The sequence below is a fragment of the Sphaerodactylus townsendi genome, linkage group LG02 (genome assembly GCF_021028975.2).
Source record: "Sphaerodactylus townsendi isolate TG3544 linkage group LG02, MPM_Stown_v2.3, whole genome shotgun sequence".
NCBI lineage: Eukaryota > Metazoa > Chordata > Lepidosauria > Squamata > Sphaerodactylidae > Sphaerodactylus > Sphaerodactylus townsendi.
Genome location: NC_059426.1, coordinates 54611473 through 54683561, shown reverse-complemented (window position 1 = coordinate 54683561; position 72089 = coordinate 54611473). Strand labels below are relative to the sequence as shown.

Genomic DNA, 72089 nt, shown 5'->3' with positions numbered 1-72089 from the left:
CCTAACGTTTCGCCTGCATCTGTGGCTGGCATCTTCAGAGGTGTATCACAGAGGGAAGTCTGTTACACACTGTGTACAGGCTTATTAATCTTCTTAAAGAACAGCAAAAGATTCATGAGGCAGGACTTCCCTTTTTAGAAGCCATGCTGATTTTCCTTCAGTAGGCTTTGTTCCTCCATGTACCTAATAATGCTATTTTTAGCAACAATTTATACTAATTTGTCTGGGACAAACATTAGGATAGCTAACCTGTAATTTTCTAGCTCTCCTTTGGACCTCTTTTTAAAAATCAGTGTGACTTAAAAAACAAACAAAAACCTTTCCTATCATCTAGCATAGAAGGACTGCTTTTACCAACAAGTTATCTACAACAATCTCAAGAACCCTTGGGTATATATAATCTGTGCCTGGAGGCATTCATTTTCAGTTTGCCTAGCTGTCCTGGACCTTCAATACTCATCACTTCCATTTGACTTCATTCTGCTCATCAACTGCATCCCACACCATTTGGTTTTAAGGGATTCAGTGACAATATTCACCCATGAGAGATTTACCTCCCCCCAGCCATGATGATGTGGGATACTTAATATAGTTTTATAATGAACACCAAACCAGGGGCATAAGGAGGGCAAAATGACACCTGGGTCCCCCCACTGCCCCCCACCTCCCGTGACCCCCAGCCCCAGCACTCATTCAAGGCCTGCCTGGCTGGTGGCTTGCTGCTCCGCCTCCTTGTTAGCCAGCCAGCCAGACCTCAGCCCAGGCAGGCCACAGCTGTCAGCCGTCAGCTGGCCTGGTGGGTCATGGGCGTGCTCTGCTGCCCAAGGGACAGGCTGAGCCAGAGGGGTTGGCACAGTGCGGCACAAGACAGGATCTGGAGGCTTGGCCCGCAGCCAGAGCTCACCTACGGCTCACCAGGCCAGCCAACGGGCCAAGGCCTGCTTGGGCAGCACACACACGTCGTGCCCAGGCCCAGCCAGGCCAGAAGTGTGGGGGCGATTTGCTGCCCCCCCACATGTCTCAACAGGGGGCTGCCCAGGGTATTTGTCCTTGGATATTCCCGTTTTAGCTACACCACTGCACCAAACCCATACTAATCCTGCCAGTCCCAGTTGGATCCTCACCAACTTTTCAGGTACAGCCTTATTTCATTAACCCATCCCTTTATCTTAATGTGATGCAAGTGAAAAAAAAGTCCACAAGGCACTGTTGATACTTCATTTGCTCCAACTGTATGAAGTTTTGGTCATCTATCTGCTATATGGATGAATTCAAAGTGCTGTAGGGTACAAACAAGAGCAGCTGGAACAATTTCTAGAATGGATCAAAACACAACAACAGTATAATATATTTTAATCAGACACTGAGCAAGCATTCAGTTCTCCGAGAAGTTTTATCAGGCTAGGCTTTTAAAACAAAAAGGTGATGGAGAGAGAAAAAAATTGGCTCTAATAAAAGATAAGTGATAGGGTTGGGCATCAAGCGACTCCAAAAGAAGATGAAATCTGAATATGAGATCGAGCAGCTTGTCTCTAGATATCTGTGTTTTTAAAATGAATTTGCCTCCTCTGCAGACTGGCAGTATTGGTGGTAAGCGCAGCACTGCAGAAAATAATTTATGGGTCAGAGGGCTGGCCCCCTCCCCCTCCCCCACAACACAGCAAGTCTCTACTTTGGGTGATGTGAGATAGTTAGTGAAGCTTTTCAGCTACATTTATGGATTGACTTGAGCAACATATTCTTTGACCTGTACTTGAGATTTATTGACAGATACATAAGTCACAGTAAATAACCTAAGAAGCAAGTGATGCTCTCTCACTCTCTCTCTCTTTTTGCATGAACTGATTGACAGATTAAGAAGCTTGGCCCCATCACAAGTGATTGAAACTGCATGCGTGGCTTATTATGAATATGGGTAGTGGTGTGTAATGCACATATTTTTTTAAAATGAAGATTACTATATAACCACAAGATTAAAAGTGTATTCAAAATATGATCCATATAGATAGAGACTCGAAAAGAAAATATGTAGTTAGGCATGCCGCGATATGGGTAATGAAATCATGAAGCGATCCTGGCTGGTTGCAAGAGCAATGTACCAACCACCACTGCCGAACAGCTTTCATCCATTTCAAAGAGACCGGTGCAGGAATGCGCAATAAGGCACAACTGGCTGTATAAATAGATATGCCAGTCTCCCCACTTGAATGTTGGAGGGCACGCTGAACTCTCTGATATCCACCCCTGCCCTTTAATCTTAATGGGCTTATGGATATGCTCTGGGTGTTTTGTCTCTGCAATTTATTTGTCGCAAGTAGTCTGTTTTAACTTAGATTGCATCATTGACTAAATGCATTATGGATAGGGTGGAGGGGTGGGGGAGGGAGGTCATTTCTTCCTGAGGCTCATATACCAGTCAGGATACAATCAGGACCCTGAATGCAAAAGACCAGTCGTTTGATCTGAAATTGCAAATCCTATGTGCCTAATGGATATATTTTATGATACTTCTGTTCAATGTGGGACATAGTGCTGAAATTAAACAGGCTACCAAATCAATATTTCATTGCATTGAATTCAAAGGGAAGATAAAGCTATACTTTTTCTCTTTTTTTCAGGAACTTTAAAAAAAATGATGTCAAAAATCTGTGCATCTGTTGAAAGAGAAAACCTAATCTGAGGAGGGAGAGCTTGTTTAGATACTCTCTGGGAAACTTAATGTTTACACATACATTAAAAACCAGTTTATTGTTCGGTATTTTTCTTCCACCCTTTGTAGCTATTTAAAAAGAAATACCAGATTTTGTTTTGTTATAATTTTACTGACAAGTGTAATATAAGTGAATATAATGCACATTTTTTTAAAGTACGTATCTATCCCCTTTCATCGCAGGAATAGCCCTTTCCCCTTCATCTTCCTAATGAAAGGAAACAGATAATTACTTTTTTAAAAAGGAAGCTGGGAATTAAGAGAACTTGATACACAGATGATTATAATCACATGTAATAAAAATCAATTGCCATTTAAAACAAAAATGAAAAGGCCCCTGGAGATGGGTAGAAGAAATGGCTGCTGTAGGGACAGGACTGGCAAATTTCTGAAATTTCACACCCATGCCAAAACCATCCAGGATTTGCTGCAATTTTGCCCAAAATATCACAGCAAAGAAGTTTGGGAAAGTTCAGATAATAAAAACCGGGGAAATCCTTCCAGGTGTATAAATGTGCCACAATTCTATGGGGAAGCATGGGGCGGGGGGGGGGGAGCGAGGGGAACACCTTTTTCCCAATAGCATTGAATCCATGATAAATAACTCCATCTAAAGTCACTGATCCCATAGAATTGCCTTGTTTACTCAGTGTCCAGGTGTGAGTCATGGTGATTTCACACTAACTTTTGGGCTTTGGTATGAACACCATTTCCTCTCTTAATTTTTCTTGAGGATTCAGATTGTGAATTGGTTTATCACTCACTCTGAATGAACTGATTTCTCTAACGGGTCTGGCTATGGCGGAAAATTTTTCCCATGTTGGTATGTTGAGTGTTTATGTGCAAAGGGGGAGAAACTGGAACAAGAGGGGTCCCATCCTCGGGCGGCAATACATTTTTGCTAGTCTTTATGGTGCTGTTGGACTCCCATTTAATTTTTCTGAAACAGTCTAGCATGGTGACCCCCTTCTAAATTGCTCTGGTGTTTCCCACTAGTTTATCCCATGAATTGAAGAGGTGCTGCTTTGCTCTTTTTGTAGCCATTTTCAGAATTTCCATCACAAAGGTTTCCAGTTTGACTTGAACTAGTGCTCTTGCCTTTCCTAATCAGGAAATGCAGTTGGTGATTATCTTGCTTCTGTCCCCCTCTCTCCTCTTCTCTGACAGTGTTCGAGGAACCTCTTCTCAATTTCAGTTATATCGTGAAGGGGTCTCTTTGAACTCCCCGTAGGGATGGGGGAGCAATTTGGGGTGAGGACGGTATACAAATGCAATAAATAAATAAATAAAAATAATAGTGTAGATGACAGGGTTATGGTACACCATATTATGTTATAATTTTCTGTGAGATGTGGTGGAAAGTGCCATTACATCACAGCCAACATATGGTGATCATTGTAGAGTTTTCAAGGCAAGAGCTGATCAGAGGTGGTTTGCCATTGCGTGCCTCCGAGTAGTGACCCTGAACTTCCTTGGGGGTTTCTATTGTGGCTGCCAACCTCCAGGTGGTGGCTAGAGATCTCCTGCTTTACAACTGATTTCCAGGCAACAGAAATAATTTTAGCTGCAGAAAATGGCTGCTTTGGAAGGTGGACACTATACATAGCCCTCCCCAAACTCACCCCTCCACAGACTTCACCCTCCAAATCTCCAATTATTTCCCAACATGGAGTTGGGAAACATTTCCCTTCCAAGTATTAACCAGGGCCAACCCTGGTTGGCTTTCAAGCTTTCAAGAGTTTAAGCTAGTTTGGGTCATCTGTCAATGTCTATTCTGAATGTGTTAATAAAATCCAGCCATAATCATCCTCATGATACTTTTGCAGGAAACATTGACAAATCTTGTAGATAGCTACTATATTTTATTATAAAAATGTATACCTTAACCCCATTGATTGTACTACTGTTTTCAGAAGGCTAGAGAGTATTCACCACCTTTTTGCGAGGCGGAGGAGTGTTGTCATGTTCACCTCTGTAGTGAAGGGGCTTTTCCAAACTTACTGCAGAGTTGGGGAGAAGGCCTTGTGTATTTTACAATGCCTTGTCAGATACATTTTTTCAAATAACCCTTGCAACCATTGGTGTGTAATCCAGCACATGTATGCAACCCACGCCCCTCCCCCCCAAGCAGTAGCTGCAATGGCTGTGAAAGAGAACACAGTCAAGGAGACAGAGATTTGGCTGACAGCTGTTTTCCTTTAGGGTTAGTAGCAAATGGCAAGCTATTCACTGGGAGCAGTTTATCCAGTTCTCACAGAAAAGGAAGTGCTCCAACCCATGCATAAAATGCTTTCCTATCAGTCAACACATTTTGATAGATTCCCTCCTCTTTTTTGTGGGATTTGTGTTGGCTGGAAATTCTACACAGCTGGTTTCCTGCTTGTGCTTGATAAATATCATGAAAGATCCTGAGCCTTGTCTTTGCTGAAGATGCTTTCCATTTTGCATGTAACAGCCAGACTTGCAGGAACCAAGGTGATGCTGTTGTAAGATGGGGGAGGGGTATGTTATGTGTTAAAGAAAGAATCTGTGTTTGTGCATGACAGAGAACTCATTGCAGTCTCATGTGCTGATAGCCTCTGGCAACCATGGCTTTCAGCTCAGTTCAGTTTTCTGGTCAATCCAACAAGCTTTAAACCATTACATGGTTCTCAAAAAGAATCAGACAAAGAAATGGAGACGCTAAGTAAAAAAATGGAACCTTCTTAATTGGAGCCAATATACCCAAAATACCCAGTGCTGTGAGGAAAAGGAAAAGAGTACCTATCTTGGTTACAAATTTACTTATTTCTCATTGAGGCTCAAGTCAGAATACAGAGTCTTTCTTTCTTTCTTTCTTTCTTTCTTTCTTTCTTTCTTTCTTTCTTTCTTTCTTTCTTTCTTTCTTTCTTTCTTTCAAACAAATAAAATAAAATCCTATCAAAATACAGAATTTATAATAAAAGCAGTATTCAAGTACAAAATATATAGCATAAGTGTAGGCTACTGGAAATACATCACTTCCAATTAAAAATTGCTACCATTTCACAAGTTGTGAGATCAGAATTATTCAGTAAAAAAAGCAGTCTGCATGGAACATCCATTTCATCAGGAATCAGAGAAAACATATTAGAATATTTTAATCTAATATTTGCGGACTTAGGGCAGCAGAGCAATTAATGTATCAATGTTTCAATTTGTTGTTAGTTACAAGAGCACACCCTTTAACTCATTTCTAAGTTGTTGAATCTACCACGCAATAAAGCAGAGGGGAAGACATTAAAATGAGCAAATATAAAGGCTCTTCTCTGATTGGGATTAGTTAAAAGATACAGATAGGGAGCCATCCTATTTTGGTGTAAGGGAATTGAGAGATGTAGGGGTGAACAAGTTATCCTAGCAGCCCTAGTTAAATTGATCCATTCTCTTTCCAATTTTTTTTGTCTTAATAAATTATAGGATTCTAAACTGGATAAAAGGGAAAGAGAGTCAAGAGGTATGCCAAGTGATTCGATCTTTCTCTCTATTAGAGAAAACCATGGATTAGCCTGGATGTCAGATAAGAGTAGGTGAACCAACGAGCGCCCATTGTGTGAAACATGTAGGCGAAGCCAGAATTTAAAGGCTCTCGACCAGGCCCTATAAACTAATGAATTTTAGACCCAGTTCTAAGCAAAGGGGCGTTTGGTAGGCCCATAATTTTACGGAAAAATTTGGATTGGACCATATTCAGAGAGTCGTCAACTGCATGTAGCCAAATGGGAACTCCATATAATAGCTGCGCTTCTGTCTTTGCATTAAATTTTTTTACTGCTGCTGGAACAAGGGAGTGGCCCTCTCCATAGAAAAAGCGTCCAATAGCAGAGTAACTGTTGGTAGCAGCTGCAATAACAGTTTTTTTGTGGGGTAACCAGAGTCATAAAAGACAACGGAATCGAGATGGTATATGTCGTGAACAAGGCAATAAAAGTGGGTTACACAAATTAAAGAACAATGAAACTTTATTACCTAGATATAAATGGCCTTGCTGTACTATTATGTTTAACTTCCCTGCTTTGCCTATGCCAACTCCCTCCTGGAGAGTTCTGTTTTGCACATTCTATGCAATGATAAAAGGAAAGGGGCCTCTGTTACTGCACCAGGCAGGCCATTCTAACAAGTGGAGTACCACAACAGAGAAAGCTTGGGTATGGACTGCCATTGTCTATATTCTTTTGTAGGGTGGCACATTCAAAAAGCTGTTCTCAGAGGAGCAAATTTCTTTGGGTGACACATATGGAGAGATGAGGTCTTATAGAAAAGTGTGTCCTAGGCCATGAAGGACTTTGGAGATATTAACCAACAGCAGGGCATAGAATATAAATGGTAACCAACCAGAGCTTCAGCAGAATAGGTTTAATGTTTATGCTGTGCCTAACCACTGAAAGTAAATGAACACCACTGTACACCAGTGGAGTTCCTGTGTTGTTTTCAAGGACAAGCCATGAGGTTACCATGGTGTGGATCCATGTAACCAGACTGGCTGGCTCGTTATAGGAAGTCATCTTCAGGGCTAAGTGAAGATGGATGAAAGCCTTTTGTTTCTGCAGAATTAACTTGCTTCTCTGACAATAAAACTGGGTCTCCCAAACTCTTCACTGAGTCAGTAATGGTCAGCTGGCCCTTAGCAAATATAGCAAGTGCAATATCCATGCTTGGGAAACTTCCCAGAGAATTGGAGCAGGCAGGCTGTAGACAAAAGGCTGGACAAGACAGATTCTGGACTGATTCCCACTACTCTCACAAACTCTATAGGCCTCTAAACCCCACCTAAGCACTGACTATATTTTATCTAGCGTAAGAAGAGGAACAAAAAATAGGCCTTCAGGATAGGAATATGTTTAGAAAAAGTAAATTCAAATGACTCAAGGGAAGGATATTTGTCATGTGCAAATATAAAAGTAGGGTTGCCAGCTGAGGGTTGGGAAATTCCTAGAGATTTTGGGGGTAAAGCCTGGGCATGAGCAAAATGGGAAATAATCCCATACAGTCCACCTTCCCAAGCAGACATTTTCTTCTGGGAAACTGACCTCTGTGCTGGAGAACAGTTGTAATCTTGGGAGATATCCAAGTCCCCATGTTTAGGCCAGCAGCATCATATCAAAAAGAATGAAATATTTTTTTAAAATCATCTCCAATCCCAAATGTGTGATCACTAGACCCTAGAAGTTTTGCTTTGAAATACAAACACATTTGTTATAAATATGCACTAGGACCCGTCTTAGTTTAAACGGGCAGCCAAATTTCATTTGCTTTTTAGAAGGGGCATTCATTTGCTTAACTTCAGCGCCATCTGTTGTTGATTCAAGGAAAACAACTCTCCAAAATGCAGGGGAAACACCCAAAGACGATGAAAAAATTATTCTAACTTTTCACTGTGAATATAAATTGCGGGCTAGAATGTATGTTTTTCTTTGGGAAAGAGGGAGCTGCCCGAAAGCAACTGGAATTGCCATCCTTTTAGCTGGCTCTGCTGCTGTGTTTTTCTAACTGTAGCCCACAGACATTTGGCAAGTGAAACTTTTCCTGGCAAGAAACTTAGATGATGGGGAAGTCTTTGTGGTTTAATTTTTGTGTGCCATGTTGTTATTAAAGGGACATGAACTGAGACAATAAAGGTGGCAACTTTTAACTAACCTCTCTGTAAAATTCACGCATCATATGCACTCCTGACGCTATTTTGGGGAGGAAGTACTTGTCATCCTCCCCTTTGTTCTAGTGTCTACTACATGAAGACGTAGGCCGTTTCTGCATGGCCAGCTGAGCAGGGGTGCATCAGCAAAGTTCATGCCGATGCACCTCCCGGGACTGTTCACATGGACGGTCCCGTTGGGCCGCTTCCAAACGGCTCTTACCTCCTGTCACCTTCCATCATGTTGTGGAGGCCAGGGGACATGCCCCCATGGCCAGATCGATGGTTCTGGGGTTGGAGGCCAGGAGGCGTGTCCCCTGGCCTCCACAAAGCGACAGAAGGTGACAGGAGGTAAGAGCCATTTGGAGCCAGTGGGGAGAGGACAGGGGGGACGTTTTCATGGCAGCAGGTGGAAGACACCACTTTTGAAAAGCAGCGTTTTCACGCTGCTTGGCCGGCACGAGCACGACACTGCTGGGATGCAGTAGCACCTGCTTTGAGAACAGCACCCCAGGGACGGTGTTTTTACCATCTCTAGGGCACTATTTTTACCGTCCCTAGGGCACTGTTTTTACTGTCCCTAGGGCGCTGTTATTGGGCTGTGCGGAAACAGCTAGAGTCTGCAGCTCATGAGGTTCCTGACAAAATGGATCCAAGATTTGCAAAGAATAATAAGAAAAAGATGGAGAGTTGGTTTTATACCCCACTTTTCTCTACTTTAAGGAGTCTCAAAGCGGCCTACAATTGCCTTCCCTTCCCCTCCCCACAGCAGACAGCTTGCGAGGTAGGTGGCGCTGAGAGAGTTCTGAAAGAGAAATGTGACTAACCCAAGGTCAGTCAACAGGCTTCAAGCATAGGAGTAGGGAATCAAACCAAGTTCTCGAGATTAGACTCTGCCACTCATGTGGAGGACTAAGGAATCAAACCCATGTTTTCCAGATTATAGTCCACTGCTCTTAACCACTATACTATGTTAGCTCCCAATTACTGCTTGAATAAATGTCTTAGATACATCTTATGACTGGGCTGACCTGTGACTGGCCAATGTACTAGCTAGTTCAACATGCTTCCTTTACAGTGACCACTGACACTATATATGTTACAGAAAACCAGACTCTTTGTCTACCCACCTGAGGATTAGCAGGGGGTCACCAGGTTATCCACCAAATTCTACTTAGGTAATTGCTTGTTCTTCTTTGGATCTGGTCACTTACCTGTATACTAGGCAAAGTTACAGATCTCCAAGGTTATTGATACATCCAATGAACAAATAATGACACCAGTTACCTTACAGTATGAGCGACATTAGAAACTACTTCCTCTGGTAGGAGACATTTGCACTATTGTAAGATCCCACAAATATATTAGTGTATTAAAGAGAAGCAATGAGTTCAGAGACAGGAGGTCTCATGAAACAGTAACTAGGAAAACAGTGTGAAGCAAATGATAGCCATGCATGGACAACTCTCATGGAAATCAGCAGTGGGGTTCCTCCGGGATCCGTAGTAGGATCGCTGTAGTTTAATTTTTTCACAATTGTTCCAGAATTGGGCAAAAAGGGTGAAATTGGCAGGTAATGCCAGTTTATTCAACTCAGGGAACTGAAACACATTGTGATAGCTCCAGATTTGGTAAGCGGGTAATGATATGCCAAAGGAAGTTCTATGTAAGTAAGTGTAAAAATGTGCACATTAGAACAACCCTTCCTCCCCCTCCCCCCAAACTTCACATATACATTGATGAGGTGTTAGCTGAATGACTGACCAGGAAAAAGACCTTGAGGCTGCCATGGATAGCTCAATCAATGATAATGTTGATGTGAAGTTGAAGTGAAAAAAGGCATTACTGGAAAGGGCCTACTTGTGGGGTTTGTCTGTTTCAACAAAGAGGTGTCTTGCAATCCCTTAAAGATTCAAAGATTAATTGAAGTACAGTGGAAAATGAAACAACCAGTTGTGGCATAATGCTATTGTATTCATGTATGGCATGCCCATATTTGTACATTCAGTTCTGATGGACACCTCTCAAAAAGGAGATGGCAGAGGAGCTGGTCAAAGAGTAGGAAAGGGCAACCAAATGATCAAGCTCCTTACAAGAAATGGCTCAAACATTTTTGTACATTAGTGGGGGAGGGGAGGAGGAAAGACAACTATAGGGAGACATGATGGAGGTTTATAAAATTATGCACAGAAAGTGATAACTTAACTTTGACAATACATTGATAACTTGACTGTTTAAAGCAAGTGACCTAGTCTAGTTTCTTCTGCAGCAATGACCAGCAGCACCATTTGTGTGAGAGAAAACCAGACTCTCCAACCCAGTGCACATGACAGCCCCATATGTTCACTGAATGTGTGGGGATGAAGACCAGGAACACATGTGGCCCCACCACCAGCCTTTGTGTAGTTGCTTAGTCATCTGCCTGAGTGACTGCACAGAGGAAGTTGCTGCACATATACCTTCCTCTTGGTAACCAATGACATTCCAAAACCAGAGTAAGTAGTCTTAGGGAGGGAGACTAGTCACTTCCTCCTTGTGGTCACCTCTAGCGATGACTCAGCAATCTCAGGGAAGTAAGGATGAGGCCTGCATGCTAGTTCCCATTCTCCCATACTTCTGTGTTCAATGGGCTATAGTTTATCCACTACAGACTGTGCATACAACTTTTTCTCCTTCTCCACTGGACTTGTAGGTACCCACTGAAGTTACTGCATTGTAGATCGGAGTAGATCAATTTAAGTTCGTGCTCAGATATGGTACAGTAAATTTGTGGGACTTACAATTACAGCATATAATGCTGGCTACCAATATACATGGCTTTAAAATGTGATTAGACAAATGGGTGTATAGCTCTTTGTATGTTTATTGGTCAAGATGGCTAAATGTAACCTCTATTTTCAGAGGCAGCCTCAATTATTCTGAACTTGATCCAGAGTGTAGATTAAAAAATCTGAGACAAGTACTGAAAGAGGAGATTCTTCTACACATATGAGATTCTCCCCAGAAAATATTTAAATTTAAAGTAGAAGGGATAAAATAAAATGTAAAAGCTTTAAAATACCAGAGTCCCATAAGATTATCTCACAGGATCTCAGCAACCATTTCGGATTGACTAGGCCAGGGGTAGGGAACCTGCGGCTCTCCAGATGTTCAGGAACTACAATTCCCATCAGCCCCTGCCAGCATGGCCAATTGGCCATGCTGGCAGGGAGACTGATAGGGAATTGGAGTTCCTGAGACTATCTGGAAAGCCTCGGTTGTTAAGCACTGGACTAAATGAGAGCTCCAACAGTGAAGAGAGGCAGAAGAAGAAGAAGAAGAAGAAGAAGAAGAAGAAGAAGAAGAAGAAGAAGAAGAAGAAGAAGAAGAAGAAGAAGAAGAAGAAGAAGAAGAAGAAGAAGAAGAAGAAGAAGAAGAAGAAGAAGAAGAAAGAGGAGGAGTTTGGGTTTATATCCCCCCTTTCTCTCCTGTAGGAGACTCAAAGGGACTTACAATCTCCTTGCCCTTCCCCCCTCACAAAAAACACCCTGTGATGTGGGGGGTGGGGCTGAGAGAGCTCAGAACTGCGACTAGCCCAAGGCCACCCAGCTGGCATGTGTTGGAGTGCACGGGCTAATCGAAATTCCCCAGATAAGCCTCCACAGCTCAAGCGGCAGAGTGGGGAATCAAGCCCAGTTCCTCCAGATTAGAATGCACCTGCTCTTAACCATCACACCACTACATTAAAGTTAGTGGAGTGAATTAGTGAATTAATTAATTGAGTAATGAGTTAATTAGTGGTGGTAATGGTAGTGGTAGTGGTAGGCCTAATATACCGCCCTATCCCAACAGGGCTCAACATTACTGTTAAGACATTAGACTAGGATCTGGGAAACAGGGGTTTGAATCCCCATTTGGCCGAAGAAACCTGCTGGGTGATTTTGGGCCAGTCACATGCTGTCAGCTGCAACCCTAGCTAGTATTTTCATAGGAGACCTCCAAGGAATACCAGGGGTGCGCTGAGGAGGCAGGCAATGGCAAGCTACCTCAGAACGTCTCTTGCCTTGAAAACCCGACAATATCACCATATGTCAGCTGTGACTTGACAGCAAAAAAAAAAGGCAATCACCAACAGTTTAGGACTACTTAGAGAATCCAAAATAGGCACTACAGAACTGAGTTGGGTGGAGAAGGAGAAACAAGGAATGGGAATGCAGGAAAAAACAAGAGGGAAAATGGGAGGATCACAGAGTGACAGGAGAGAGGAAAAGTGGAGTAAAGGAAGAAGTGTTGGAAGCTGGATGGAAGGAAGCAGAGAAAGAGAAAAATGGAAAAAGAAAGAAAAGAAAGAAAGAAAGAAAGTCAAATGAGATGTAGAAATTGAGAAAGGGAGATGGTAGGAAAAGAAAGAAGTAGTAAAGGGAACTGATATGAACTGCATGGGTAAGGAAAGGAAGGAAAATGGAGATAGTGTGGGGAAGAGTAGCACAGAGGATGAGCCTCTCCACATTTTACAGTATATTTCAAGTCCTCTGCTTGTACCTCTGAATTTTAGATGCTTTTAGATGCTCTGTGTCCTTGTAGCTCTTCTAAATCCAGTGTGGGAAACAGAATTCAGATGCTAAATAGATCACAGGTCTGTTCCATTATGGGCTTGCATTCTAGTGCTCCCAGATGTGTTTATTATGCAGTTAGAACCACTGATTGTGCTGTTTTCCCAGATTACAAAAAATGAGGTTACACCCTCAAAAGTAAGCTCATGTACAAATAAAGTTTAATGGTATTAAGTGTGAAATATTGCTTGTCTGTTTTGGTTTGAAGTATCAGGTATCGTTGCCAGATGCAAGATACTAGATGTATCAGGCCAAGCAGTTCCTGTGGACTCCTTGGTTTGCTACCAAATTGTTATTATAGAAAAGAAAGCAAGCCAGCATTGCTGCATGAGACTGGGAGATAGTCTGCTATGCCTTCTTCATGCAGCAACAAGGAAATTGTCGTCTTACTGCTGATTTTCAAATCAGAATTACAGGAGCTGATAGCAAATGCAGAGCCATGAAGCAGAAAGAACATGGCTTGATCGGCAGATATTATGTGTTGAGTCTTGCTTTTTGTAGTTAGAAATAATCTCATAAAATGAGCAACGGAAAATATTATATATACAGAATGCTAGAGAGGTGCAAATCTCTTTACAACTAAGTTTTAAAATGCTTCTGGGCCTGTAGGGAAAATCTATATCCAGCTGATAATAAACTATTGTGGCAGAATCTCATTTATTTCCCTTTCTTTTGAAGAAAAGAAATGCTGGGATCTGGATCTCAAAATGCTGTTTATGGTGTTTTAAAGCCTGATACTCACTTGGATAATGCAACTCTTTTTTCCCTTCAGTCCAGTTACTTTAAAAATAAGTTTGTAGTTACATTTTTGAGTAACAAAATAAATATTAGATAACGCTAACAAAGGAACAAGAAACAGATAGTGTAACCAGTATAACAAAATAACAAATTGTGACATGAAAACATGAACACATGCCGCAGAACCAGAACCAGGAGCTACCATGGCGCGGGGGGGGGGGGGCACAAACGCCCTGGGCGCAGGGGTGGGTGGAGAATCACTCCCCCCACCCCTCCCTTCAGGCAGCCTCCACGGCCCAGAGCAGCCCCCACGGACCAGAGCAGGCTGCTCTTTCAACTGTTTAGAGTCTAAACGTGTTTAGAGTCTAAACAAGATCACTTATTACACATTTGGCCCTGAGCTGTTATTCAGGGGAGGGGAGGGATTTTGAGTGCGTCTCCTGGTGCCTCCTCCTCTCACAAGGTCCTTGTGCAGTCTGGAAAGTCTAGCGGCAAAACTCCTCACTGGCCTCTTCCCAAAACCTTTTGTAGACAGCACTTCAACTTTTGCAGGCCTTCTGCACAGGCTCAGCCACTTATGCCCCAAGCAATCCTTGCAAGAGGTAGAATGCTGCCTGGCTTTATGGAATATTTGGATCCATCCCCTATAACCCTCTTGGGATAGGCTGCCAAATGAGGGTTGCCAGTTCCAGGTAGGGAAATCCCTGGTGATTTTTTGGGAGGGGGGTGAAGCCTGGGGAGGGGAGGATTGGGGACAGGAGGAACCTCAATGGGGTCTAATGACATACAACCCACCTAAAAAGCAACCATTTCCTCCAGGGGAACTGACCTCTGCAGTTGAGATTAATGGCAATTCCAGGAGATCTCCAGACCTTACCTGGAAGATGGCAATCCTATGCTATATGAGCATGGTAGCTGCCCAGATAAGCAGTGACCTTCCCTTTACCTGTGGTGGTTGCTGATCAGGCATTTCCATGCCCTGACCCCTGACATTAGGAGACGTCTTTCTTGTTGGCACTAGGAGCCTTGCAGGACATGACATAACTATGTCACATAACTATATGTATTTATTTTCATTATTGCTGAAAAACATGTTATATCAAAACATGCTGGGCAACTCCTATATATTCATTAATGTTCAATGCCAGTTTTGAGGTTTTGCCATTCTTCCTCAACTGGTACCTTATCCAACTGTTGTTCCTTTTTTTTTTCAGTGGTGGTTCAATAGGTGAATGCCACCTGAGGCTCTCTGTTGATCTGTTGATCTGTTGTTGTGAATTTCAATATGAATTGGGAATTAATGGTAAAAGGCTGCAGACTCCTGCTCTAATAGGGGAAGAGCGGTCTAAAAACAACAACAACAACAACAATAAAATAAAAACAAGCCACACTTCACAGGCAAACTGCAGCAGGAAAAACGAAGGGCATCATGGGTTGGTCTTTTCTTCCTAAGTACATATCCTTTGTTAGTATCCTGGGATGTCAACCTGATTCACATGTGAGCTTCACACGGCCACGAGTTCTTTTGATTAAATATGTGCTAGCAGTTCTTGATACTTGATTCATGGAACATCCAACCCACATCTGGCTCGAAAGAAGTGGCGTATCTAGACAAAATGTAGCCTGGTGCAATATTTGAGTTTTCTGTCCCCTCACCCTCCAATATGGGTGGCCGCCCTCCCCCACCATGACAAAACAACTTTTTTTTAAAATTCCAGAGCTTCAGTGTCCAATGGCAAGCCCTGGTTGGAGCCTAGAAACCATGGCAGCAACGGGCACAGAGCTGCCTCTGAGATCCATGTGGAGCCTGGAGCTGGCAGGAGAGGGAATCCCCCCTCTTCCCAGTTTTGTTTCTTAAAATGCTGTCATGGCCAAAGCAGCCCAAATCATGCCAAAAAAATCCACTTTTCAGTTCTCTTTAAATTGCCACTATGGTGGTAGGGGAACTGAAAACATACTGACAAAGTATTTTGGGGTTTTTTTTCTAGTTCAGTTTTGCCGAAGGAACACCCTTATTTTGTACACAACAGTTTAATCTATAGTCCTTTCCCTTTTATTAAAGCATCTTTCTGAGCCATTCTGGTATAGCCCTATTAGTTCTGTAAAGAGAAATTCCTGTATAATTCAGTTTTGCAGTTTATAGAATGCCAGGATCTCACCAAGGAAACCATTTCATCAGATGGGGGTCTACAACAACAACAAAAAATGCAAGTATATGGGCAGTTGTTGATTTTTCAGATAAGCCATTCTAGTTATGCAGGTGGAGGTGAAATTATGGCATCAATGAATATCATTTTGACACCCCCCCCATTGGTTTTTCTCCTGCTGACCTATGGAACAGTGGTGGGGCTCCAAGCAATTGGTAGGAATGCCCATCAAAGCACACAACCTGACATGGCTAGCCGAAATATTGTTATTACATAACCTGGCGTCCCTCCTGGACTCCAACTCACCTCCGAGTCTGGGGAACGCTGCAGATTGCCAGGCGGCCCCTCCCCAGGGGATGGTGGAGCTGCTGGCACCGGGAGCAGCGCCAGCCTCCCTGAGGGTGGGGAGCCAAGCAAGCCGCAGCCAAGCCAGCCACAGGTCAGGCTGGACAGGCCCACGAGCCACTGGTGGGGGAGGCAGCAGACGGCCGGTCTCAGTTGGCACACAACGGGCTGACTGCACCCGGTCACGCAGGCCTGTGGCCCTGAACGGGGCACAGCAACCACACCCAGGCCCCGCTCAGCCAGGAAGGGACTGAGCCTGCCCTCCCCTCAAGCTGGGAGGTGGGGAAAGGGGGTACCCACCTGCGACAGCTCAGGGAGGGTGTGGTCGGGGAGGAGAGCTGGGGGAAGCAGCTAGCAGATCAGGTGGAGGGGAAGGAGGAAGGGTGTGGGCGTGATTTCCCACCCCCACGTGACTAAATGGCAGCCACCCAGAGACATTTGCCCACACATGTCCCCGTGGGCCACTACTTGAAAGTCATCGCAGTGTCAACATGTGTGAGCTCGGGCTGCACACAACTATTTCACAATGCGTGAATTAGCTCTTATGAACATTAGATAGGTGTCTTAATCCTGTGCCCGTTAACTCAAAAGTCACAACATATTCATTGCTCTTTGCTTACAGGTAAGCATGCATAGAACTGTCATTAAAAAAAAAAAACATGTTACACATACCTAGACCCCGTAGAGATGTGTGGGGTTTACTACTGAGTAAAAATATCCTTTGCAGTGGCAAGCTGTTATCAATTTCCAAAGAACGTTTCAAAATATTTTAAGTTATGACAGAGGTCAGAAACCCAGAAGTAGAAACTTGGGTGATTACCATCAGCTGCCTGAATACCACACTGGCCCTTTCCCCACTTACCTTAAGCCCCGCGCTACTCGAGGAGAGTAGCGTGGGGTCCCTCGGCACTCCCCACTGAGAGGGGCGGCGACAGCGCAGCCGTCCCGACGCTGCTGCTGTCGCGCCCCTCAGCGCGAGGCATTCCTGGCGCTCTTTCAAAGGACGCCTTTTGATGACCCAGCGCAGAGCGCGGGGTCGTGGGGACGCCCGGGCGCACGCCAGGGATGCCGCGCTGGGGATTGCGCGCAGCAACCCTCGGAAAAGGGTGAGAGGAGAAAGGGCCAGTGGCCAGATACATTACACAGCGTCCTAGGCCTCTGGATGAGGCAAGTATTATAATGAAAGGGCAATAACCAGATAAAGAACTGGGTTTTTTTGAACTGGCAACTGGGATATTGAGCAAAATTAAATAATAATGATACCCTATCCCTCCTGCCCCTGCCCCCCAAAAATCAGTCAATATAAGCAACACCAAAGAGGAACAAAGGTAACGGGGACTTTACACCTTCTACTAATGGATGATCTGGGCGTAAGGATGACGTGATAATACTATACTGAGATCTGCTCTTTTCCATTCCAGACTAACATGTAAGGGAACCTTATTCTTCTAGCGTTTGCACGCACAGCTTCACTCAGTAAATTAATTTGTGGGCGACAGTTCAAGCGCTTCAAAGACGAGCAGCTGAATACAAACCGCGCCCCTTCTGCTTGTTCCGTCCCAAGCAGTCACATGAGCAGGCTGTGAGCAACCCTGTCCCTCTCCTGTTTCAGAGAATGGTGCCTCCCGAGCTGAGCTAAGCGTGATGAAACTGGGGACAAACCAATGAGCAGAAGGGGGAGAGGGTGTTGTTTTTGCGGAAGGGGAATGCGCTGCCCCGGTCTGGGCGATTTTTTTTTGCCCTGCTGCGAGCTGAATTAGCAGGAGGGGACTGTGTAGGCATGGGTGCCCCGAAGGGACCGGAGTATCAGCCTCCTCAAGAGGTAAGGGTGGGGGACACGGTTTTGCATTTGGATGTTGCCTTTTCTCGGTTTCTACCGAAGCGTTACGTGGCTTGGCCCCGTGCAGGCGTGTTTCCTTTCCGGAATATATGCATGGAATAATAGCTAGGGGGAAGGGAGATGGATTGTTATGGATTATTATGTTATTATAGGGATTTAGTTCAAAACGGTAATACGCTTGGGGATGTGGCAATATGGTTACTGTGGGGTTGTGGCGAGGTTTGTCTTCTAAACAGAGCAGCCCCTTTGCCTTCTGAAAAGAGCTGTGGGAGGTTCCGGGAAACCCTTGGTTTTGATACTTTCTTTATGTTGCGGAGACGGTTACTCAATTCTAAGGAAAGGCACTCTGCACATGTGGAGGTTATTGTTCAAGTTTGCTTGGACCGGCCTCCAGTATAGAATAGGCATACCTGAGCTGAACCTAGGTTAAATTCTGCGTGTTCCTCTGCTTCTTAGAAGGTGATTAGAATTGTATTTTCTCTTTCCGCTCATATCCTACCTATACAAAAGGCAAGCCGTGTTCCCAACCATTCCCATCTCCATAGGCCCCCTGCTGGCTCCCCGACCCCCCGCAAAGCCGGGATCCAGTTTTGCAAATGGGTGGGGTATAGTTACGGAGTCCTCCCCATCTTCACAGGCACTGTGCAGGCCCCCTTCCCCCTGTTTTGCAAAGCTGGGATTCAGGGCACGACCGGAACAACAGTTTTCTAGAACCCGTTGTATTTTTTTGCACTATCGGCTTTATTACTAGCCTGTAATAATTAAACCAAAGAAAAATAGTTACCACATTTTATGTTTGCAGTGCTACACGGGAGAAAGGTTAAAGATCTCAGTGGGCAGCTATGTTATGTGGTGAATGTTTTCTATAAAGCCTTATATGTGTCTAAGGGGAATGGGACACAGCAGAAAGTCTCCTATTCTGAAGCATGCCTATGAATATTGAAGGCATATGATTAGCAGTGCACTGAGTTGCCCTTTGCTGTTTTGGCAGAGACTGTCATATTGGAGGGGGGAGGGATGATGCGGAGTCAGGGAGATGCATTATCTGTAATGGTTTATTTCCACTGTATATTTTATACATGTCTAATGTTTCTCCTAGAAAAGTGCTGGATCAGAATGTATATTTAGGATCTAGTGAGACAGTGCAAATAAAGCAAATTTTTTAATCTGGGTAAACACACACATTCTTTTTTACCTGTTCCAGGTATGCTAGTCCACACATGCAACATCAGCATTCAAAGAGGATATAACTTTCCAGGTTTACTCTGTACCCCTTTTCTACCTGAAGAAAAAAAATCACCGTAAAATGTTAATTGTGTGTATTTATTCAACATTAAATGTCTTGGTTGTTAATTAGTTAAACAACAGTTTTATATTACCTCAGTTGTCTCAAGGTGGTAGTATTGCAGCATTTTATCAGTATAATACTGAACAGGATTACACCCATGACTTCAGTGAACTTAGAAGGATATAATTCTTTTAAGGATTACATTATAAGTTATATTCATGTTGAAAAACTCTTTGAGTGGTCCAGGAGAAAAATGGCTATTCTTGACTACTTTTAGTCCTACTAACCCTTGGAGGCAGAGCACAGTTGTTCCCATTTTATAGACTGGAAAATTTGGAGTTCCTGGATACCCATTGAATTAATGGTTAAGCAGTGTCAGCATGTGTAAAGGTTAGAGCATTGGCATAGGATCTGAGAGACCTATGTTCATATCCCCACTCTGATGTGGAAGCTTGCTAGGGCAAGTCATACACTTTCAGCCTAACATAACACAGGGCTATTGTGAGGATAAAATGAAGGATAAAATGTAAGCCCAGTTTGGATCTTCTCTGGGAGGAAAGGCAAGGTATAAGTGAAGTAAATAAATACATAAGCAAAAAAAAATTAACCCAAATCTCTTCACTGCTAGTCAGCACTTTGTTCTCTTCATTTTCCTTCAAAAGATGTAAATGTAACATTTATTCTATGTCAACAGGAAAGTGTTATGCCTTTTGACCATGAGTAAGATGCATGGATATTCTATGGAAGCACCCCGGCCGCCGCCGGCCCCGACATAGGTGTCAAACTCAGGCCCTCCAGGTGTTCATGGACTACAATTCCCAGCAGCTCCTGCTAACATGGCCAATTGGCCCTCCTGGCATGGGCTGATGGGAATCGTAGTCCATGAACACCTGGAGGGCCTGAGTTTGACACCTATTCTGAGCATACTTACAATTGGGGGGGGGGAGGGTTAAAGAACAAGTTTCCATTTTGCATGTTAAAATGTACAAACTTTGCTCGCACATTGTTTTAAGATATGTGATGCAGACCATTAGTGGAATGGGAAAGTGAAGAGCGGAAAAGTGTCTGAAATTTTGTACGAAGCCCAGAGTGAAGTGCCTTGGTTTTCAGCGTGTTTCTATGGCTGAGTCAAGCTAAAGGCCTGGTTGCAAGATTAAAATCTTAGGGAAAAAGCAATTTTTTAAATACATGAAATATCTTGTAAACACAGAATCTCAATAATTTGTTGCTGACTAGCTCCACACTAATTAAAAGATATATTACTTCTTCAATCACAGTACGTTTTAAAATACAAAGGATAAAACTAAGTGATAGCACCATTTTTGTGGTGTTATTAAAATATTTTGGGAACAGATTCTGCATTTGTAAAAATAACTGATGAAGAATTTTATGTATGCACTGCTCCTTCAGTTCAGAAAGAAGTAATTTTTCATCTTTCATACTATGACAGCGGAAAACTCAGAGATTTTAGCAGGTTTAATGGTGTTTGTGTGGAGGGGAACCTTACTGTGTCATGCTTGAATAATTCTAGTATACCGAATTAATAATATTTTCTATCACACCACTTGTACTGTAGTCACAATTAAAATAATGAACTGCGTTGACGGAATGGACTTATGGCATTATCATGTAGTATATATGTGCGCCATGAAAAAAATCTGTATTATTCTTATTGAAGATATTTAGTTGGGAAGGCACAGACTAACAGTACAACATTTTGTAGGTCGAAACAAGAGAGGATGAAGAGCAAAATATTAAGTTAACTGAAATTCTGGAGCTATTAGTGGCAGCTGGCTACTTCAGAGCAAGAATTAAAGGGCTGTCACCCTTTGATAAGGTAAGATCCAAAGTTTGTTATCAGTGGGTTTCAAGCTTTTGTCTTCAGATAGGTCATCTGAAGCTCATTCATCAGAAGGAAAAGGGCCAGCTGTCATCCAAGACTACAGACTTTTTAAAAAAGACTACGTGTATTTGGATGCATTACTATAATACAGAATGAGCATGTTGACAGGTTAAGGTACCAAATAGGCTATAAGTTCTCTCAGAAGAGGAACCAGCAATATAAATATCCATTTAATTCAAGCAACTAGTTAAAAATTCAGTGGTCAACCAGAAATGTTCTAATTGGTTGACAGGCATAATAACATGTGCAATTGCTAAACTAAATATTGTTTCTGTGAACAACAAACAGATCCTAGATGACAGTTGAGAGAAATGCCATGAGGAATACACAGGGCTACTCATATATAGAGTTCTGCAAGAACCAGTGATATTGCATTCTCATACTATTACGAATAAGTACTATAGCCCTGCATTTTTGGTAGGAGACCTTCTCTTATCCTCCCTATCAGTTGTATGTTGCAGGCTGCTGGCCAACCCTAGAAAGTATCCTCAGGGTTACACGCTCCTCTTCAACTCTCCTCTTTTGTTGTTTCTCATGATTCCAAGAAAACAGTCATGATTTGCTTATCCATGGACTTGTAGATGGGAATAACAGAATACTAGAGTAGGGGACTAGATGGGGGGGGGGGGGCGAGGTGGTATTTTTCTATACCGTGGGTACATTGGTGATAGTATAGTTTGGTGAAAGATATGCAGGAAGTAGATTAACAAGTATTCACAGAGAGAAGAGAGATGCTTTGGGATACAGAAGGGTGACTGTAGAAAAGGTTAAGAAGAAGTGGCAAAACTGCTTTACCTTGTTGATGTACCTACTTGAATGAATTCACATGTAAGTAGCAGTAGGTGTAATTGAAGGCATAAACTCTGTATGACCCCAAGGCCTCCCCTCCCCCAATGTTAAAATAATGCTCATGTTCCATTAGGAGATAGACTGCAAAAATGAAAATCTGGTCTATTTTAGAAGAATGCTTTGGAAGACTTCTGTGTGATTTGTGTGTTCTTCCCAGAAACTGGCAATGATAAAAATGTCCTTGGACCTTGTTTCAGGTGGTCGGTGGTATGACGTGGTGTATCACGACTTGCAGCTTTGACATTGATGTTGACTTACTGTTCCAGGAAAACTCAACTATTGGTCAAAAAATGTAAGTTGGCAACTGAAAACCAAAGTCCCCCTCCCTCGAACAGCGTGAGACGTTCAGCACAAATCCTGTTCGTAAGTGAAACTTTTACGCAATACCCTGTGAGGTTTAGAAACCACCTGCCTTTAGAATTCTGTTAGATTTCATTTTCTGCCTCATAGTCTTCTTACAATAACAGGCTAAGCAGAGTTACATCATTCTCAGACTGTTGGTTTCAGTGGACTTTAGATATAACTCTGTTGACATTTTGCTGTCTGTTCGCTAAATGTTCGGTAATTTGCCATATGAAACATATAAACAGAATTGGGAGTATTGGACAAGACATTAACGTGATAGAGTACATATTGTTACTACGGAATATTAAGTTTAAATCATCCTGTAAATGAAGATAGAGGACAAGAAAGGTAGATGTATAATATTACTAAGAGGACATAGGGAGTTTAGCTTGAATGCTCTGTTTGTATTTACTTTGTGAGTTCATTATGTGTGTAGTGTTGAAGCATAATGTTACAATATTTGGTATGTACTGTATATAACGTGTTCTTTATATCTTCAAAAATTTAATAAAAATTAATATTAAAAATGTTCTGTCTCAGCTGTCCCAGATATAGACCCTCTGCTAAGCCATTCTCGCCCTACACTTAAAAAGAAACTTTAAAATAAGATGAAATCTTTGGTAATCTGCAAGAATGTGCACCCATACCAAATTCCTGCATATTCTAAGAAACACCCCAGCAATTGCCAGCAGCTTCTATTATATTCTTCTTGAGTGTTTGCTTGAAATATTTGTATCTCACCCCTTTCGCTAACTGAGGCTGCTTATAAAATAGTAATTCTGGAAGGTCCCATCTGGAGGCTGGCATCCCTATCCATGGGCACCTTCCGCACACGCAAAATAATGCGTTTTCAAACCACTTTCACAACTGTTTGCTAGTGGATTTTGCTATTCCGCACAGCTTCAAAGAGCACTGAAAGCAGTTTGAAAGTGCATTATTCTGCATGTGCGGAATGAGCCCTAGTTGAAAACACTTGTACAGGTTTCCTGCCTGAAGATTAGTGAGATAAGATGTGGCTCCAGAACTGCAAATGAGTTTTAGTGTAGCAGCTTCTTTAATTTTGCATGGTTTTCTCTTATTTACTTTTTCTAATTTTAGAATCTGATGTGAGCCACTAGAGGGCACTTTCAGGCTGCTAAATATTAGAGAACCACTTCTCTGTTTTGCTATTTCGCTGTTCTTCTTTTTTAGTGCCTTAACAGAGAAAATTGTGTCCGTCTTGCCTAAAATGAAGTGTCCTCATCGCTTGGAGCCTCATCAAATACAAGGGCTGGATTTCATCCACATCTTTCCTGTTGTGCAGGTATCTGCTTTGATTTTACCATTTCAGAATACGTGTCCTGTTTTTCATGTTCATAATTTCACTTTGAGCTAGTTGCTTTGAGGTGGGAGGTTATGAAAGGAGATGCCCCTTTTTTATTCCAAGACACAATATTTTCAGGGAAAAATAAATTTTCCCAGGAAAGCTATTTGGGGAATTATTGCATGTGCCTGGAGAGAAAAGAGAAGCTTGTGAAAGTTCTGGGGTCCACACTCAGAAGGAAGCCTTAGGGCCAAACTAGACAATGTGGCATCACTGAGTTTGCCACAGAAACATGCCACTTCTTTAAGGCTAGGAATTCACCCCTTCAGAAACAGTCTGGGGCCTGCTTGGCTAGGGAGCAACCAGACAAGCACCTCTGTCGTTTTTGCTCTCAGCAGGGTTCCTGTCCATGGCATCGTCTCTTTCCATGGCATTTTCAGGTCTCCCTAGCTTCTGAGCTTGATCAGTTTTGGCAGGGAAACAGCTGGACTCTTTGTCCAGAAGGGGTACACTGTATTGTCTGCTTTCTCTAGCAGCTGCAGGAGAGATGAGGGTGGGGACTTGCCTGGTTGCTCCCTGATTGTTTTGGCCATTTAAAAAGATGCAAGGAGGAAGACTAGAGACCCTTTCTCCCCTGCTTTGTGCCACAATAGGGTTGAGTCCCCATGAGACTTTGAAAAGTAAAACTCTGTGGACTCGGGGGCGCATTATAATCTAGGTTAGTTCTTAGATGCGCCCAACTTGGTTTATTCATAAAGAATGCTGTCTGTAAACAAGTAACACCTATGAACCTCTACACCAGGGGTCTGCAACCTGTGGCTCTCTAGATGTTCATGGACTACAATTCCTATCAGCCCAATTGGCCATGGTGGCAAGGGCTGATGGGCATTGTAGTCCATGAACATCTGGAGAGCCACAGGTTGCAGATTCCTGCTCTACACAATACCCTGATGATGATGCATAATAGGAAAGAATAAAATAATAGCTATGATGTATGTTCAGCCATCCATGACTGGATTTTTCCCCACAATCCTGTCCCTTGCAACCTACTGAAAGATCATCTCTGAAGTTGGGGAGGAACAGCCATATGGATCAATGGGCTAGAGTGAAAAGAGACAAGTGGATGAAATTGACCCTTTTCCACAGTAATTGTGATTGCAAAAGAAGAAGGAGAGCCATTGTGCTCCTCATTCCAACCAGTGTGCCTGTTTCTTCGTGCAGGTCCCTCAGCTCTGGGAAAGATCTTTCAAGTGGTTGAAAGGGGTACAGGTACAGAGCAGAATGCAGGCAAACTCTAGAGGGTAGGACAGACACCAATAACTTAGGTAGCTTTGTGACTGATTTCCAAAGGAGATGTGCTTGTAGGAAGCAAACACCTGCCACAAACCAGCTACTGCACATTCAGGCAATCTTGTCATAAGTCAAGGGACTGTTGAGGATGGAGAGAGAATCTATTCAAATCAGGGGCGCTGGCGAGAAATCTCATTCAAATCAGGGATGCTGCCAAGCAAGGTTCTGTCACAGTCAATAGTGAAGGTGAAAGTTAACTTGATATGCCGTGAGCCACCTTTTGGGTGTGACTTTTTATTGTGAAGTAGTCCTGTATGACAGAATAAAATTGAGTGTGTCTGATCAGAGGTTATCCATTCAGCTTTATGGCTGATCAGAAATCTGTGGTGCCCTATACCTCACTGTCCTCGATGTGATAGAATTCACATATTCACTAATAGCCATGTCCCAGAATATGTTATGGCTTCTTCTTTCATATTATATTTTTATACAGTTTATTTTCCTTGTTCAGTGTTGCATTTTTAATCAACATATGTAATTCCTGTGCATGCATATGTTTAAAGCCAAATAGCTGTCTTAATGCCAATATTTCTTCTTCCCCTAATTCCCCCCACTCCCCTTGGTTCCCAGTGGCTGGTGAAACGTGCAATAGAGACGCGGGAAGAAATGGGAGATTACATTCGATCATTTTCCATTTCGCAGTTTCAAAAGACGCACAGTCTTCCGGAGGTAAATGTTGAACTGCATCATTTGTAATTCAAAACTGCAGATGAGGCCGATCATCTTAACCGTCCTTAAATAGAATTGGATTGATGCAGGTTTGCATCAGCTGATTTGGCTGATAGGTTTTAGGCCATAAAGTGTATGGATCAAATTTTGTGGGGTGGTATTGGAGCAGAAAATTATAGTGGAGTAACTCAATGCAACTCCATAAGTATTAAATGTCCAGTTCTGTATATCAGAAGGCAGGATGAATTTGCTGTGCATCTAAGTGATTCATGGGATGAACTGAGGAACTGTTATGGAAGGAGCTTTAAAGGCAATGGTCTTATTCAGTATGCTGACTTAGATCGGAGACATGGTCTTTTAAGACTTTTTCCCCCTACAAAAGACAATTATTATCAAGATTATAACTTCTTATACATGTGCAGAGACATCACATAAATAGGGAGATTCCATCCATGTCTCAATCTTTAAAATATTTTCCAAGCTGTTCTCTGGTGCAGAGGCAACTATTCCTGGCAGGGAAGTCTCGATACAGTCTCTATAAAACTGATTACCTCTGTAAAAGGTGATTAGGTATCTCACTGTAAGGTCTTGTTTGCAAAAATGTAATGGGCATATACCCAATCATTCAGAATGTAAAAGTGGAATTAAAATTTCAAGTTAGGTCACTTTCGTCCAACCACTTTATATCCCCTCTGTATTGACAACTGTAAGTATTTATGCAGCTTGCAGACCTGAAATGATTTCTCTGCCTCATTTGTCAATGATGTTGAATGTGATAAACCACACTTCTGAAACCCAGCCAGAGGTTGTTGAGATGCAGAAGTGCATACTATTGTGATTAAAAGTCTCAACACGTTTTGGTTTTACTGTTTTCCCTTTAGATACACAGTTGTACACATGTACATCTCAAATGTTTAGAAATCAGTTACTGGAGCAAAGCTCAATCAGTCAAGTGGTGATAAGGGGCCAGACTCAGCCTTCTTCATACTTTACACCTGTGTCCACATCATATCCATAACCTTCAGCAAGAACTATCTGAGTCTACTTAACCTGACTATGATATTGAAGGATTTCTTTGCTGACATCTACTGGATGATATTTCACTAGACAGGACTTTATTGGAGGCCTACTGTGTAGGCTCTGGGTCCCTGAAGGGTGGAGACAAAAGGAAGTTTTATGGAGGCCAGGGGTCACAAGATCTTTGATCACAGAAGTGTTCTCCTTTAGAGTGAGGTGGGGGATTTCTTCCTGGTGTTGCTAGACAGAGAGAGGCAGGAAGGAGGTCCCTTTTTCTTTCCTTCTCCTGTGGTTCTACTTAAATCTGGGGAATGTTGACAGAACATTTCTGGATGAATCTTGGAATGGAAAGTGGGACTGAATTCTCAGATGAATCCCATCATCCCTAGTGATAATTCACATGAAGCTGATTGGTATTGAGTCACACTCTTAGTCTGTCAAGGTTGGTGTTGTTTACTCTGACAGGCAGGAGTTGTCCAGGGTCTCAGGCAGGGGTTTTTTACATCACTGCTGCTGGTCCTTTCAACTGGAGATGCCAGGGATTGAACCAGGAATTATCTGTAGGCAAAGCAGATGCTCTACCGCTGATTCCTGTGCTTCAGATGTCAATTTGATACAGCAGTCTGAAGTTTGTACTGCTGAAACAAATAACTTTTGATATTTATTATGTCACATTAACTCTTGTAGTAAGTAAAGATAATGGCTATTTGATAATGGTCTTTATCCATTTGAATAATAGTGGAAGGCCGGTTGACAGCTGACCCATCCTTATTAGCAGTTGTGAGTTGAATCTAATTTTTTTTTAGTTTTTAAAAGTCATCTCAATTGCTTTTCAGGATGATGATTTCATGCAAAGAAAAGAGAAGGCAATCCGAGCAGTTGGTGAGATATCTGTAAGTGTTACATACTCATTGAGAGTTTGGGGAGAAATCTGTGGAACTGGAACAAAAATGCTACAGACCAGAGTCTTCTAGAGAGCATTGTTTCTCCTGGGTTAGCATAAAGGGGTGGGTGTCTGTTACTCTAGAATGTATCTTAATTTTGAGTCAGGTCGATTCCCCACTGAAAAAATGAATGTAGATACAAACCGGTTTGGGAAAAATCAGGACCTTTTCTGCACGGTTTCAGCAGCTTCTGCCTCACAAACGATCCTTGTTCCCAGAAACGAGTGAGTCTTTTGTCAGCTGGTCAGTATCTCTGCAGCTTTAACCTGCTTCTTTCCTAACTTAGAAAGGCTTACTGTGGCAGAGTTTAAGAGTCCTGGAACTCTAGACACGGTTGCTGCATTTGCACTCTTAATGCTAGCTGGCTCATCTCTGGATTGAAATCCTGTTACATTTTTTTAAAAAAAAATACTGACTCTTCTTCCCATTGTCTCTTTATATGAAGCCATGTCAGTTTAAAGCACAAAATAGCAAGTTATGCTATTGTGAACATAGAGGAATCGACTTTGAGTAGATTCTGTTGCCTCTCAACTGATCTGTACTTTTACAAAGATTTTCTGCTTGTAACGCTGCCAACATTGATCAAAACACTGTTTAAGAACTCTTGACATACCTTCCTCTGGCAGAGTCAGCGGGGTAGAGAAGCCAAGTTGTGAAAACAGTGCTCTCGTTTGTCATTGTATCTTTGAGATGCCTCGTCATGGTGACTGGAAAGCAGGGTAGAATGTCATTGGAAGAAGTTTCAGATGCTGTTGTTCACAGAAGTATGTGTGTCCAGGGTGTCAGGCAGGGATAAAAAGAATGTGTGTGTCCAGGGTCTCAGGCAGGGGTAAAAAGAACACTTAGCATAAATCACAGGTTTTTGAATGTGGGTGTTTTTGTATAGTACTGGAAAATGAGTTTTTGAAAATTTGTTTTTCTTTTCTTGATGTGAAAAGTAATTAAGCATAATGATTCAATAAAAACTTGAATAGAATTAATGAATGCTTAACTTCAGTGCCTTGAAATTGCATCTTATCTGTTTAATTATGTAGGGGTGTTAAAAAATTGTCAGCATTTTTTCGCACTCTGTCTTTGGATGTCTTTCAGATAGGTTTGAGAATAAATTGTGCATTTACATGCAGTGGTGTTTTCCATGGGAAAATATAAAATAATAGTTTAGATCAGTGGCTAGACAGGGTGTGATTGGTTAGAATCAGGTGGCAATCTGAACCCTGAACATGCACTCTAATGCATGGCCATTACATTTCCTCAGTGCCTTGAGTGCCAACATCTGGTGCATTCCCACCTAGGATATTTTTGAGGGGGGGGGCCTTGGGGTCAGTTGAGGGGAGGCCTTGGGGTCAGCCCCCGAACCCTTGAGAGTTTTTCAAAGGTAGGAAATTTCAGTAGAAGAATCTGACTGGATAGTGTTTAAGTCATAATTACGGCTCTGGCCCCTACCTGGTGGAACAGGCTTCCAGGTGAAATCAGGGCCCTGCAGGATTTACAAAGTTTCCGCAGGGCCTGTAAAACGGACCTGTTCCACCAGGCATTTGGCCAGCCGGGATGATAACAACTGCAACAAAAAGCAAACATCTGGCCTCCCGTGGGTTCATAAAAGGGGGAATAGAATAGCTGAAGCCATCTTTAGTCTAATATTTTATGTATTTTAATTAATTTATATATATGATGTTTTAACCTTTTATTTTGTTGGAAACCGCCCTGAGCCTTCGGGGAGGGCGGTATACAAATACAAATACAAATACAAATAATAAATAAATAAATAAATAAATAAATAAATAAATAAATAAATAAATTGTTTAATGAACAATTTCAGGTGTAAAATACTGCTCAATTGTTCTTTCGCAGGAAGTATACAAGCCACAAAGGAAATATAAGCGACAGTCAGTCGCAGAAAAGTTACTAGATGAAGAGTCCAAAGTTCATGCTACACTTCTGGAATATGGCAGGTAAATAAATTCTTTCAGAGCAAGGACTTTCAGTCTTGTTTCTGAGGATATGTGACTCTTCAGATCTGATTGAAGATTCCTCAGGAACAAAATTTACAACATATGTGGCATGAATTGGGGCATGGGTACCTGACCTAATCCATTGTCAGATGCAGGATTGGTGTAACTTTCTTTAAAAGTGTTGTGTTGTTACAGTCAGCTGCAAACATTATGAGGGGAGAGGAGGGATCTCAGACCTTTCTCTGACTTCCTTTTCACCAGTGGAAACAACAGCAGGAGAGGGATGTTTGTGCTTCCTCAAGACTTTCAAATTGAGTTACGCCAATCTTACATGAGACCAATTGGTTTGGGCACCTGAACTAGTAATGGGTTCATTTACATTACAAGCTTTTTCAGTTCTGTCAGGTAGAAACTGCAGGGAATTCCTGGGAACTGTAAGCACTTACTACTTCATTCTGAGTAGGGTTGAACCCCAACCACTTTGCCATTGCTGTTGCGATGAGAAGTAGAGCAACCAAACTTTTCCACAGCATCTTAACGTCCATATTAATCTCCCCTTGAACCCCTTCCCAGTTTTATTGTTTGCCAGCATCTAAGTATCTCATATTTCTTACCAGTTATGATGACTAAGCAGGCATGTAGGCTTACCATATGACACTGGCAACACGTACATCTGTGTAATAACATAATTGTGCCCCCTATATGCAGTTGATGAGGGAATTCCTGCCCTTGTCACATAACGAAAATGATGACAGTTTTTTGTTCAAAATGATAGATGTACTTGGCACTTTGGAATGCTAAGCAGTAGATGTGGATGGATGCTTTAGGGTTGATCCAAAAAGAAAAAAACCAATCACTTGTAGCAAAGACGTAGGTAAGGGGGGGTTCCTGGGTTCAACCCCCATTACATTTCCGAAGTTCCGCCCCCGTTTGTGGTTGTTTTGTATTTTAAATGTTTTCAGTTTTTGACCTGCAGGGGGCGCAGCTTTTAGGCTATCAGCACCAAAATTTCCGGGATTTTATAGGTGACTCTCCTGATGATACCACCCAAGTTTGGTGATGTTTGGTTCAGGGGGTCCAAAGTTATGAACTCCCAAAGGAGGTCTCCCCATCCCCCATTGTTTCCAATGGGAGCTAATAGGAGATGGGGGCTACACCTTTGAGGGTCCATAACTTTTGACCCCTTGAACCAAACTTCACCAAACCTGGGTGGCATCATCAGGAGAGTATCCTACAGATACCCTGAATTTTTTTGGTGCTGATAGCTTAACAATTGCACCCCTGACAACAGGCAGCCCCCCCCCCCCAACTTCCCCAGGTTCTCCTTTTAAATTCATCCCCTTCGGCATGAATTTAAAGGGAGAATGTGAGGTCCCCAGTTTAAACATTGAAAGTGATGCTGTTTCAGAGTGGGGGGAAATCCACCCCAAAACAGCTCACTTTCAATGGTGTTTTAACTGGGGACACCAGATTCTCCCTTTAAGGTGGATTTAAAAGGAGAGCCTGGACTCCCTAGTTTAAACATTACTGAAAGTGATGCTGTTTGGGGGTGGATTCCAGCATCACAGCAGCCGCCCATGGAAGGGGGGGGGGCACAAAACTCAGATTTTGAACTGGGCTCCATTTTCCTTTGCTACATCTCTGCCTGGAGGGGAGGGCAGATGGGACTGCTGGCTGGGAGCCCAGTCGGGGTGGGGGGGTGGCTGGGCAGGGGAGTCTGCCGTTTCCAGCCTCGGAGAGCTGCTTTTATAAGCACTGAGGCCGAGGACGGGCTTGGGGAGATGTGGCCACGCCCCCAGGATGGGTGGGGGTGTGGCCACACCCCACAAGCCCACCCCATAAAAATCTATACCTATGTCACTAACTTGTAGTACATTTGTGCTGAGTTCTGGCAAATTCCATCTGTGTGCCCACTAGAAGGCAGCTAAGTGTTATGTCTAAGTCCATTTCTTTCCAGTTTTTCCTTGAGAAAGACTGTTTTATTTCAATTGCTTTCCTCCTTTGTTTTATTTTAACTGCTTTCCCCCTTGAACTTCTTAAGTATATTTTAATCCTGTTCCTCTTGTGTTGGTTATCTGTCATCTTAGTTTCACTGATAAATTCTTGTGAGTATTTTATGTGTGTGTGTGTTTAATTTTGAGGTGATTTCACACATGAGTTTGAAACTTCCTTGCTAACCTTTCTTCTGTCTTGGTATATTAAGAGTGCTGTGCTCTTAAGAGTGCTGTGCTCTTAAAGCTACTATGGGTATGGACAAGATGTCTGTAAAAACTGCTCACTTTTTTACAGAGTTTTATTGTGCATGTTCACAGCTTCTATTTACAGCACAAACTGCTTCTTAGGTGCCTTATTTATAAAGAAGGATTTTTTTTAAAATGACAGATCCGCATGTTATCACATTAAATGGGGTGTTGCATGTGTTTCCCGGCTATAACAAAAAGCAGATAAACTTTAGTCACAGAATCTAAAGACTACTGCTATCCAGCACTTGCTTCTTTCCATGTGTAGAATGACCCAGGCCCAGTACTGAGCTCCACCTCCACCTGCTTTGCTCTCTTTTCCACTCTTAACTTGAAGTCGGAGGAGGAGTTTGGATTTATACCCCCCCTTTCTCTCCTGTAGGAGACTCAAAGGGGCTTACAATCTCCTTGCCCTTCCTCCCTCACAACAAACACCCTGTGAGGTGGGTGGAATGGCATAAAGCACTGGCTCTACAAATGAAATCAGAAAGATTTTCATCCGATGGTATTATTGCTGTAGGTACCATCAACCCTGTTTGGACAATCTTTACGTCATATTGAAAGCCTTGACGGTGCAAAGGCAGAAGAGTCAGTGCCCAATGGGAAGACAAAAAAAATTAGCAGCAGAAGGAGGTGTTTAAACTGGAACTTCAGTGGGAAGGGCAAGTACAGAAAAAAGTAAATGAGGGAGAAGAGATTGTAATGCTTTGGTAGACAAAAGCAAAATGCTCCTGGAATGAAAATGCAGCTCTTTAGCAGTCTGGCAACAAGCCTGTGAGCAGAATCCTTGAGTGTTACATTTTGAAAAAACCCACTGCTTTTTCTCCCTCTTCGTGGGTAGAGTTCAAGATTTGTTCAAACTTAAGCAGATACAGAAACGCAAATGCCTTGCTGGCTTTTTCGTACCTTGCTGCACAGCAAAGATTTGAAAACCACCATGATAAGCCAGCGTTAAAAGGGATGCCACAGACATTGTGATCCAGTTTGTGAAAACACTGGGGCTCATTCCGCACACGCAAAATAATGCACTTTCAAGCTGCTTTCAGGGCTCTTTGAAGCTGTGCGGAATGGCAAAAACAGTTGTGAAAGCAGCTTGAACGTGCATTATTTTGCGTGTGCGGAATGAGCCTGAGTTTATTTTGAGCATTTGGCTAACCTGTGATTGTTTCTTTTCGTCTCTTTTCTAACTGTTGCTATGACTTGTGCATGTCCTGAAAGCCTATTTATGAGGGTGAAATCAGCCGCATACTCATTCTGCTTTTTCTTCCTTATAGGAGGTATGGATTCAGCAGACAAGGAAAAATTGAGCAGGTGAGATTCTTTGATCAAGAAACAATGTAGCTAAAAGAATATCTTTTTGAGGAAAATATATTATTTTAGCAAAACTATTCCAAAAAGGTTCTTAAGATTTATCACACAACGGGTTGCTGTTATTGTTGTTCACTTGTTGTCTGTAGATCACCATAATTTCTGGCATTATTCATCACAAAGGAGACATTTCCTGAGTTCCCCTGAGTATGGATTGGATGTACTGTGGAAAGGAGAAGCATTGCTATGCTCGCTCATGCTGTGTAACATTTAGGAGATCTCTTTGGGTCCGTCAAAACACTGCCAATTCTGAAACAATTTAGTATTTTAATTTTTAGTATTTTTTAGTTCTTTCTGTGAATGACCTTTTGCCATTATCTTACTTTGATTCTGACCTTAGAAATCATTTGTAGGACTAGAAATTATTTGTGGAATGTATTTTATGAGTGACTGGTATGGTAAATGGCTGTTAAGACACTTTGGCCTTTATGCTTTGAGCTATTCTGCTTGAGGAAATAAATTGCATCTAAGGATAAAAAGTACTGTACCTTTCAAAGGTTGAATAACTGAAGCTGATATATTTGCTCATGGCTTTTATTCTTTTATCTTACCTGCCCAGATGAAAATAAGATGGTCATTATCTTTTTTAGGCAACATACATGGAATTAACAAGTTTTAAGATAGTTATGAAAAGAAATGGAGTATTATACTACAAAAATTATGTGTCCATTCCAGGCTCTCCTTGACTACATGATCATATTCTATTGACGGTGAACTCACACTGCCACTATATCTCATGCTGCCACTGTATCTTACCCTTCAGAAATGTTTTATACTTACAGATAACTGCTGTTTATATACACCTGTGCCACATACTAAAACCCATATCTAATTGGATCCATAAATGAGTGCTGCTGCCTGGCCTAACATCTTCTCAATGTCTAAAGCACATTTGTGTCTTAGTTATTAAATGCCTCAGGCATTTAAATTTTGCTGTATTTATTTTTAACTGGCCATATGTGGAATATTTCTCTTGTGAGTATTTTTAGGCAGTGTAAAATGATACCTCTCAAAACAGCACAAAAACTAGAAGTAGTGCTGTAGTTAGAAGGGCAGGTCAAGCTATGCACTTTTTAGTCTGGCAGAAATGATGTTTGAGCCAAGATGAAAGGTATGGTGTGAATGCTTTTAATAATGACAGTAAGGTAAAACAATTACAAGATGATGAATGATCCCAAAAGCAGATTTTACTGCTGCTGTATGTGAGGAGCATCCTTGCTCAATTGATTTGGTAGATTGATATTCTCAGAAGTGAACTGGATGAAGATTGTATTAAGAAGAACAGTTGTGTTGATAGCCCACACCTATGCTTTTCTTCCATTTTCCATTTTAACCTGATACTATTCTGATGTGTGTGCATTAAATAGGCTGAAAACAAAAAAATGGTACTGCCTCCGGGACTTTCATCGACGGGGAAGAGTGACACCTACAGTGAAGATGATCTTCAAGCTGCAGAAGAGGTGCACTGAACTGTAATCATTTGCTGACCAGTTAAAACCAAGGCTGTTTCTTCTCTGCAGTGGGCAGCAATTGCCTTCTCTCCCTCTGGGCAGTATCTTGCAGGCACTTTTGCTCATTAGTTCAGGAAGGACTGATAAGAAGCAGAGGGGCTAGCATTGACCCAGGCTTCCCTCCCATTCCACATGGAAAGGGAAGAGGAGGATGCTCAGCATCGTGGCAAGGATGTGGATTTTTGCCTTCCTGAAGGAGAGCGCAGTCAGGCAGTGTAACATGGGGCCTACCTTGGTTCATAGATGCTTGACGGTGCCCACTTCTAGTACAGTGTCCATATGCATGACATTTCTGTAGTGTGGCTCCTTCCTTTTTTGCTGGAGAAACACGAACAGACTTGTGTGCCATGAGGAAGGAGTCTATACCGCAGCTCTTTCTAATGCCACAATTGCCTCCGTTTCTGGGAATGGTCACACTGGCGAGAGAAGAAATGCCTCCCCAGAGGTCCAGGAGTTTGGTCATCACCAGAGTATTCTTTTAGAGAGCCTTTCTGCTGCCGTTCTGTGCAAGGGGTCATGAGTTAATAAATTAATGATACATCATGCCTAATGAGAGTTGTTTGGACACTTCAAATTAGAATTCAGTTTAATACGTAACTTCTGTCAGTGTTAGGATTTTGAACAAAATAACATAGCTTGTTTTTATTTTGCTGGGCTGCACACATGAGATTGGGAAGACTGTCCAATATGCAGTGCCATCTAACAAATGTGAACTATCTTTTTAAAGGCCACACATTTAAGCTTGTCATTTTTTTATTTTTCATCAGCTTCGTATTAAAACACTGATGACTGAAATGGCTGCAATGGGTATAGAAGAGGTAAGTAGGCTTGATTAGTTAGTCGTACTTTCAGTTTTTAATACACTACACAAATTGTACAATGTTTTTTGAAGGGTACAATGACTAATATGAAACTCTAATATCAAAAAGATTCCTCTGTGAGGAGGCTGAGAATAGGTGGGATCTCTGACATATTACTCAAAAGTAAAGGGCATGAACAACATTGTCCAGTTGCTTTTGGTGGTTTGGAGTATGTTGATGTTTTTGTGGGTATAAGAACTTTTGACCGCAGGGCATGATATTCCCACCTTGGAAACAGGAATTTGAGGGGGGAACAGGGGGAGGGGGACTTTAAGCTGTCACAGGAGGAAGGTGGGGGAAAGGTGTGGGTACTTGTGCCTAGACTAGATCCAAGGCTTTATTTATTAAATCAACTCAATAGCACTGTGTATAAAAACTGCACATTGACTTGAAAGCTGTCACAGCCAAATTAGGGTTAACTGGGGTGGGGTAGGACTGCTTGAGCCTAACGCAACATAGAAGTCAGGCAGTTGAATCCTGTTTGAAACAGATTGCCTGAGTTTCAAAAAGCTGCCTTCTTGTAACAGCCAATGCCTCTATGAGAAATGTATTAATCTTGCAGAGCCGATTGACTGCCAGCACCGTAGGCCAGATTGTTGGTCTTCAGTCTGACGAGATCAAGCAGATTGTGTCACAATATGCTGAAAAGGTAAGTTATTGACTTTTATGACATTTGAGCTGTTGTCAAAGTAAATGACATTTGAGCCTTTGGCCATTGTCTGTTTTCTTCCTCCGTCGTTCAGGGCTGCAATTTCCTTTGTTCTATTTTTAAGCACTCCTGCTTTGTGCAGGAATGGTGTTGCCCGGGTGGTTCTCACAAGTATCTTCTTGAGGGTACTCTTGACACTTGGACATGGTTGGATTTGTGCCCGTCTGTCATGTTGAGCAGATACATAAAAGCTGTACTTGACGTCATCAAAAGAGGGATTGAATGATCAGCCTGTTCAGAAAGACCACAGTAAACAAATATATGGACTAAGCTTCTTGTATGACCCTAGTGAAGCACATGTGTGGTGATAGAACTACACCTAGTGGTTGTCTTTAAACACACAACTGCTCCATTCATGTGTAAAGCTGGATGCATGGTAATAACTGGTCACCAGGCAGGAGACAGCTCCATTTTTCTTACTCGTAATGCCCCCTTCCATTCTATCCTTAATCTTTTTCTTCTAGCTGGATTCTGATTCTATAAGTTAGTTCAGCTTGGAAGGAACAGCTGGAGTTATAATGCATTGTCGAAGGCTTTCACGGCCGGAATCACTGGGGTGCTGCGTAGTTTCCGGACTGTATGGCTGTGTTCTAGCAGCATTCTCTCCTGACATTTCACCTGCATCTGTGGCTGGCATCCTCTGAAGATGCCAGCCACAGATGCTGAAAGCGAAAACGTCAGGAGAAAAATGCCATGCTAAACCTTAACCTAAATCCCACCACAGCTTACCACCAAACTGGAGTTATAGCTGCAAGGCAAAAAGTAGTGGGTGCAAAGCAAAAAGTAATGGATTTGACAGACACTTTGCCTGCATAGTCCTTTTGTACTTTAGAAAGCCATCCACCTGCCTCCAGCATGATTTCATTAAGTATGTCTTCCAGTGTTGCAAGTAGTTTCACTGCAAAGCTGATGCTGGGAACTGCCAGGCCATTGTTGATGAGTTCACCATAAGGCTTTTTGTCATTTGAATCCAGAAGGAATCTTTGCATCTGCATTCAAAAGGATGTCTTTGTAGATGAATGCTAGCACCTGCCATTGAGCTTTCTCCCCAACCTCTTTAATGAGTCTAGAAATGATATACTCAGATTCTTCTCTCCATGTCGACAGCCAGTTTCCTGGCTGACACGTGTACAGACGACATCAGCCAGGGAGTAGACTGCAGTGGTGGGACAGCATAGCTGAGCATTACTCTGATCTTTTTTCTTTTTTTTTTCCAGAGAATCTTCTTACAGTGGGGGAAGGCTAAATGAATTGCTGAAAGAAAGAATTTTGGGGAAACGTGGGCTGTAGAGTTTATTTTGTTTCTCTGGTATTTTGTTTATGTATTCCCCCAGTAGCAATCAGGGGCTGTCTGCAGGAGGAGCGATCCGGAGGAAGAGACTTTGAGGGCTGTCCAGCAGCATAGAAGGAAGGTGGCATCACTAAACAAGCAGATTTTGCAGAAAACAAAACAATTGGAAGAGGTATGCCTATAAGCATTTTCTCTCTTTTTCAAAAGGGTATCTGATTGAATTTGCCACTCTGAGTTTATGGAAAACTTTTGCGGATAGTTTCAGAAACAAAAGATATGGCAAGAAAAGATATGGCAAGAAAAGAAGCATTAAAAAGCTTTCTTTATGTTTAATTTGGAGATGATATTATGGTTTTGTGTATGTATGTCTTTGAGTGTGTCTATGAACAGGAAGACTTTGAATTCCACACGAGCACTGCCAGTAGTTTGGAGTCTATGTACAAATGTTCACATTTCTTCTCTCTTTGGCTCTCTGAGTTGAAAAGGGAAGATGCATCTGTAAAAGGGATTCAGTTAGGTATGGTGTGTTTCCTCTAAGAGAGAGAGAGTAGGAAAAGGTAGACAAATGGTTTCTAGATCCTGTTTTAGGAAATTATGTTTTCTAACCTGTCCATTTTATATCTGCTAAAGTTACGGTCTTGCTTGTACTTGTATGTTATCAGGCTGGCTTAATAAGACCATGTTGGCATTGCCTGCAGAGACTAGATCCACAAAACAAGAGACAACCAATCAGCCATGAGAGTGGCTCTCTAGGAACTTGGCATTTTTTGCTTCCTGCCATAGCTTTAGGGAGGAAGTTTGTTAAGCACTTGGCTGGCATACTGATGGTCTGCTTTGTAGCTTCCAGTTGCACCAGTCTAGAGTAGATGCTTTCAACACTCTTCAAAATGTTACTTCTTGAGATATTTTTCCTTGGTGCTTTTTTAATTGTTGGAGGGCTGTTTTGAATAGCAGGTTGGCTTGATGTATAGCTTTTTGCAGACTTAATGCTCTATAAGCATAGCATTGTTGCAGTAATTTATAATTCAGTTAGTTCTGGCTTATTTACCATGTGGCCAGATGCTACGGTATACCAGGCTGTCTTGCATTCATAGATGGAATACCTCAGAAGTCTACTAGCAAAGTTAAAAACATGACTACCATATTAGCAACTTAGCTTGCTAGTGTTCTAATGCCTTTTTTGGATTTTAACAGTGTTTGTGCTTTGTCAGCAACACTGATACATCAGCAGATCACAGTGTGGTAACACAGTGCCAATGGCCTATCTTCTTTTGGCCCTTGCAAGGAATGTAGCAATTGCTTAATAATTTGGCTATCTGATAGTAGTCTGTTACATAGCTACTCTGTCACTTACTTGGGTATGGATGGAGTCTATAGAGTAGCAACCTTAAAGCAGGAAAAGAATAGTGTGTAACCATGAGCTGTCCTGGATTTCCTTACCTGAGACATTGTGCTGGTAAAAGCTTTCAATAGGCAAAGGTTGTATGGTTACTGCTTGGGGAAACTTACTCCTATTGGCATTCTTCCTGCCATGTATACTTTTATACTATTATGAAATGAATTCATTCTTAAAGCATAAACGGTGAACCAAAATTCACATGAACAGAGAGGGGTGAACAGTATTGGCTTCTGAACAAACAGAAGAATCCATCCCTACTTCTAAACCATAGATACATATGCACATGCTTACTCACACACACACACAGAGAGAAGAAAGATATTAACTTCACTGCTTTCCTATGGTGCTGCTGGAGTAGATAAGACCAGTTGACTCCCAGAAGCATGATTATTTATTTATTTACTTTATTTGTAGTCTGCCTGTCTTGCTGAGGCTCAAAGCAGATTACAAAGTTTAAAACAAACGAATAACAACAGTAGAGTGAACAGTTTAACAAGATTGCATTACGAAGTTGGAAAACAGTGCAATGAAAACAGAACACGTGACACAGAAGAAATGCAAAAACTGAATTACAGAAAGCAGTGCAGTAACAACACTACAATGCAGTAAACAGTCCCATAAAGTATAGCCCTTGTCCCTTAGTAAAAGGATCCTCCGGAGCTATTTATTCATTGAACATGATGTGGAATGCAGACAAGCACGTCCTCCATATGTGTGCATGTGTAGGGAGTATCCTTCTGAGTGAGTGATATCATTTGCTTTTTGTTCTTATGAACAACCACCCCCCCCCCCCAAATATTTTCCTCCTTAGCCTACAAAACATTTTGTTCCACATGAGCAACTGTCTTACTATAACAGTTCCTTTTCAAAATAGATTTGTTCCAAAAACTATTAGCTGTCAAATACTTGTAATTAAAGTAATTGAACATATTTATTTGCACACAACGTAGAAGTTTCCATGTTTGTATTCTTCTGTTACAAGGTAAATTCCTTGTATCTGCACAGAATTGCCTAATTTGCAGAAACTGGTTTGAAGTGTATTGATTTTCCCCAATTGCCAGAAAGGCCTCATATGGCTTCTCGCTATAGTTTTTTGTAACTGTTGCATTAGATCTCAGTTGGCCATTGCTAAAATGATTGTTTTGCCTGTCAAAATCAGTGCGGCTTCACAGCTTCATCGCCATCTGCCTTGTCCCATCTGCTGTTTTTAATCTGCACTTTCATGAAGCACAGCGGAATCTAATGTGCCAGAATCAACCCTTCTTCAAGTATGGGCATTTTACAAATGATGTTTCATCATATTTTCTTAGTATTTATTCATCATGCCAATGTCCCTTATCTCTTTTAAGTACATTGGCATGCTGTGTTTTCTTCTGTGGTCATAATGCATAAAAGGTGTGTCTTCTAATTGATGTGCTGAACTTTTCTGGTTGATAATCAAATGTCTCCTTTTTGTCATCCAGACACTGCTTGATTCTAAGGCACTGTGGGTATAGTGATTAGAGTGTCAGACTAGGATCTGGGAGACTCATGTTCCAGTCCCTACTCTGCCATGGAAGTTTGCTGGGTTACCTGAGGCCAGTCACACACACTCACCGTAACCTACCTTACAGCATTGTAATGCGGATAGATTGGACAGGGATCAAATATTGTACGCCACTTTGGGTCTTCATTGGAGAGAAAAGTGGGGTATAAATGAAATAAATTAAGCCATCACAACTCACAAAATAGGTATCTCTTTAAAACAGGATGATGCTTTTGTATCTCTTTCTATCTTTTGATAAATAGTGATTACACTAGGCACATTTCAAACTACTACTGCATATTCCTACAGCATAAGAGTAGCATCCTGCTGTAAAAAAGCGATAACACTCCCCCTTGTATCTAGAGGGAAACTATGACAGAACACCTGTTTTGCCTGCAGAAAGATCCAGAAGTATTTCTGCCATTTGAGACTGAATCAGATCGGATTGTTTATCTCGTATAATGTGTTCATGGCATCTTAGCATGTAGGCGTGATTTCCACAAGTTGCATGCAAATAGTAGTTTGGGAAGATATTGGGAAAAGAATGTATGAAGTTGTAGTCTCATCAAACCACACTAGATGATCAGTGACTGGTTTTCCCCTGCATTTTTAAAATGAGACATATAGCTGTGTGGGACTCCAGTTCAGATCAAGCTGCAGAGAGGGGAGGTTAATCCATCCCAAGACCCACAGTTGTATTCTTTGAACCTCTTCTCACTATGGGTTGACAAACAGGGAAAATATAGATTCTGGCCCACCCCAAAGACTTAAAACTATAAACATTTTTAATTTCTTGTTTAAAGAGGAGGCAGTTATTTCTGCCTGTTTCCCCCATCTGCTGCAGACCTACCGGTACTTTGTCTCCCTATGTTCTTGTATGCCCCTCCTCAAAGCTCAGGAGGAGGATGAAGGGGCGGCCATATTGTCACACCCCCTTAAGAAAATGCATACTCTTCAGTCTTTGTGATGGGCGATTAGACAGAGGCCTGTGACTTCTTTCTTATGTTTATAATTGCTGTCAACCAGAAACATTGCATATTTTTATAGAAGATGCAACTGAATACGTAATAACTGGACTTGTTTTTTTGTCTCTGTCAACAGTTGCAGGCTAAATGTGTTGATCTTCAAGCAGGTTGTAATGAGGCAAAAAAGACACTGAATGAGGTAATCTTTCTTCTCCTTAAGCTGTCCTCTGTCACTTGGAAAAAATAAATTAGGCCAGTTTTAAAATGGCGTGACCATGCCTGCATGTACAAGACTAGTAAAAGTCACCTAGTCCATCCTTAGATATACAGTTCTTAAATCTAAAAATAAAAATCATGTAATACCCTTTATTAAGACCGTCCAAGAAGACTTGATTGTTCTTTTCGTAGTTCTGTAAGTTTCTAGTAGAAGCTTCATTGCTTTCCCATATGCCTTCTTAATAATCCATGCCTCCAGTTGTAGATTATTCCATGACATGCCTCATGTGGCCAATATGACAGCCAGTGGAGAATCCCAAATCTTACTCCTTTTCATTTAAAAAGTTGATTTCATAACCCTGATGTTCAGGTTCAGATCTTTTTCTCCTGCTTGCCATTAAATGTGACAGACTGCTCTGACCTGACCATGTTTATTCTGAAGTCTCACTGAACTCAAGTTATGTGTGGTGCAGTCTTCTGTAAATTTACCAGGGTCTAGGGTTAGGCCCACTGATTTTGGTGGTATTAGACTAGAGTAACTGCATAAAATTGCTTTGTTAAGCTGTGTTTCCTTATGGAATTAGTTGTTGGTATTTCCAATCAATTCTGCATCTAAAGTAGAGGAAATAGTTCTCTTTGAAGGAATAGGACTCTCACAGTTCTTTTAATGATTAGGAATGTGGTGCATCATTTTGAACTGTAACTGCTTCCTGTGTTGTCTAATTCAAATGTTTCGCTTTCAAGACTTCAGAGTACTCAGTAGCTATAAGACTGGTTAGCTTTCTGTCTTGCAGAAAGGAGAGGAGTTCACCTTCCAGCTCATGTGTATGCATGCATGACACCCCACCCACCCCCCGGCCCTTGCACAGGCTTGGAGAAGGCAGCAAAGATTTCATCTTCATAATCATTCCACTTGTATAACATTTGGATCCAAGAAATCTGAGGGGGTTTATTTTTCAGTTTGTTTGTATCTTTTAAGAGGGAGAGGAATTAAACCAATCAGTGTCTTTACACAGTGTTTCTGATTCCATCTTTTTAGGTTAAGAGTTACAGTGAAAAATTGGGCAAGGAGGTCGCTGCCTTGGAAACAGTGGAGTCGCAAGCAGATTCTAAGTATGCATTCTGCCGCCTCTCCCCCTCCCAATCTTTAACTTTATATGGTTTGTGTTTTTCAGCAAAAATTTTGATGACACTCTTAGTTCAAGTGTGTTCTTGTGTATTATGCTTATGAGGCAATAAAGAGTGCTGCAGGAAAACCTTAATACTAGGGCAAAAGGAATATGAACCTTTTATGTTGGGCCACATTTTCTTTGAGATGGTACATTCATGTGAGTTAACCATTTCTCGGTCCCTCATTTGAAATATGAATATGTGCTGCATAATGGCTGAATCCTCACTGAAAATTTAATCTAGATACAACCAAGTTTCAAAAGAATCTGCACCTTTTCATCCAGGTTCCAACATCCTCACTGTAGCATGTTTCTAGTGAAGACATCTAGGCCTGCCCCGGGGGGTGGGGGTGCCTGCTGGCAGGAGTGCAATTGTTAAGCTAGCAGCACCAAAATGTCAGAGAATCTTTAGCAGACGCTCCTGATGATACTACCCAGGTTTGGTGAAGTTTGGCTCATGGGGGCAAAAGTTATGGACTCTCAAATGTGTAGCCCCCATCTTCTATTAGCTCCCATTGGAAACAATGGGGGGACCCCCTTTGGGAGTCCATAACTTTGGACCCCCTGGACCAAACTTCACAAAACCTGGGTGGTATCAGTAGCAGAGTCTCATGATGATACCACCCAGGTTTGGTGAAGTTTGGTTCAGGGAGTCCAAAGTTATGGACCCTCAAATGTGTAGCCCCCATCTCCTATTAGCTCCCATTGGAGTGTTTTTTCATAAAGGTGCATATACAAGCAGGTCCAGGAAAATCCCGTGATAAGGGGGGTGGGGGTGGGAACGCCAGAAATGGGACTGATGTGTGTTCCGCAGTTCGGCTGTGAGGAGATCTCGAGGGAACCTGGATATTTCGGGTGACTATCCCAGGATTAATCACCAGTGAGGATATCACCAATGTGCACTGAAGCTTGGTGAAAAACGTAGACTATAAATGACAGAAGTAAAATAAAAATAAATACAAATTTAACTGACTGTCTGTGCAATCCTTTACAAAGTTACTCCAGTCTAAATCCCAGTGGATTCAAACCTGTAGGATTTCACTTTGTGTGTCTTTAAAGATTATTGAACATTCAGCATTTCAAATAATATTGCAGTACTCCAGTTGAGCAGGATTGTGGTCCTTAAAGATGAAGGCAAATTAGAAAAGAATGAGTCATAATGTCTTTCCTGAGACCAGCCAGTAAGTTAGTGTCTTGAAATGTGATTTGGGCCAGGAACTTCCTGATACCAGGTTGATTCACATATATTTCTTTGCAGTTGTCCTTTAAGGAAACTACACCAGATGCTATTTAGCCAAGCAAAGCATCAAGAGCCCTTTATTAAGTTCTGAATTTGCATGTTATTCAGTCCAGTTATTTGTTTTATGTTTAGCTTCTAGGTAGTTTGTTTTTTAAAAGGTCTATTTTTTCAAAAGCTATTTTTTCTTAGAATAAGAGTATCTAAGTTCCTAAGAGAAATAATGCCTTTATTAGTGTACTACAGAAGCTTCGAGCATTGGTGGCAATGAATGAGAATCTCAAGAGCCAAGAACAAGAATTCCGATCACATTGTAGGGTAAGTTTTTAAAAGTTATTCCTAGTGGTGCTGGCCAATATATAGCACAGAATCGAACAGGGTCATCTGTTCCAAAAATACATTGGTAGGATACTGAATTGGATTCTGTAAAAGAGACCTTCATAAGCAAGAGAGGGCCCAGTTCTATTCCCTTCAAACTTTACCCTCAGTGTTATTCACAGAGGTCTCCTGTCCCTGAGGAGCAGCATTTTGGGGGCCACTCAGGGCTGTTTTGGGAGGCAGGGAAGTTGCAGGGAAGTTGACATTTTATTTTATTTTATTTTATGATTTTACATTTTATGTTTTCATTACTACTGATTGTTTCCTGATTGCTTACTAGACCTATATGACAATCATTAAGTGCTGTACCTTATGATTAAGTGCTGTACCTTATGATTCTTGACAAATGTATTTTTCTTTTATGTACACTGAGAGCATATGCACCGGAGACAAATTCCTTGTGTGTCCAATCACACTTGGCCAATAAAGATTCTGTTCTATTCTATTCTATTCTATTCTATTCTGCATGGAATTTTGATGGGGTGCAGCCCATGGTGGGTTAGAATATTGAACCACGAGCAGAGAGACCTAATAGACAATTCCCACTTGATCCCAAAGCTCACTGGATAACCCCAAAAGCTCACTGGGGCACATCACTCTTTGCAAGCCTAACATATCTCACCATGTTGTTGTGACAATAAAATGGAGTATAGAAGGCCATGAACTGCATCTAGCACAAATTTCCCCACCTACAGAGTATGACTGTCTTAGGATCCACTGGCACCTACAGATAGGAACAGGATTTCAGGCGGCACTTCAGACAGCCATGGGAGGGTCAGGAAAGTCAAGCTTTTCAGATGGAAGCTGTTCAGGTGGAAGGCCCTTCATGGAAATGCTGTACTGGATCCAGCCCCGTGTGCCTTGAGCTCCTTAGGAAAGGGTCATAACTCAGTGGTAGGGCAAAAGACACGAGGTACAGTTCCAGATACCTACAGTTAAAAGGCAATAATGTGAAAGACCTTTTAGCTGAAAACTTGGAGAGCTACTGCCAGCCTGAATAGAGTTGACAAAACGTACGTGGGCACATACATGGTCATGGTAACAAGGTAGCTGATGGGGAAAAACATGTTTTCACGTGACTGGGACTCTGATGCAGCAGCATATGTAAGGTACTTTAAGAGCCTGGTCGTAAAGTGGTATATGAATAATACAAAAAGCTACAAGGGTCACCTGAATCAATGTTTAGTCCCCATGGCAGTGGCCTCAAGTGGAACAGTGATGTAGGAAGCTGCTAACCATGCAGTGATTGACACATTCCTCTGTTACCAGTTCAGTGTGGTGCCCCAAACATTGTGTTGCTAAGGTAACGTATGCTTCAGGCTTAAATCTTAATTAGTGGGTTCCTGCTGTACAGATGGCATGATAGGTACCTTGAAAATGTGATAAATATCAGATATGCCAATTATCATCTGAAAAGGACATTAGGAAGAGGCAGGAGGAGAAACATGACATGTCAAGCTGTGAATGAGGCAAAAATACACAGTATAATTGTTCAGACCCAGTAATTAACTGCTGTATATTTCTTGGAAACTAGTATTCATTCTAACTTTGGGATCAAGTTAGATCCCAAAGCATCTTATGGAATGAACTGAAGGTGTTCAGAAGCGTCATTTGGCTTTTGGCTGCTGTAATTATGGTAACGCTGATGTGTTGCAGTTGGTGTCAGCATACTGGCATTCCAGAACTTGAAACTCTTTCCTCATCCTCTGTTCCACATTCATTTGCATAAGAAATGGACTCTCCCTCTCCGCACAAGTATGAGGCTATTGGCATTAGGGGCATGCCATTCTACATATGAAGAACTTTCTTCGCCTCTGGTGCCCTTAGTGTAGAAGGCCACAACTTGTTATTTTTTTCCCCCTTGCCAATGTCTCAGGCTTCTTTCTAATGCACAATTTATGAAAGGGATAAGGCTCTGGCTTCTGTTTTTGTAGGGGGGGAGCTTGCTGATGAACAGCAACTTTTTTACTTTTTAAATTTTCTCATTCTTTAAAGGAAGAGATGGCACGCTTGCAGCAAAACATTGAAAGTTTGAAAGCAGAAGCTGATGAAAATGGAGAGGATAAGGTACGTGGCTGAGATTTCAGCCCTTTTATTAAAACAGGACTGTGAAATCTTTCTTCCTTGATTAGCATTAATATTTGGATGTTGGAGTGGGTACAAACTACCCACATGCCACTTGCATTCTGAATATAATATTTCTTGTTTACTGTGCCTTTGTTTGTAAATTACCTGGAGCCAGAGGTGGGAACCTTTTTCCTGGTAGAAAGATCTATTTATTTTAAGGAGGCAAGCACTGAATCACTCATGACGTTGCTTTTGCAATTGATGCGGCAGATGTGTATTTCATACTACATCATTTGTAATGAACCTGGTGTATGAGGAACAATGTGAAGAGTTCATTAAAAAGGAATCCCTTTTCCTACACCTGTCCTATACCTTTGTATGAACATCTCAAAAGTCAGGTTACTTCACTAGGGAAAGAAAGACTACATCCGGTCCGGGAAGCAAGAGAAAGCAGAATCCTTAGGACAATTTTCTTATAACTTTGTTGACACAGTTATCATTGTGTGGAGTATATTCCTCTATAGAGGGTTGCTACCTTCTTGTTTCCCTTGTGCTTTTAACATCTGTACAAGAAAATTTGCAAGTGTACCTTTGCTTAGGAGAGAGTTGTAGTGACAGTGAAAGCTGTATCTGTTGAATTTTGTCTTCCATGCACTTTGTTTGTGTGAATGCCCCAGATATTTGGTATAGTGTTTGGTGCAGTAAGATGGGTGTGAAAGTATTAGACTGCATGTTTTTATTTTATTTTTTATTTATTTCTTTCTTCGATTTATATCCCACCCGATCCCCGAAGGGCTCCGGGCGGTAAACAACATTGTCTAAACATCAGACAGGAGCGGTCATACAAAAATATACATATATATGTTTAAGCTTGAGACAGTTTGTGAGAAGGGGCGTTTCTTTAAAACATCCATGTGGAAACAAAATATTTTGGGCTGAGGTAAAGCAGTGCTTCAACCATTAGTAATTGTAGCACTGCATAGCAAGTGAAAATCCTTTGGAAGATGGAGGTGACCTGGGCAGTAAACATGATTTTACCAGTGTGGTTTGCTGCATCTCTTTGGGAACAGCAGTTGCCTGTTATCCATGGTCCAGCTTCCCCCACCGTTGATCATGTTAGTATGGTATATAGGAAGATGCCTTTAAAGACTGCTCAAAAGATTCAGTTGGCTTAGAACATGATAGTGAGAATGGAGCTAGATGTTGGGAATGCATTTAATTAATTGTGAAAGACCTCAACTGGTTCCCAGTTTGTTTCTAAATGCTAGATGGCCTGGAACCAAGGTATTTTAAGCATGGCTTACTCCCAATATGAGCCTGTCCTTCTGTTAAGATAATCTACTGATACTGCCTTCCATCTCCTTCAGAGATTAGGTGGGTATCTAGTATCAGGGAGAGAGAGAGTCTTTTATAGAATTGCTGCCTTGTTATGGAACCCTCACTCCACTTAAATTCTTTAAGCACTTATACTATCCTTAATTAGGCACCATAGACACTGTGGTATTCTTCCATTTTCTAACATTTGGATCTGTGTTGGCTTATCTTATTAACATTAGCACGTTGTATTATGTGGCATTTGCTTGGCTATATTGTTTTAATCTAATTGGCTATTTAATTACATTTAATTTTTATGATATTCCTGTAGTCAAGTACATAGACCTATGTACTAAGTCTAATTCATGCCTTAATTAAAATATGATTTCTGATTATCATAATAAATTGTTTTTTGTTTGAGATGCATTGCATATATATTTTTTCCATATGTTAGGAACCAACTAAAATTATAGACCAGCAATACAAAGCAGAGAGAGAAAAGCTACAGAAGATCAGACTCCTTCTGGTAAGTTTTCCAAACATAGTTGTTTGGAAACCTGTGCTGTGCAGTAGGATTTATGATATGTAAACATTCTTTGTGGTCTACTGTTCGAAGTGTAAATGTAATTTACTATGTAATCATTTGAAAATGTTATATTCTGCAATATAGAGCTGAGGGCTTGTGCAGGAAGGTGGAGGAAGGAGGTGTTATAGATTTCAAGTCTGCTGTCAGGTTCTTCCTGAATGTCAGTGTATTAAAGGAAATCTAATTTTCTTTCTAAAACTTCCCTCAGGCCCGACGAAATAGAGAAATAGCCATTTTACAACGCAAACTTGATGAGGTACCCAGCAGAGCTGAGTTAACCCAATATCAGAAGAGATTTATTGAACTTTACGGTCAGGGTATGTATATCAAATGGAAGTACATATTCCTCACAGCTAAGCAGTGGAAATGAGTAATCGTGCCATAAACCCATAGAGCGTAACAGCACCTTGCTAATGTTGTTGTATTGACGGCTTTTTGATGTTCTCATCATGTGCCTCTATTTGCAAGGATTACAGAACACCTTTGAAAATTCCCTTGGGGCTAGAGATTTGATGTTTGCTGCACTAGACTTCTTACAATGTCATCCTAAACAGTGTTGCACGGTTCTCAATCTATTATCTTCCACAGAAGGGTGTGTGTAACCCTGCTCAAGTTTGCACTGCTAAACTCTAGTTCCCTATGTGGTTTCCATCCACTTTCACTTTCCATATTGTCTTCTGTTCCAGGGATGGGCCATTTGCAGCTCTCATGGTTGCCCCATTGTACTGTTCAGATCCTAGGAAGAGTGTGTGTGTGTGTGTGTGGGGGGGGGGGGGGGTAGCAATTTTGTAGTGGCAAAAATTTGTGTTCCTCTGTTCCCAATAAGTTGCTTCCATCACTGCTGCTATACCTGATGGGATTTGTTATTGATAGAACGCGGGAATGAACTGTTTTTGGATTCTGAAATAGAACCATGTCCTTTTTTCCCATTTACATGATTACATGGAGATACTTTATTAGCCAAAGCAAAGAGATTATATTCTATTGTTCAGACTGCTCAGTATCCTTAATGGCTATAAAGAGGGCTGTGTGTTAAAAACTGAATCGCCTCTGTTTAGATAGACTGTGACTGTCATGGTCTCACTACCTCAGCACTTCTTCATATAATGAATAGATGATTTAGGAGTTTTACCCTAAATCATTTGTCTGATCTATGCTAAACGAGCATTGCAAATCATTTAGAATAATCCCATTTGCTTTAAAAGCAGAGGTTCTGTCACTTCCAGTAAAATTATGTGAACCACAATTCACAGCATGTTGATCTTGCATTAAGGATATATTGCCTGGCTTTTGTAGGCTGACTGAAAGTATTCAGAACACGATTGGGGAGGTGCAGAGTGCATGCTTTGCAAGCAAAAGATCCCAAATTCCCAGGCATCTCCAGTTTGAAAGTGTTTGGGTTTGTGAGTGCTGGGAAAGATCTTTTCTGTTAGATTTCCTGGAGACTTAATAACATTGAGTGAAATGGATCAGTGGTATAAGGCAGCTCATACATTAATGTTCTCTTTTTTCTCTCTTTTATCCTCTTGACAGCTTACAAAATCTTGACAAAATTTATTTCTACACTACACTAGTTAAGGATTCAAAGGGCCCGCAGATTTCAAAGAGCTTTTATTTGCATTAATAGTCGATATGGTGTGGTGGTTGTAAATATGAGTGCCAAAGTGGCACTTGGACATGGAACTTAACCTTTCTGCCATAAAGAGATAAAGGTGGCTCTTTATAGTGAGATCCATCGCCAGATCACTCAGTATTTAAATTTTATATACGTTCCTGACAAGGTCAGCTTTCTTCAACCATTCAGTATGAAATATAGTAGAGAGGTTTGCATTAATCATTTTCAAAGTATTCTCCTTTGGGCAGATATTTTAGGCCTCCTTTATCTTGATTTGTTCTGCTGTAGTTTCATTCGACTTTTTATTTGTTTGCAGTATCAGCAACTCACAAAGAAACAAAGCAGTTCTTTACTCTCTATAACACACTGGATGATAAGAAGGTGTATTTAGAAAAAGAGGTAAGCTGCTGTTCATGTGGATTTGTCTGACAGGAATGAGTATCTTTCTCGTGTAACTTTGCTTCATGGCATCTTGGATTGTAAAAGCATCATGAGAATCTGTGTGTTTTTAGTACAGTGGAACCTCGGTTTTCATTGCCTTCAGTTTTCGTCGGTTTCGGTTTTCATCTATTTTTTCAGTGAAAAATTTGTCAGTTTTCATCGATTTGCCTCGGTTTTCATCGATTTGCATAAAGTGCAGGGGTTTGTGGAGAAAAATCACCTGGACAAACCTGTTGCAGGCCGTGTCTGCAACTTGTTTAGTGACAATGTTTTGCCCCATTTCAGACAAATCTTAAAGAAGCATCAGACCTCTTTGGACAGCTTTCTGGTGCGACATTGGTCCGCTGGCTTGGAAGCTGGTCCTAGTGTTATTGTTTGTTACTGTTTTCAGCATTAAACACTATGTTTATTCACCCAAAATGTGTTTTTGGTATGTTTTTTGGAGTCCCTAGAACGGATTAATTGGATTTGCATTGATTCCTATGGAAAAGTTTGCCTCGGTTTCGGTTTTCACCGATTCTTTTTGGACGGATTACCAACGAAAACCGAAGTTCCACTGTAGTTCCTTTTTAACATTTTTTCCCGTTCTAAATAAAGGTTTTATCTCTTACAACTATAGAGTGAATCATGTGCCTTCTTTCCATTTGTGGTCCTTCATTGTGGAGCAGTTCTTGCACTGAGCACTTTTCAGCTTGTGGAAGGGCATTGGTTTTGGAATAAGCAGATGTGTCTAGCGCAAGCGACATATGTGCTCTGCAGCGAAGGGTTGACCTCCACAATGGACAGAGATAAATGAGGACCCAAACCTGTGAGGACAGATTTGAAGTGTGTTTTCTATTTTTGAGGAAACCTTAGGAAGCCGGCATTGTGATGCCACATCAATGGTGTGTAACCGAGGAGATTTCTGGCAGACCATCGTTACTTCTGTTCTACAAAGTGTCTGGTATACTGTTTGTTATCCATACATGCTGAGCAGTAGCAAACAATACATGCAACATACACAAAATGAAATGTTAAGCTAAATATGCATGAGGTTTATGATATTAAAAAATCTGTGGACAGTGCTGGCTCCGGGTTTGGGGCATCCCTGTGCAAAAACTGTTCACGGCCCCTCCAGTGGCCAGACCTGACCTCCGTCTTGTTTATCTGCCCATGTCCACTCACAAGTTCCCCCACTGCCTGCATGGCCTTTCCTTGGTACTGCTGATCAGTAGGTGCAACTGGGAGGGCCACTGCCATTGCCAACAGGAGCAACTGTGCTGTGTGGACCACCTACATGCCCTTCTTTGGCAGTGCTAGGCAGCTGGGACTGTGGGTGACAATGCAATCACAAGCAGACAGGGGAACGGCATTAATGTGGGCCCCAGCAGCTGCCCCACTACAGGGAATGCTGATGCCAGGCCTGACTGTGGATACCATTTGGGGAAACTTCATTTAAAATGTTACATTGACATTCCTTTGCAAGGTTTTTGAAGAACAAAACTCTTTAGAGCCGTGTGCCATAAATTAGAGACAGAACAATTTAGCATGAAAACCATATTGTTGTCTTTCTCTCTACACATGAGTTTTTGCAGGTGAAATTACGTATCTCTCTTACTACATGAGATGAGAGCAAAGTCAGATGTAAACTTCATGCTCTTTGATATGATAATATTGTTATTTTTGTAATATGCATTTTTCCTTTCATTGAGGAGCTAAGACAGCACTGTGAATCTGTCTAGCTGAAATTATCCTTACAGAATTAAGGAACTCGGCATGGCACCCCCATGAGTTTTGGCAGTGGAACAAAGATTGGACATGTCATCTGATGCATCTACATTGTGTCTGGTGGAAAACCCAGAGGTGGCATCAGCACATTGTGCAGTGTCATTTCTGCTAGACACAAGGGAAGGTGGGAGGTCCAGATTGGTGGGAGATTTTGCACCTGAAGTGAGCAAATGACAAGGCCACATATAACTAGCACTTCTATTAATTTAACATTTTTATGCCAGTGATCATGATTTGTTTCACACCATTTTAATAAATGAGAAAATACTTAATAATTATACTAATCCAAACATACATGTAGGAGCCAGTGTGATGTAGGTTGTTAAGAGTGGCAGGACTCTAATCTGACAAACCATGTTGATTCCTCCTCCACATGAAGCCTGCTGGGTGACTTGGGGCCAGTCCCAGATCTCTCAGAACTCTCTCAGCCAGCCCACACAGAGGCAGGCAATGGCAAACTACCTCTGAACATCTCTTGCCTTAAAAACCCTACAGGATCGCCATTAGTCAGCTGTGACTTGATGGTGCGTAAATACACACAAACATACAAATGTATTCTATGGCAAAGTAAAAATAACTCAATGGGTGTGCAGTTTATTAGGACAGATATAATTTATTTATAAACTTAGCCAGTGTTTCACAGGTAGTTCTACACCATACTTTTCTGGGTCAGTTTCAAAAGGATGTTAAAAATATTTGATTTTTTTAATGTGCACTATTCCAAATTTCTTGCACTTTTTGCATAACGCTGTGAATATATTAACACTGTTAGCACATATACACACATAATCATCACTTGATAACAGGAAGCACCATCAAGAGAGAACATTCACACATGAATAAGCCATCAAAAGATCTAATATTGTGTCTGGTTTTCCATTACCCGGTATGAGATTTTCCATTACCCGGTATGGTCCCAAACACATAATTATTGGAAGTTCACTTTTCATATTCAACAGCCAGCCAAGTACTTAAGTCTGGTGATCATTAATGTATACAGTCATATGTAAACAAGCAGATAACAACCGCTAATCCAGTTCTGTTGCATTTCCTAGATTAGATTTTACAGACACTTTTAACTTGGAAGCCTTGCAATAATTTTTTCCCCTTTACCAGGTTAACTTGCTGAATTCAATTCATGACAATTTCCAGCAGTAAGTAGTCTTTCTTTTCCTTCCTTGCTTAATTGTTTGTAGCACAACAATTTGTTAAAAGTTAAAAGTGCACGCTGTGGTCAGTAACTTAATCTGCATTCACACTTTCTTTCAACCCTCTGTTCCTCCCCCCTCCCCACTTTAAATGTGCTATTTGGAAGGTCAAGCCCTGTTTGCAAGGGACGTTTTGAAAATTGTGCATGCAGCCTAAAGCACGCGAGGTCTCGCTTACTCTGTTGCCTCACTTCTCTTCCTGTGTTGCCCATTTGTCTTTCAGAGCCATGGCTTCTTCCAGTGCTCGGGAGCAGTTTTTGCGGCAGATGGAACAGATTGTAGAAGGAATTAAGCAGAATCGAATGAAGGTCAGATTGTTTTTCCTGAGCAGAAGTCTGGTGTTTTTTTTTAAAAAAATGGTAGTAGTAATTTTAGTCAGGATAAACTCTGGACGGTGCTGGGTTGGCAGTGTAGCTTGCATTCTCCAAGAGATCTTTTCCAAACTTAACTGTTAGTATGACAACAACTCTAGTCTTGATGTATGATTGGTTTTGCCCTGCCCAGAGTGGCTTGTATCTAAACTAGGATTTACCCCTTACTTAAAGTTCATCTTGAGCTTAAAGTGATTGCCTCTTCAGTTGGTAGCATGTTAAAAGCCAAGAAATACGAGAGAAGCTAGTATCTGCTAATACTCCTACAGATCTGTCCTTGCCATCTCTTGAGCCTGCTGCACTGAGGAATGTATATTATATGCTCAATTTGAAAATAAGCTATCCTGGCAAAAAGAATTATGGGGGAGTTCTTAAACTTGGAAAAACAGGCTAGATTTACCCACAATTAAGCCTCTATCTCTTAATATGGTAGAAGTTGGTATTTTTCTTGTTTCTGTTTTTGCTTGCTGTCTTAATATGTACGCACAACCGTATGGATCTGGGGCAATATGAAACTGCTCTTTTTCTAAAGATTTACTTAGTGTCTACAGGAAGGCTTTGATTAGATGCCGTGCTTTACATGTTACCCTAGTCCTTTACCATCATTATCAATAGATGGAGAAGAAGAAACAAGAAAACAAAATGAGACGAGACCAGTTGAATGATGAATACCTGGAGCTACTAGAGAAGCAGAGGCTTTACTTTAAAACAGTGAAAGAATTTAAAGAGGTAAGAGAGAGTATATCTGTAGCAATGGTAATATATAGAAAATCGGAGGTGGTGTAGCAACATGGCTAGGAAAGTTATATTCTGGCAGGATGCCTGTTCAGCTCAGCCACAGACATGGCAGATTTTAGACAAGCCATCCTGTACGTGGATACGTTGTATTTTACAAGGTTGTTGTATAACAGGCAGCCCCATTAAAACCCAGAGGCAGCAGGATGCAGTGCTGCCCGTTCCACCTCCAGTAGGACTTTCCAGCAGCACGGGAAGCTTGGGAAAGCCCTGAAACTCCCCAGCCACCAGAGAGCCTCATAGGGTTTAAAGGACATATGCCACCCAAAGAGTGGTATGAAATGAAGGTCAGTGCGCCACGCAACTCGCCCTAAATCCCAGGAGGAAACTGATTAATGTTAGCTCCACCTGCCCCCCCTCCCCCAGCTGGAGTCCAAAGAGGACGCTAGCACAGTCCCACTGCAACCTGAACTTCTGGGTTTTGCAGCAGTTTGGCTGTGCAATGTGCAGCAGCCAGTGCAACTGCCCCCTCCGCTAGGGAAAGCACCCAGTGAAGGCAAATGTGCTGGCGCAGGGTTGTGCCATTTCTAGGAGCCCTTCCCTCACCTCAAATGGGGCTGTTCATATAGTGATTTATGTTGCACAATAACATGTTGCCAACTCATGTTGTTGAACTGTAAGGGACTGAACTGTTGTAATTGATGGCTAACCAGTTGGAAAGGAAATGCATAGGGCTCCTTTTCAGATGTTCACGTTATTTTTAAGATGAGGTCTAATTCCACTTACTTTCCAACACATGCCCCAGTGAACTGAGCAACCTAAATAGCCTATCAGCTGTTTCCTTTTGCTTTACATTTTTCTTATGACATTCTCCACAATTTGTTGCCTTACTGTTTATCCTAGAAATCTTCTTGTTTAATGATGAAAACTCCATCTGTTTGTGTTAACAGGAGTGCCGTAGAAATGAAATGCTTCTGTCCAAATTAAAAGCCAGGCTACCTTGAAGAACTTCAACCAGTGACATTGTATGATGAGCGTTTTGTATGTTTCCATTTTGACTTATCCATTGGCTAAAATTAAACAATTCGCCTGTAAAGATGTAATACAATAGAGCAAAAAGGAAACATTGCCTTGTTTGTTTCCTATGTAGAAAGGCTACCGTGACGTAAGAATGGCATTCTTTCCTAACTTGATGTACATTTGCACTAGTCAACATTTCAAGAAAAACCTGCATGCATTACAAAATATGTATTGTTTTAAATGAGGAAAAATAAACAGATATGCAGTAAACAGAGTACTGAATTTATGTGACTAACATTACCTTGATGAAGAATGTATTTTCTGATCCATAAGAAGCTATAAAACAAAACGTTTCAGACAATAAATATCTGAACCTAGTGGCTAGCTGCAATTAAAACAGGAATGATGGTTTGTTCAATTCCTGGTAAAGTTGTTTAGGGCAGGAGCCTGTGAATCTGCATAAGAACGACTGCATCACAAACTGTATGGTCAGGTATTTCTTCAACATGTAAATTATTTCTCCATTTGCTTGTGAACATGGGCCTGGAAGGAAATTATGTTCCTGCCTTCTAGGCCTCTGCAGCCATAGATTTAAGAAATACAAAAACTTGGCTGAATTCATACTCCTTCAGTATGGATTCTGAAGTTAGCAGTGAGGGAATCATATAATGACTGTTGTACTGTATAATAAGCAGCAATAATCACCTTTCACCCACTAGTTCGCTGTTTATATTCCACTGTAATGCTAAATAAAACAGTGCTTTCCAGAAAGAAAGGGGCACTAGCCTCTTCCCTGATGCATTCTTCAGCCATGCATGACACATCACATTAAGAGCTTTTTCAGATCAGCATAGTAAGAAACGGCTGGAAAAAAACACCATTATAGGTGTGTTCCTTTCAGATCTATGTCTGTTTATCTTCTTTCTGGCTAAATCTGAATTTTCCTGTCCATCACTACACACATGGGGACTGGGGTGTTAAGGTAACTTGAATTCTGTGAGCACCATTAATAGTTTGAGGCTATCCTTAAACTAGTTTACGCTGTATTTACAATGTCACAGAAAGAACTTTATGCTGTGTTTTACAAACCCTTTAAAAAGAACAAGAGATAACTAGTAATTGGCCAAGACACAGTTTTTATCACTAGGCCTTGTGCAAGTTGTGAACAGACCAAAATGGCTGCCTATCAATGGACGTTCGAAAAGATGGTTCAGTGTTTTACTGTAAACAGAGTCTGTGTACAGTGTACACTATTGATTTTTTTGAAGCATGGAATAATTCTCATGTTTGTTTTATGCATATGCAGCCAAATGTGTAAATTAAACCCCACATTTATCCAAGCACTGGTCCTTGGTTTCATTTGCAAAGTGAACATGTATGGGCTCTTTTTTACAAACAGGTGTAAGCATGTACATGCAGCACTGTAACATGAACAGGGATTAAGCAATCTTGAACATTCTCTTGTTAGACCACAAATTTATCAAACTATCCCAAACTAGATATTTTATACAGCTCACCACATGCAAACGCATACTCTTCAAACAACACTTTTACCTGGACTATAATTTGCCAACATGAAGCGAGAATTTTTTAAAAAGATTTTTATTTATATATGGCCCTCTTACTTACCTTAGGACATTTGGGGTTCTGCAGTATTTCAAATGTCTTCCTTACAGACCATAACTGCATCATAGCAAATTAATCATTTGCTGCAAATGGCAACACTGTTACAGTCCAACATTTTATAATATGGCCATATCACAGTGGTGGCGAACCTTTGGCACTCCAGATGTTATGGACTACAATTCCCATCAGCCCCAGCCAGCATGGCAATTGGCCATGCTGGCAGGGGCTGATGGGAATTGTAGTCCATAACATCTGGAGTGCCAAAGGTTCGCCACCATGGCCATATCATTTCAAATGACTTTAAAAGTGGTGGATTTTGATTCTTAAATCCTCTGCTTCTCAACACTGCATAATACTGTTGGCAATGCTTGAGACAGATGCCAAGGTCCAGATTTCTATTTCTGCTTGGCAATGAAAGTTTCTAATGACCTGCATTTTTGTGCCGTCTCCACAGCCTTATTTATTGCTTACTTCCAACAAGTGGGTAATGCTGTTCTGCATGTCGCAGAGGCATAATATCTATGCTGAATCAGGATAGTACAATAAAAATGTGACTGCCCTCATCTCTGACAAGCAATTTTGTCTTGGCCTCACGAAAAGGTTCCTGAATGCATTGTTTTAATTTTTGTTAAATGCTGTATAAATAAGAGGATTGAAGAAAGGGTTAGCCAAGCCAGAGAAAGATGCTTTTCCAGACAGGTGCAATGGTGCAGGAACAGAGGAGGGTTATTAGTTCTGTGACAAAGAAAGGAATCCAACAAAGCACAAATACGCCAATTAAAATGCCAACCATCATAGCTGCTTTCTTCTCTTTCTGTTCCCTCCACGTTTCTCCATCTGTCTGGAAAGTGACAGTCCCATGACGAACTGTAAACACCATCTGGGACTGATGAGAAGTTTTTTTCACCTCAACACAAAAGCAAACAAATTTTTACCTGAAATTTTTAGCTGAAATTCTATGAGCAAACTCAAATTCTAGTCTTTGAAGCTTAAAAACTTGCCTGGGGACAGTTACATAAATAAAGTTGGCAGGACTGCCATGGACAGTCTTGTGCACTAGTAACATTTGACACAGGCAATACTAATATGCCACCTATTCTTGTAGATTGTGATCCAAAAACCATGTGCTTCTCTTTCCACACTAGAGCTTTCCAACCTTTCCTCTCTCTTCAAATTCACTCTCGTTATGGTACCTTCTTTGTCTTGGAGAACCTTCCACAACATGAGGTGGTATAGCGCCCAGTTCAGTGACATGCAGAATATTTTCCCCTCCCCCCAAACCGCCCTTCGGGGGTTGGGCGGTATATAAGTTGAAGTTGAAAAAAAAAATAAACACATATCCATCTCTGTATGTTAAAAAGGGACATGGAAAAGAGTTCCTGCATCCACAAAATAATGCAATTTTCATTATAGGAAGTGGTCAAACTGGGCAAAAAGTTAACAATAAAAACAGATTTCATTTCCTGACTCAGAAATTCTATCCCCTCACCAAAATGTTCAGTTTTCCCCAAAGAGATAATCACTAGTTTCCCTAGAACACAAGTAATGAAAATAATATGTTGCACTGATGAATTTCCCACTTCCCCAATAATCCATAGGCAGGAATGTTCCCTAATTCTTTTGTAATATGCTTCTTCTGACCATCTCTCTGGTCAGCTTTAACCTTCTGGGGGATTTTATTCAATTGACCCACCCCATACATCACTAAAGTAAATGTACAACTGAATCCACATAAAGAACTGAGGTGATTCCCACCCCACCCACTCCTGTGTTTGATCTCAGATACTATCATGCTAGAGGCTTTCAAAGTTCAACCATAAAACATTAGAATTCTATTAAACTCAAGGGAATAGGATAAGGAGAAAATTGTAAAGAAGAAAAGCAGTCAATATAAAAATATTAAGTTCTTAATACTACAGCTTAGATTGCATTTGACTGTTCAACAAGATTTTAATTTGTTAGAGATTTCTAAAGTCTTTATTATGACAGACTTTCTTATTATACAGCTTTTGATTCCGAAGGTTTAAACCCTGATGCCCAAAATCTGGAAGGAGTATTTACCCATTTTCCTTCAGACTTCCCCAAACTGTAATAGTCTGAACTCCTCAAAGTTGCAGAATGTGTGAGTACCTTACAGAATTTTGGGAACATTCTGTGGAAACCACAACAAAATTACTGCCGGGGTGGTGCAACCATAGAACAGCTGCTATGTGGACTGGCTCCAGTCACATTTCTCAAACCAATCATCCTCCTATGATGGAAGCGGATATTTCCAAATGGATGCCCCCTGGCCTGAGTCAAGCACCTATGAAAGGGAAAGAAAGAATTGCCTTTTCACTTTGGAGAAAAATGCTGAGGAAGAAGCTAATGGATGTTGACTGGCTTCTAGAGGTGCAACAGTGTGGTGTAGTGGTTAAGAGCAGTGAACACTAACCTGGAGAATCAGGTTTGACTCCCCACTCCACCACATGAGTGGTGGATTCTTACCTGGGGAATGGGATTTGTTTCCCAACAACTATACATGAAGCCTGCTAGGTGACCTTAGCTAGTCACAATTCTTTCAGAATTCTAAGCACCACCTACCTCACAAGTGTCTGTTGTGGGGAAAGGAAGAGAGAGTGTTTGTAAATTGCTTTGGGACTCCTTACAGGAGATAAAGGTTTGGTATAAATCCAAAACTACTACTATTATTATGCTTCTTCTCTACTGCAATAGTTTCTGTACAACTATGATGTGATAGTCCAGACCACAGCCTTGCAAGCTTCCAAAAGGGTATTGAAACAGGGCATTGCAAATATTGCAAGGTAACAGGGCATTGCAAATATTGCAAGGTAAAGATTAAGAGAAGATTAAATTAAAAAGGAACCCACGGAAGAGTGCTCATTGGAAGTAGCACTTGTCTGCAAAAAAAACTCCCATGGCTGTAGATCCTAAAGTGTTTACAGAGCAGAGATTGGGATTTTGGGAACATCTCTGTTGGCTGTAGAAAATCCAAGCTGAGATTTGGATTTTCCCTCCCAGTAGCAGATATAAAAGTCTTTGTGTTCCTAGAGGCTTAAAGAACACTTACCTATCTAAATAAGTAATCTGGTGTCATGAGTTCTCTAAAAAACAACCAATGCAGTCAATGTTTTTACTATTTTACAAAACGATAAAGTTAAATATTTAAAAACTGTGCAATGTACCCTCTGAAGCTGTATAAAGGTATTATTTAATTTAACAGCAGTATGTCCCTGTACATATAGCAACTAATTAGCATAGATTAGATTAAACATTTACTAAATTATGCTAATCAGCATTAGATTAGAGAGAATCTAAATAATGAAAAATGTTGATTTAAATCAATAATTTAAACAAGTCTTTTCCCCCAATACTTAAATTGCCTTGATGAATTATCTTTGCCAATAAAGTAGATTAAGTTATTGCAAAATAATTGTATTTGTAATTGATTCTAGTTTATCTGAACATTATTTAGCTTATCAAGCAACATAAATATTGGTGTTTATTTAAGCATTTTTAGTGAAGCTCTAGAACAGCAACTGCTTGGTACACCAAAAAGTTCATGGTATTCTAAAGAATAATAAATACACTGTTATGTAAGCTTTCTTGCACCAAAGCTCATGTTGTCAGATACTATTAAACTACTACCTGTTTTGCACAATAAGTAAGAAATTAACTCAGGACTGCAAAACAGCATCACCCTGCGCTGAGCTCAATATCAATTCTAAGACACAACCATTAATTTGGTAAACAATGAAATTATTCCATCCCTGTTTTAAAGTGTCCATTCATTTTTGTGTAGCTCACCTTTTGGTAAAACACTGTTCTATTCATTTTGTTTTTTCTCGATACTGAGTAGAGTTTTATAAAGAGTTTTTAAAGTCAAGTATACTTTTTCTTCCATTACCTGTCTGAACCTGCTGCTACATTCTCAGTTGTTTTCATGCATCTTTCTGTTTCCATTATAAATAATGGCATCGTGTCTCTAAACTTCCACGTGCAAACGATGACAGTTATTTTTTTAACTGCATCAGTGAAAATCAGAGAAATTTTAATTCAAGAAATATGCGGATATTAGTTTGATAATATGTTTTCAGGAGCCTCTTAGCACAGAGTGGGAAACTGCATTACTACAGTCAAAGCTCTGATCATTACCAGAGTTCGATCTTTCCAGAATTTGTTTTCAAGTAGCTGGCTCAAAGTTGACTCAGCCTTCCATCCTTCTGAGGTTGGTAAAAAGAGTATCTAGCTTCCTGGGGTAAAGTGCAGACAACTGGGGAAGGCAATGGCACACCAATCCATAAACAAAGTCTGCCTAGTAAACATTGTGATGTGATGTCACCCCATGTGTTGATGAGTGAAAACTGGATTTTTATTTTATTGGGAAAATGAAGTATGACTTCACATGGATCAGCAATGATCCAGTGCTTGCACAGGAGACTACCTTTACCTAACAAGTCTTCAGTAACTCAGATCTTTTTAACTAACCTGTTTCTTACAGTTAATGGAGGGATTTTTTTTTGCTTTTAGTGTATCCAGACATTCTCACAGCCTTTTCCCACCAAGAATAAAACAATTTTAAGCCAGAAAATTAGTTTGTTAATAACACAAGCAGAAACAGACAAGATAATTTTGAAAAGCTGTATTGTGCAGCTGTTACCAGAAGATCGAATATGCATACCCATTTGGTTCAAAATCTATGTTGTCTAACCAAACAAATTTAGAGATAACACCGTGCAAGCTTTCTAGTTTACTATTCATCAGGCTTAATGTTACAAAGTTGTAAAAGATAGAAGGGAGAGTCCTCAGGCCACGATCGGGTGTGAACTTACAGATGCTCTTTGGTGGATTCCGCACAGCAGATTTATAACGAGTTGCAATTGTTATACATGAATTTGTTGGAAAACAAATTCATTTATAATGACTGCAACTCGCTATAAATCTGCTGCGCAGAATCTACTTTTGTGACATGTCAACAGGCAATTCACTATTTCTAAGATGCAGAGTTACACAAATGATATCTAAGAGGCTGTATTTAGTCAGTGTCTCTGATTCTTTGTTCTCTCAATGAAATCCAATTAGTTGCAATGCACTGTGATTACAGAACTTCAGCTTTGCAATTTAGCTCTCTTTGAGAACAGCAAAAGTGGGGGGGTTTGTACAGGAGACGGACCTGAACGCTACCTTTTGCAAGTCTGTTTTTTTTTCTCTGTACAAATCTCCTCCTGCAAGATGCAAAGTATTTTCTGCATTATACGGGTGCCAAAGACTGCTTACGCTTAAGCAAGACATAATTTTACAATGCCAGTTCTTTCCAGGACTAAGCAAAAGGGGAAGGTACACACCAAAGTGACAATAAAGAAAACTTGTACCCAACAGACTACAATAATGACTTCAAAAATTAGTTCTCCCACTGGAGTAGCAATTTACTTATAAGTAACCAAAATAATTCTATAGTTTTACAAACAGTAACAAAATGTTTTGGAAAAATTGTTTTCATTCTCCCATTGGAGTAACATATATTCAGTTCTTTCCAGGACTGCAGCACACAACTGAAGGGAACCTGTTTGTATCCATTAGGAACAGGCAGAGTCAGGAACACATGGAGAATCAGATATGGCTTTGTATAATACAAGCTACATCAGCTTGTCAAAAAAAAATAGCAGGAGTGATACAAAAAACACTCTGAGAATTAAAATTTCAGGGATTTAAAGAGCACAGCAGGAAACACTGTGACAATGTGTCAGGAAACACAGATAATGTGAGAAATTGAAGGCAGATGCACAGGAAATGAACACATGATTTAGATCTGTAGTCTGCCACACACATTCACAAGTAACGCATTTCCACTGGAAGAAGATCTATGGGGAATAAACATATCATTTATTGAGATGACTGGAAGCAGAGATCAAATAAAATCACTGACAGTTTCTCCTGGCACCATAAGAAGGTCTACTCAGGTCTATGAATGGAGCTCCCATCCAAACAAATCTTCTTAAGGGGATAACACCATTCCCCACAATGGCCGTGGCTGGTATAAGAAAGAATAGCACAGATAAGACTATCAGAACTTATACAGATACTCAGCCTATGTTATTTCTAGCTTATAAAAGGAGGTGGAAGTTACCTAGGATCTTAGAGTCAGCTCCAAAATATGTGACTCAATAAAACCCATCACTGAGCAATTTCATTTCAATACACCTCTGGGATTAGAGGAAAGGGTTCCCCAGTTCAAAAGGTGCAACTTTCCAAGTAGTTCTGCACCTCCTGTTTTATAGAATTAAGAAGTCTTTCTGCCTTTCCAATTTCCCATGCCTCTGCATTCCTCTCTGTACCTTTCCATTCTCAATGTTTAGTACTGAGTCCCTAAAGAGATGACTGTATACGAAGCTGCAAGGAAGCTTCACCTATAAATCAGGTTGTTGGGGGTAACTTAAGGATGGAGGAAAATGTCTGCTGCACATGCTAAAAAGCACTAGTCTAGGAGACTGAAAACATGTTCTATGCTTGGGCTGAACTGATAGATAGACTGCTCTCAGTGAAAGCCCTCTCTACCTGTGAAGACAAAGATGCCCTCTACTAGTTTGACTACTGGTACTATAGCCAACTTTCAGGTGCTAGTTGGAGACCTCCAGGGATTTCAACTGATTTCCAGACAACAGAGATCAGTTCATCTGGAGAAAACTGGCACTTGGTAATGTGGATTCTATGGTATATATACCCCACTGAAGTTCCTCCCCAAACCCAGACCTTCTCAGGCTCCACCCTGAAAATGCCCAGGTATTTCACAACCAGGAGCTGTCCACCAAGGTCAGTATTGCCTACCCGGATTAGCAGCAGTTCTTCTGAGTTCCATGCATATATTTTGTCCAGGTGCGCTGCATTATTAAATGCATATCTGACAACCAGTTGCTGGGCTAAACCTGACTCCAATCAAACTCTGTTCAGCTATTCCTAACCATCATTTAGTTCTCGCGACAACCATGCCTTCTGGCTCTTGCCCCCTCTGCACATGGTTTAAAAACACTTTCCTAATTCGAACTGAGAGCCGGATCAGGGCGTCAAACCCCTGCGCGGGCAAACCGCCGCTCAGTTGGGAAAGGCGCGTTTCGACTCCCCTTCTTCCCCTGTTTACCTGGCCAAGTCCCGGGAGGGGCAAGACTGCATTCCTCTGGTCCCCGATGCGAAATCTGGTCGCCTTGTAGATCTTCCAGTAGATGAACAGCACCACAGGGAGGGGTAGGTGGGGAAGACAGCGTAGGAAGGCTCCAGCAGGCTCAAGAAGGAGAAAAGGTCGCTGCTGCCTGGGGAGAAGGAGGAGGAGGTGCGGTTGGCCACCACCGGCGCCGAGGAGCCATGGAGAGGTATGGCTGGACCAAGCATTTGAAGCTGGGGGCGCGCCGCGGTCCAGGCCAGGAGGTGTGGGAGGCAGCCAATGAATTCCAGCCGCAAAGGCAAAGGAGTTTCATCGCCACGCCTTTCACGGGGCGGGTGCCTTGCCAGCCGTCGGGGGGTTTGGATAACTCCCGCCCGCAGGCAATTGGCGGGGGGGATCAGGGAGGGCTCGGGCGTGTGCTTTCTCGCCCCTTCGTGGCCACGTGCTGTTGCGCGCTGGCTTTTGGGTGGCCGTGCACAAGAACGCCTTCGAAAAAGCAACAGGAACACGTAGGGTTGTCTTGTTTTTGAGTCACAGGATGATCGGTTCCAAAGTAACGGGCTCCCCCTGCGCGGGCTCCCCCTGCACTTCCTCGGACCTCGTTGGCGCTTGCACGAGCCTCGATGCTGGAGAGAAGTCGGAGCAGTACGGGTCTCAACCAGGGTCCGCTTTTCTTCGCCTGGGCTGCTAGTCGATCTTGATGTTGCGACCCATCTGGGATCTTAGCACGGAAATGCGGCGGTAGGAAAGCTTAGTCGGTTGGATTTCTTGTTATGCACTACTTAGAAGGAAAGGCGAAAACTGGAAATAAAACGATATTCAGGATTACTAATGTAAACTTCTATTTGAAACAAAACAAAATGTCCCGTGGGTTTCAGTGGAGCTTTCAACTGTAAACATTCTTTTGAAATAAAATCACAATCCGTATGCCCTGGAGCAGTGCAACCCAAAACAGACTTCTAAAACTTCGAAGTCGATGAGTTTGAATGCTGGAACTCTATTTAGGATTCTGCTGCAGGGTTTGAAAAACATGGACTCCAGTCTTGGGCCAATCACTCACTTTCAACCTGACCTGCTTTACAGGGTTGTGAAGACAAAATGGGAACTGGTATAAGCATGTATGCCATCCTGAGAACCTTGGTAAACAGCAATATATGGACTGGACTTCCCAACATGGGGGCAGTGTGTGAATCATATATAAGGGCTAACAAATAATCAGCAGTTGGCTTCTGTAACCTTTGCTTGCAAGGAACCCCTAAGGGTTAAGCAATACTATCATGTATGCAGATATGTACAACAGATAATTGTAACATGATGAAGAAACTCTCTGACATGTGAAGTAATGTTAACTGTATATGGGAGACAAAACCCCCCAAAGAGTTTGTGACACAGTTGTGGATAACCTTGTATGAAATTGCATACGCATACCCTTATTATACAAGTGTATAAATGTTTTGCATTTAGAACAACTCATTGGAGCAATGCCTAGTGGGCTTGAGCCCCGTTTCTCCTGCTGGCATAATAGTAAAGCTTTATTTCCTGGAACCATCTGGTGGTCTTCTTGTATGTTCTACAAGTGGCGCCTGTCAAGGGGCTGGGGATAGGCAAGGCTCTTGCCTAGCTTCTGATTGGCCATTGGAGATCCGTTTGGCTGTGGCGAGTAAAATAATTTTGCTATGGTTTTATTCTCTCTCTTCTTGTCCAGTATGTTTTTAAATTACTCCTTACCTGCACTTGAACTTCTTCTGGGGATGTGGTTGGTTCAGCCTTTTGTGGCAGCCATTTTGTGGTTGGCTCCACTTTCTGCATCTTGTTGTGGTTACCCGGGATCAGAATTCCAAAGAAGCCTCAAAAAGATGGGGGACCTCTGATACTGTATCAGTGATACAGACTATGTAAGAGTTAAGTAATCATGGCTACATTAATTAGTCCCACTGGCTTCAATATTATTTCATTGTACTTCTTATTTCCATATTTTTCTTCTTTCCACATTTGTTACAAGTATTGTGTGCCCCACACCTTTCCTGAAAAATGGACTCCTAGATGGTACTAACTTGTGTCAGAATTAATCATGAGATGCTTGACTTCTAAAGAACATGTGAGTAGAAATTAGTGCTGCCATCTTTATTGTGTCATGGTTTCTAATTTTAAAAACATAGTGGTGTGAAGTTGAAGAAGTCACAGTCCTAAGTGAGGTCCCCTTAGAAATATACTACAGTTAAATTACTTTGGGGATCCAGTTTGAAGAGGCTCTGGATTAATTTTTCAACATGAGCCCACAGGACTGCTGACATACTTGCTAACATTTCATGCAACTCTCAGCATCTACCATCACCATATCCTTACACATTTAAAACTAAGATCTAATTAATGGTAAATGATCTTAGCATCATACACACAATAAAATAGTAGGGAAGATGCTGCCTATTGCTGGAGTGGAGTTATATTTACCTCCCCCCTTCCCCAGTACTACCTGCCATTTTACCAGCATGCACAATCAAAACATTTGCCCTTTGCTGGCTACCACAATATGAATGACACAGATACAAAAATGATGATCTGCTCAGTAAGCAACTCTGCAAAGTTTCAGGCAAATAATTTTTTCTCCCGGACACCTGTTAGCTGAGGGAGTTGGTGGGGTTTTTTTGATGGCTTTGTGAAACTGCTCCGAAGCCTGGCAATGGCCAATGGGCGTGCAGGATGCATGGGGCTTTGGTCTCTGTGTGTCCTGCACAGCAATAGGCTCAGGGTTCATCGTCAGACATTCGAACTCTATGAACAGTAAGATATACTTACATTCTATATTTTTAATTTTTTTCATATTTTAATTTTTTTAAAAGGTATTTACGGGGGCTGGTCTGTAAGATGGGATACAATGGTAGTGCCCCTTGGGAACGTGTCACTAGTAGTATATGGAAGAGGTGAGAGATGGCCCTGCAGAGAGTGCTTTGGATTTAGCAGGCTGTATATGAGTAGGATAAAATAATTGTGCTTGGGGGAGGGGTCACCATGCTCTCTTTATCTCCCCTTCCCCCCCCCTCTCCTATCTGTTTTTCTGTGTGAGAGGTCCCCTTACCTTATTTACTCTTCAATAGAAAATGTTCCAATGTTTTGGAGAAAGTTACCGTTATCTTCTTTGATAACCAATCTGCATGTTGCTATAACAACCACCTCTCAAGCAAGGCTGCAGTTCTGAGGGAGAAAGCTAGATTTAAGTGAAGAAAGTACAGAGCCTCCAGATTTTCATAAATTATAAGTAATGGAGAAGCAATTGCACTACTAAATGGAAGTGGAGGGAAAATACAAAGAGGGTAGACCTTGCTTCTACACAGCAATTGTTAAGGCTATTTTTTAAAAAGCATCCCCCATCATTACATTTGCAATCATTACCTTGTAAAATTATAAATTATAGGTTGAATTTACTTTTTCTTCAGGACCGCTGAAGCCATAACCTCTACGATATAGCCACACTTCAATTTCCTGTCTGTTCCAAGAAGCCTAGTGCCTTGGCAACTGATATCATCACCTTTTTCATTAACTTTTATCATTCCTTTTGTTGCAAGGCAAGAAATGTAGGGATGATGAGCAAATGCAGAATAGCATAAGCATACCTTCCAAGGAGCCCATGTTTTCCAAGATAAAGAGAAAAGGTAATAATAGTAGCAGCAATGCACAAACACATGAAAAACGGGATTCTTCTTGTGAAACTTTTCTTTGTGTTTGTAGAAAAAATATAGAGGAAGGATGAAGGCAAGGAAGACAAAATCACAAAATAATGGCATGTGCTCTGTTATAAAAAGCTGAGCTTCAAAATCATGAGCTGTTTCCCCCATTAACTGAACTGATTGAAAGTTATAATGATGTGGAAAAAGTTAGCTGAGATCTTGATATTTATCATCTAGTTAACAAACTGGAGAGATTAATTTTCATTCTTTCCTTGCTGGTTCATCTCTCTTCTTTGTATGGAAACTAAATAAATAAATCTCACATATCTATTTGTGAAAGAAGAGGAGACTTCTGAGATCATGCTGTAATAAAAGCTTGAAGTTTGTCAACCCCTCTACATTTCAGCTTTTAGAATCTCTGGCCCATTATGCACCAGGTGTCTGCTGCATGGCAGGGGCAAATGTCTGTCACAGCAAAAAATCTTGTACAGATGTATTTCCCTGAGCCCTGCTTTCAATTTCCATTCTCCCTGTGCCAAGCGACACTACTTTAAACGCAGCTTTAATTTTCTTTGCTGCTGGAGTGAGGGAGATTTTCCAGTAAGCACAGCTTTCCCTCGGATATCTTCCTGCCAACCACTACCAACCCCTCCCACTCCCTTCCACTCCCATGTACCCCGTCTCCTTCCCTCTCTTCAGATTTGTTTTTACTTCAGATTTGTTATTTGTTATATTAATACATCAATATAAACAGAATCACTGAAAAATTGCTGTCTTTAATTGCATTTCAAAACCAGGAAGTGTACATGTGTTGTGAAGGGGGATTGAGAGAGAGATCAGTTCTAGGACATGGTCCCCTTCTTCAGCAGACTGTGGTTCAGGGCATTGCTTTGCCTCTTTCTTTTTGGTAAGGTATTTTTGGTAAGAGGCTGTATCGATATAATGCAATCACAGGTGTAGTGATATAACTGCAGTTTAAAGGACTTTAACAAAGCAACTACTGGGTGTGATGAGATCTGTGCCTTTAAGAGGGAGTTAATGGGCAAATTAAGAGAACCAGGAAAAGCAGATGTTCGTTGATACTTCAGTAAGCATGCCTCCTCACTTGTAAACAGAGAAAAGTGAGATTACACTACAGCCTCGCAGCACAGCTAAAAGCCTCGAGGTAAGCATTCCATGCATAATAGACCTTTATCTTCTCTAACAGAACCTTTGAAGTTCTCAGTACTCTGTTGATTTCTTTTTAGTAGTAATTTACAGGTGTTGAGTTAATGACCTCTTTGATTAAGGTTTAGCTAGGATAGCAACCTACTGAAGAACAAGCTAAGTTTTAAAAAGAATTATGCCATAGTAATATCAGATGCCTAGTAAATTCATTCATTTGTTTGTTTTCATTTGGTTGACATTGGTTTGATTTGCTACAACTGGCATGTATTCACAGAGGAGGCCTAAAAGTAATCCATAGCTGGCTGTTGTGGATTTTCCGCTAAGTGGCTATGGTCTGGTAGTTTTAGTTGCTAACATTTTGCCTTAATCTATGGCCGGCCTCTTCAGAGGCTTGTCACAGTAACTGCAGGCAAAATGTTACAAACAAAAATTACTTGACCACAGCTTTCGATGATAGGGTAATTCATAGCCTTTCTTGCTTTTAAAGTTGATGAAAACCTGATACTTGTCAGGTTAGGAAAATGAAAGCTCTGTGCTGATTTTGTGCTTCCTGAAATGATTCCTTGTTCCAGGGTAAATTAAGACACATACCAAACATCCTTCTGACTAGATCTGAATAGGTAGTTTTGAAAGATACAGGCCGCTTTGGGCCCAAAAGTTTTTGTGCACATGGACAGTCCTCTAGAGTAAGTTTGACTCACAGAAGAAGCCACACAGCCCAACGAAGAAGAAAACAAGAGAGGAACAAAGTCCTTCACAGACTGCTGTGCCAGCCTAAAAAGTAATATGGAAGAAATAGTATTTCCCTGCCCTTCCTCTTAACCAAAACCGTGAGGCTGGTGGAGAAGGAAATCAGGGAACCAGCTGACTGAAACCTGAGGTCACTTTTTTCAAGTAATCAGGAAATTATTTAATAGTTGCTGTGGGACTGATTTCATAAGAACACAGAAAAGGGGAAAAGAAAATAAGCCTGATCTTGCCTAGGTCCAGCTATAGCAGCAGATACATACAGTTATGTTTGTTAATGAAACATTTGTATTTATGAAGGTCGAAGTAATAAAGGAAAGGTGTGTTTCTGGAGCTGCCCACAGACCATAGAGATAATGTCACCAACTACCAGGGCATTTTAACCGGAAGTGCTGGTGTTACCGCTGCTGCTTGGGTAACATTAAGTGATTTCAGCTCAGGCAACGTAGTGAGGCACAGGAAGCCGGTGTTCTTTAAAGGCAAAATATTTTATTCGGAAATGATTGCTACAGCTCGGGCAGGGGAATCTTGCCTTCGTAGCCAAGCGCTAGAACTTTTATGCACAAACATCAAAAGGGGCAAGGGTGCAGGTCCCTTACCGTACAACACATAAAAGAAAAGATAAAATTACAACTTTGTGAATGGGACCGTGAAATCTCGCTGTCAGGTGTCTTCCCATGAGACTTTACGCTAGTGCTGAAATGGATAGCGGAGAGAGTTCATTCATAAAACTGGGTGAGCCTGTTTAACGCACCCAGGAATCTGGTTATCAGATAGGCTGCTTCCTTGAGTTATGATCTGAGGCTCCTGCCTCAGACCCGCAACAAAAGAAAGTTCAAATGGTCCAATGGTGATCTTGGCACGTTCTTCAACGGCTGGGATATCTGGGGTGCCGTTATCAGATTCAATTTGTAAATCCAAAGGGGTCTTTGTTTCCACTAAAGAGATCTACCGGGTGTTGGCCCAAACTGAATTCCAAGGCTAGCTTCCTTGACTCTTAATATCAGCTGTTACAAGCTATTGCTTTTACCCATAGATACAGACATTTAAAAATAACATTTCTAAACTTAAACATTAGAGGAAACCTAAAAGAACCTCCAATACAGTGCAAGCACATATACCTATAAGCAGGAGTATCCTAAATTAACAGCAACAAAACCTTAAATTAACTAAAGTGTAATCCTAAACATTGGGCAGCTAATAAATTCAATACTGAGGGGGCTTACATTAAACCTTAAAAGGGACAAAGGCAAGAAGGAAACCATGTGAAATATCAGCACATTTGTATATACACATTCTTTCCAAGCCTTTTGGACAACAGTGGTCTCTTTGCTCTGATCCTTAGCCAGTGTAGTTCGGTGGCAGGCTCAGGAAAATATTTTTCCTATTTTCCTGGCAGTAACACTGGGAACTGAACCTAGGACTATCCGCATGCAAAGCAGATGCTCTTCCACTTAGCCACAGCCAGAGGCGTAGCTGGGCCAAACTGCACCCGGTGCACATTCTATATTTTCCGCCCCCATGCCCCCCCCCCCCGTTGCACCCCCCCTTCCCTTAGCTCCTTTCCTTTTTCTAGAACTTTTTCAGGCTGAAAAAAGGCCTGTTCACAGTGAAAACGGCTTGATGGGAACTCTACTTCCCAGGAGACTTTGCGAGCCCCAAGGTCTCCTGGGAACTGTAGTTCCTCAGGCCATTTTTACTGCGAACAGGCCTTTTGCAGCCTGAAAAAGTTCTAGAAAAAGGAAAGGAACCAGTGGTGGCGAACCTATGGCACTCCAGATGTTCATGGACAACAATTCCCATCAGCCCCTGCCAGCGTGGCCAATCTGGCAGGGGCTGATGAGAATTGTAATCCATGAACATCTGGAGTGCCATAGGTTCGCCACCACAGAACTAAGGTGTAGGAAGGGGGGTGGGGGGGTGCCATGAGGGGAGGGGCCTGGGGGCGATTTTCCACGCCTGCCAGGCATGCACCCAGTGCACGGCACAACCCCCGTCCCCTTGTAGCTCCGCCGTTGGCCACAGCCCTTCCCCTTTGATTGGCATTGAATTCAAGTGGATACATATGAATTCGGTTGACAAATAAAAAGGACC

The 72089-nt window shown here is 41.5% G+C and overlaps 1 protein-coding gene across 1 annotated transcript; it reads left to right on the top strand.

Annotated features, from left to right (window-relative positions):
- The first annotated feature begins 17782 nt into the window (after positions 1-17782).
- On the top strand, positions 17783-56974 carry CCDC93 (coiled-coil domain containing 93). The gene is made up of 23 exons (XM_048484844.1): positions 17783-18004; positions 21034-21147; positions 22260-22354; positions 23599-23710; positions 25631-25729; positions 27583-27639; positions 29542-29642; positions 33157-33193; positions 34618-34710; positions 35529-35579; positions 36184-36270; positions 37668-37793; positions 41647-41709; positions 42766-42839; positions 44369-44450; positions 46506-46577; positions 48346-48417; positions 48686-48794; positions 50409-50491; positions 53417-53454; positions 53732-53816; positions 54495-54608; positions 55565-56974. Exons 1-23 carry the CDS (start codon positions 17963-17965, stop codon positions 55616-55618), a joined length of 1860 nt encoding a protein of 619 aa, XP_048340801.1. The 5' UTR covers positions 17783-17962; the 3' UTR covers positions 55619-56974.
- Positions 56975-72089: the final 15115 nt, after the last annotated feature.

What these genes read in the sequence shown, in the direction of transcription:
- CCDC93 (XM_048484844.1), top strand. Translation starts at nt 17,963, where the DNA reads ATGGGTGCCCCGAAGGGACCGGAGTATCAGCCTCCTCAAGAG. An exon ending in GGCTGTCACCCTTTGATAAG is followed by an intron (nt 21,148 to 22,259) that starts GTAAGATCCAAA and finishes ACCTTGTTTCAG; the next exon opens with GTGGTCGGTGGTATGACGTG. An exon ending in CTGCAATGGGTATAGAAGAG is followed by an intron (nt 35,580 to 36,183) that starts GTAAGTAGGCTT and finishes TTAATCTTGCAG; the next exon opens with AGCCGATTGACTGCCAGCAC.